At 44.9% G+C, this 72,089-nt stretch overlaps 5 protein-coding genes across 5 annotated transcripts; all 5 read left to right on the forward strand.

Moving 5' to 3' along the window:
- Window positions 1-7,271: 7,271 nt before the first annotated feature.
- LOC100486975 (olfactory receptor 52K2) lies at window positions 7,272-8,315 on the forward strand. The gene has a single exon (XM_002942364.5). It carries the CDS (start codon window positions 7,332-7,334, stop codon window positions 8,292-8,294), a length of 963 nt encoding a protein of 320 aa, XP_002942410.2. The 5' UTR covers window positions 7,272-7,331; the 3' UTR covers window positions 8,295-8,315.
- Window positions 8,316-14,062: 5,747 nt separating this feature from the next.
- On the forward strand, window positions 14,063-14,752 carry LOC100487277 (putative olfactory receptor 52P1). The gene has a single exon (XM_002942366.2). The coding sequence runs from the start codon at window positions 14,063-14,065 to the stop codon at window positions 14,750-14,752; it is 690 nt and encodes a 229-aa protein (XP_002942412.2).
- Window positions 14,753-27,793: 13,041 nt separating this feature from the next.
- On the forward strand, window positions 27,794-28,772 carry LOC100486026 (olfactory receptor 52L1). The gene has a single exon (XM_002945127.4). It carries the CDS (start codon window positions 27,813-27,815, stop codon window positions 28,770-28,772), a length of 960 nt encoding a protein of 319 aa, XP_002945173.2. The 5' UTR covers window positions 27,794-27,812.
- Window positions 28,773-51,429: 22,657 nt separating this feature from the next.
- or52p1l100487911 (olfactory receptor 52P1 like 100487911 [provisional]) lies at window positions 51,430-60,685 on the forward strand. Its single transcript, XM_031897405.1, has 2 exons — window positions 51,430-51,567; window positions 57,268-60,685. The coding sequence occupies exon 2, from the start codon at window positions 57,311-57,313 to the stop codon at window positions 58,253-58,255; it is 945 nt and encodes a 314-aa protein (XP_031753265.1). The 5' UTR covers window positions 51,430-51,567; window positions 57,268-57,310; the 3' UTR covers window positions 58,256-60,685.
- Window positions 60,686-61,007: 322 nt separating this feature from the next.
- LOC100488070 (olfactory receptor 52E8) lies at window positions 61,008-61,940 on the forward strand. The gene has a single exon (XM_002942371.4). It carries the CDS (start codon window positions 61,008-61,010, stop codon window positions 61,938-61,940), a length of 933 nt encoding a protein of 310 aa, XP_002942417.2.
- The last annotated feature ends 10,149 nt before the right edge of the window (window positions 61,941-72,089 follow it).

Below are 72,089 nucleotides of genomic sequence, written 5' to 3' on the forward strand. Positions count from 1 at the left end.
AAACAGTGTAACACAAGGCAGCAGCCTGACAGACCTGACTCGCTGGGGGAGACTGACCCCTGAAACACTGTAACACAAGGCAGCAGCCTGACAGACCTGACTCGCTGGGGGAGACTGACCCCTGAAACACTGTAACACAAGGCAGCAGCCTGACAGACCTGACTCGCTGGGGGAGACTGACCCCTGAAACACTGTAACACAAGGCAGCAGCCTGACAGACCTGACTCGCTGGAGGAGACTGACCCCTGAAACAGTGTAACACAAGGCAGCAGCCTGACAGACCTGACTCGCTGGGGGAGATTGACCCCTGAAACAGTGTAACACAAGGCAGCAGCCTGACAGACCTGACTCGCTGGGGGAGACCGACCCCTGAAACAGTGTAACACAAGGCAGCAGCCTGACAGACCTGACTCGCTGGGGGAGACCGACCCCTGAAACAGTGTAACACAAGGCAGCAGCCTGACAGACCTGACTCGCTGGGGGAGACTGACCCCTGAAACAGTGTAACACAAGGCAGCAGCCTGACAGACCTGACTCGCTGGGGGAGACCGACCCCTGAAACAGTGTAACACAAGGCAGCAGCCTGACAGACCTGACTCGCTGGGGGAGACCGACCCCTGAAACAGTGTAACACAAGGCAGCAGCCTGACAGACCTGACTCGCTGGGGGAGACTGACCCCTGAAACAATGTAACACAAGGCAGCAGCCTGACAGACCTGACTCGCTGGGGGAGACTGACCCCTGAAACAGTGTAACACAAGGCAGCAGCCTGACAGACCTGACTCGCTGGGGGAGACCGACCCCTGAAACAATGTAACACAAGGCAGCAGCCTGACAGACCTGACTCGCTGGGGGAGACTGACCCCTGAAACAATGTAACACAAGGCAGCAGCCTGACAGACCTGACTCGCTGGGGGAGACCGACCCCTGAAACAGTGTAACACAAGGCAGCAGCCTGACAGACCTGACTCGCTGGAGGAGACTGACCCCTGAAACAGTGTAACACAAGGCAGCAGCCTGACAGACCTGACTCGCTGGGGGAGATTGACCCCTGAAACACTGTAACACAAGGCAGCAGCCTGACAGACCTGACTCGCTGGGGGAGACCGACCCCTGAAACACTGTAACACAAGGCAGCAGCCTGACAGACCTGACTCGCTGGGGGAGACTGACCCCTGAAACCATGTAACACAAGGCAGCAGCCTGACAGACCTGACTCGCTGGAGGAGACTGACCCCTGAAACAGTGTAACACAAGGCAGCAGCCTGACAGACCTGACTCGCTGGGGGAGATTGACCCCTGAAACAGTGTAACACAAGGCAGCAACCTGACAGACCTGACTCGCTGGGGGAGACCGACCCCTGAAACAGTGTAACACAAGGCAGCAGCCTGACAGACCTGACTCGCTGGGGGAGACCGACCCCTGAAACAGTGTAACACAAGGCAGCAGCCTGACAGACCTGACTCGCTGGGGGAGACTGACCCCTGAAACAGTGTAACACAAGGCAGCAGCCTGACAGACCTGACTCGCTGGGGGAGATTGACCCCTGAAACAGTGTAACACAAGGCAGCAACCTGACAGACCTGACTCGCTGGGGGAGACCGACCCCTGAAACAGTGTAACACAAGGCAGCAGCCTGACAGACCTGACTCGCTGGGGGAGACCGACCCCTGAAACAGTGTAACACAAGGCAGCAGCCTGACAGACCTGACTCGCTGGGGGAGACCGACCCCTGAAACACTGTAACACAAGGCAGCAGCCTGACAGACCTGACTCGCTGGGGGAGACCGACCCCTGAAACAGTGTAACACAAGGCAGCAGCCTGACAGACCTGACTCGCTGGGGGAGACTGACCCCTGAAACACTGTAACACAAGGCAGCAGCCTGACAGACCTGACTCGCTGGGGGAGACTGACCCCTGAAACACTGTAACACAAGGCAGCAGCCTGACAGACCTGACTCGCTGGGGGAGACTGACCCCTGAAACACTGTAACACAAGGCAGCAGCCTGACAGACCTGACTCGCTGGAGGAGACTGACCCCTGAAACAGTGTAACACAAGGCAGCAGCCTGACAGACCTGACTCGCTGGGGGAGATTGACCCCTGAAACAGTGTAACACAAGGCAGCAGCCTGACAGACCTGACTCGCTGGGGGAGACCGACCCCTGAAACAGTGTAACACAAGGCAGCAGCCTGACAGACCTGACTCGCTGGGGGAGACCGACCCCTGAAACAGTGTAACACAAGGCAGCAGCCTGACAGACCTGACTCGCTGGGGGAGACTGACCCCTGAAACAGTGTAACACAAGGCAGCAGCCTGACAGACCTGACTCGCTGGGGGAGACCGACCCCTGAAACAGTGTAACACAAGGCAGCAGCCTGACAGACCTGACTCGCTGGGGGAGACTGACCCCTGAAACAATGTAACACAAGGCAGCAGCCTGACAGACCTGACTCGCTGGGGGAGACTGACCCCTGAAACAATGTAACACAAGGCAGCAGCCTGACAGACCTGACTCGCTGGGGGAGACTGACCCCTGAAACAGTGTAACACAAGGCAGCAGCCTGACAGACCTGACTCGCTGGGGGAGACCGACCCCTGAAACAATGTAACACAAGGCAGCAGCCTGACAGACCTGACTCGCTGGGGGAGACTGACCCCTGAAACAATGTAACACAAGGCAGCAGCCTGACAGACCTGACTCGCTGGGGGAGACCGACCCCTGAAACAGTGTAACACAAGGCAGCAGCCTGACAGACCTGACTCGCTGGAGGAGACTGACCCCTGAAACAGTGTAACACAAGGCAGCAGCCTGACAGACCTGACTCGCTGGGGGAGACCGACCCCTGAAACACTGTAACACAAGGCAGCAGCCTGACAGACCTGACTCGCTGGAGGAGACTGACCCCTGAAACAGTGTAACACAAGGCAGCAGCCTGACAGACCTGACTCGCTGGGGGAGATTGACCCCTGAAACAGTGTAACACAAGGCAGCAACCTGACAGACCTGACTCGCTGGGGGAGACCGACCCCTGAAACAGTGTAACACAAGGCAGCAGCCTGACAGACCTGACTCGCTGGGGAGACCGACCCCTGAAACAGTGTAACACAAGGCAGCAGCCTGACAGACCTGACTCGCTGGGGGAGACCGACCCCTGAAACAGTGTAACACAAGGCAGCAGCCTGACAGACCTGACTCGCTGGGGGAGACTGACCCCTGAAACAGTGTAACACAAGGCAGCAGCCTGACAGACCTGACTCGCTGGGGAGATTGACCCCTGAAACAGTGTAACACAAGGCAGCAACCTGACAGACCTGACTCGCTGGGGGAGACCGACCCCTGAAACAGTGTAACACAAGGCAGCAGCCTGACAGACCTGACTCGCTGGGGGAGACCGACCCCTGAAACAGTGTAACACAAGGCAGCAGCCTGACAGACCTGACTCGCTGGGGGAGACCGACCCCTGAAACACTGTAACACAAGGCAGCAGCCTGACAGACCTGACTCGCTGGGGGAGACCGACCCCTGAAACACTGTAACACAAGGCAGCAGCCTGACAGACCTGACTCGCTGGGGGAGACTGACCCCTGAAACAGTGTAACACAAGGCAGCAGCCTGACAGACCTGACTCGCTGGGGGAGACTGACCCCTGAAACAATGTAACACAAGGCAGCAGCCTGACAGACCTGACTCGCTGGGGGAGACTGACCCCTGAAACAATGTAACACAAGGGAGCAGCCTGACAGACCTGACTCGCTGGGGGAGACTGACCCCTGAAACAATGTAACACAAGGCAGCAGCCTGACAGACCTGACTCGCTGGGGGAGACTGACCCCTGAAACAATGTAACACAAGGCAGCAGCCTGACAGACCTGACTCGCTGGGGGAGACTGACCCCTGAAACAGTGTAACACAGGGCAGCAGCCTGACAGACCTGACTCGCTGGGGGAGACTGACCCCTGAAACAGTGTAGCACAAGGCAGCAGCCTGACAGACCTGACTCGCTGGGGGAGACTGACCCCTGAAACAGTGTAACACAGGGCAGCAGCCTGACAGACCTGACTCGCTGGGGGAGACTGACCCCTGAAACAGTGTAGCACAAGGCAGCAGCCTGACAGACCTGACTCGCTGGGGGAGACCGACCCCTGAAACACTGTAACACAAGGCAGCAGCCTGACAGACCTGACTCGCTGGGGAGACCGACCCCTGAAACAGTGTAACACAAGGCAGCAGCCTGACAGACCTGACTCGCTGGGGGAAACTGACCCCTGAAACAGTGTAACACAAGGCAGCAGCCTGACAGACCTGACTCGCTGGGGGAGACTGACCCCTGAAACAGTATAACACAAGGCAGCAGCCTGACAGACCTGACTCGCTGGGGGAGACTGACCCCTGAAACAGTGTAACACAAGGCAGCAGCCTGACAGACCTGACTCGCTGGGGGAGACTGACCCCTGAAACACTGTAACACAAGGCAGCAGCCTGACAGGCCTTACTCGCTGGGGGAGACTGACCCCTGAAACAGTGTAACACAAGGCAGCAGCCTGACAGACCTGACTCGCTGGGGGAGACTGACCCCTGAAACAGTGTAACACAGGGCAGCAGCCTGACAGACCTGACTCACTGGGGGAGACTGACCCCTGAAACAGTGTAACACAAGGCAGCAGCCTGACAGACCTGACTCGCTGGGTGAGACTGACCCCTGAAACACTGTAACACAAGGCAGCAGCCTGACAGACCTGACTCGCTGGGGGAGACTGACCCCTGAAACAGTGTAACACAAGGCAGCAGCCTGACAGACCTGACCCGCTGGAGGAGACTGACCCCTGAAACACTGTAACACAAGGCAGCAGCCTGACAGACCTGACTCGCTGGGGGAGACCGACCCCTGAAACACTGTAACACAAGGCAGCAGCCTGACAGACCTGACTCGCTGGAGGAGACTGACCCCTGAAACAGTGTAACACAAGGCAGCAGCCTGACAGACCTGACTCGCTGGGGGAGACTGACCCCTGAAACACTGTAACACAAGGCAGCAGCCTGACAGACCTGACTCGCTGGGGGAGACTGACCCCTGAAACAGTGTAACACAAGGCAGCAGCCTGACAGACCTGACTCGCTGGGGGAGACTGACCCCTGAAACACTGTAACACAAGGCAGCAGCCTGACAGACCTGACTCGCTGGAGGAGACTGACCCCTGAAACACTGTAACACAAGGCAGCAGCCTGACAGACCTGACTCGCTGGGGGAGCTGGAACACACTGTGGGTGGCATGTAGGTCACCTATTTTGCTCTCTATCTGCCCCTTTACTGGTGCAGCATGCAGGTGTGCCTGTTAGTGGGTGCTGGTCGGTGTAGGGTGCTATGGAACCCCCAGATAAACCCAGTGCTTACGGTCTATCTATGGCAGTTTTCCGGTATATGGGGGCAGTTGTGCCGCACTCTGTGCCCCGCATTGGGTTCTGCCCATGGTGCAAAGCTGCAAGAACTCTATAAATGAGCACTAAAGGGTCAGAATTTTTGCCCCAGGGATTTGGCAAATGACCCCAAGTATCTCTGAGCTCTTTGTACTGAGAAACGGAAAGTGTTATTAGTGAAAAATGCACCAGTTACTGATGAGGGAACAGCGGCGGCTGCTCTCCTGCTCAGGGGATTATCTAGATATTCACTAATGAGAGTGCGAGACTCCCCCATGAGGATTCCATTCAGGCAGATAAATAGTGAGGATTCCCTGCAGCGCCGCCATATCTGAGGGACATGCCACCGACAGACCTGTAGCTACAGTAAGAAACACTTTCCTTATGTATCATAACTGGGTGCCGGGGGCCGCTCTGCGGGCAATAGATTCCATAGGGGCAATAATGCAGAACCTGGTGAACTAATATTTGCAATTAATCCCCATGTTCATTGTTTTTACCATAGTTCTGAGAGGTTAAACCCATCTAGATCAGCCTTGGAGAACCCAATAAATGTTCTGCTGGTAGCCACAAGCCTCTCTCTGGGCTTCAGGGAGCCACTTTCCTTTATAGTGGGTGAACTATTATGTTGGTGGGGTGACAGGGAATAGTAGCCAAAAGTATAAACCAATAAGATCAGTGGGATTGACCTTCCTTAGGTAGATGAGCCCCATTACTCCCATTGTAGGAGATGTATCTCTTAGCCTCCTATGGTTATTACAGTCCTAAATTAGGCCCATAACTTGGTTAATGGGGAAAGGAGCCCCCAATTTTGAACTATTTGATTTACTTGGAAACCAAAAACATTGTCACCATTGGAACCATTTTTATGTCAATAAAACTTAGGTTTGGGGACATATTGAAGACTAATTATCCACGTCCACATCTGAGCCAAAGTAATTCTTGGCCTGTTTAGGGATATAAATTCATTTTGATCTGCAATATTCTTAAGGAAACACTGATATTAATGGGGACAACCCTTAAAAATGGAAAGTGAGGTTCCGTTGCTGAGACTTCTTTGTGCCGGATGTGATGGAAATACTGGTGGGACAATGTCAAAGGCTTGGATTCCTCTACAGTACGTTCAAATTTGCCTCCATGTAAAATGTTGCCCCAAAACTATCTCGTTGAGATCGGGCAATGATTAAGGACTTAGACCACCAAGAGCTGATGCCGGCCTGGGCCAACTGCTGGGCTGGGAAGTAAAGAGAGGGATATTGGGCTATTTGAAAATCTAATAAGCAAACTCAAGATCTCTAAGACAAAGAAAGAAGGTCTATAGAGAGGATATACAGTCTTTATGTTGAGGAAACGTGGATATTGATGGTGGGAAAGGCTTTCAGCTTCAGATGTTTGACTCAAGGCTTCTCCCATTGCAGCCATCAGCCCCTTATCTAATAACAACAGACAGTGGTGCATCTTATTGAAGCCCAGTTGGAACACTGGGGAGAAGTTGTAGTGCAGTTATCTCTAAAGCAATTTTCACTAAATTGTATCTGCAGTTACTTCTGCTTGCATCACGGGGTCCTTTCTTTTATAGGTCAACAGAGATTTAGAGCATATGGATTGTGAGCCAACAAAACCCTTAAACAGGACCAAAATCCTCTGGGCAACAAGATAGCAATGTAGTGTTATTTTCTGTACTTAGCTAAACAGTATGAGTAGGAACCACCCCATAATGTCTTATACTAAGCTGCTTTGCTTTCATTCACTATACACAGTGATTCCATGACCATCAAGTTCTGCTCATCTTGGTTGACTTTATAGAGAAGTCTATGTGTTTATTATGTTCTTATTTAAATCTCACGCTATTTGCTTGCCCTGCAGATCCCGTACGGACACTGACCTGACTAAACCTATAAAGCCAAATATGGAACCAGGGATCTCCAACCAGTCATTCATTTTCTCCTACACTGACTTTACTCTCTTGGGTTTCCCTGGGATATCTCGATGGAGGCCCCTCCTGGCAATCCCATTCTTTTCTGTCTACTTAGTTATCCTCACTGGGAATTCTCTCCTCATCTGCCTCATCTGCATTAAGAAGACCCTCCATTCCCCCATGTATTTGCTCATCTCTGTGCTCTTTGCCATTAACATCACCAGTTGTACTGCCATATTGCCAAAATTCCTCCTAGACTTGTTATTCCAACTCAACCAAGTTTCCCTGACTGGCTGTCTTCTGCAGATGTTTGTTATTTACTTCATGTCAGTGTGTGAGTCTAATGTTATGCTATTAATGTCCTTAGACAGATACGTAGCAATCTGTAGGCCACTGCGTTACCATAACATCATGACAAAGAACTTATTGGCCTGGCTCACAGTCACTGTCATAGTTCGGAGCTTCATCCTTGTTTGCCCATTGGTCATATTAACCTCTATGGTCCAGTTCTGCAGGTCGAACATCATCCTAAACTTTACATGTGAAAACATGGTGCTTCTCAGTCTTGGATGTGGAGACACCACCAAACCCCAGATTGCTGGGCTGATTGTGCGTGTTCTTGTCACGGTGCTTGACGTTAGTCTACTCATGATTTCCTACTCAACCATACTCTACACAGCCATGAAAAGTGCAACTGGGAAATCCCAACACAAAGCTCTAAACACCTGTGGGACCCACTTGCTGGTGGCAATGGTGGTCTACCTGTGTGGCCTGGCATCTTCCATTGTGTACAGGATGGAGACAACAATTTCACCAGATGTTAAGAATCTTTTTAGTGCAATATACCTAATGGTCCCAGCTACATTAAACCCCTTTATATATGGATTAAGAGTGTCAGAGATCAGAAAGAGCCTGATGAAATACGGGATGAAAAAGAATTTATTTCCATCATGAGATTTCCAATTCCCATTAAGTGTCGGCAGTTAGACTGGGTTATATATATAACCATCTGCTATTGAACATGGTAACAATGGGATTAGCTTTGGCAGCACCCATGGGAATTTATTCTTGAATCAAGTTAAGAATAACAGGAACACCACTGGGCCCTTATCATATGAAGGAAATACAAATATTTTAATATCTATTTTCCATTTATACAGGAAACTTACTTTGGTTCTAAAATGCCGGAAACCACAAACACTGACTGTTATAAATAAAATATTTTCTGTGACTGGCTGATTATTAATTCAGATATGTTGGAAACTTTGCCATGACTAAGGTGTAAACATCAATAGATACAGTGTAGGTAGACTAGTGTGTGAAGATCTAAGTAGAGCTGACTCTGGGGGTGTGAAAATGGGGGTGAAACCCAGGGTGCAGCATATATTGGGGGTTGTAGGTAGGTACAGTGTAGAGGAGTGTAGAGGAGTATGTATAGTAGAGCCAAGGACAAGATGGAGACAGTAGGGCAAGATGGAGACAGTAGGGCAGGATGGAGAGAGTAGGGTAAGATGGAGACAGTAGGGCAAGATGGAGACAGTAGGGCAAGATGGGGACAGTAGGGCAAGATGGAGAGAGTAGGGCAAGATGGAGACAGTAGGGTAAGATGGAGACAGTAGGACAAGATGGTGACAGTAGGGCAAGATGGAGACAGTAGGGCAAGATGGAGACAGTAGGACAAGATGGTGACAGTAGGGCAAGATGGAGACAGTAGGGCAAGATGGAGACAGTAGGGCACGATGGAGACAGTAGGACAAGATGGAGACAGTAGGGCAAGATGGAGACAGTAGGGCAAGATGGAGACAGTAGGACAAGATGGAGACAGTAGGGCAAGATGGAGACAGTAGGGCAAGATGGTGACAGTAGGGCAAGATGGAGACAGTAGGGCAAGATGGAGACAGTAGGGCAAGATGGAGAGAGTAGGGCAAGATGGAGACAGTAGGGCAAGATGGAGACAGTAGGGCAAGATGGAGACAGTAGGGCAAGATGGAGACAGTATGACAAGATGGAGACAGTAGGGCAAGATGGAGACAGTAGGACAAGATAGAGACAGTAGGGCAAGATGGAGACAGTAGGGCAAGATGGAGGCAGTAGAACAAGATGGAGACAGTATGACAAGATGGCAATGGAAGGGCAAAATGGAAATAGTAGGTCAAGTTGGCAATTGTATGTCAACATAACAGCAATATATCCTAATAGTAAGGCAAGTTGGAAACAATAAGTCAGTATGGCAATAGTATGATAACATGCAATAATAGGGCGATGTTGCAACAGTAGGGCAAGATGAAGACAACAGGCTAAGATGGCAACTGTAAGATAGAGACTATAGCCCAAGATGCCATCACTTGGGAATGATGGAAATAATTAGGAAAGATGGAGAAGAACAAAATGGTGACAGTGACACTTTCATTTCAGAGAGGCCATGGATGTTTAGACTTCATTATAATATAAAACCTCTTTTGTTCAGGGTCCCACCGTAATTTAATAACTAAAGATGGGGCTAAAAACTTTTCATACAGTTTGGAATATTTAATGTATTTGTAGGGACCTATAGGCTTTCCCTATAGCTTTAAAGCCCCATCTATTTTGCTACTTAGCATAGATCATATTATTGGCTTATGTGCCTTATGACCACTTCCTCTCTCTGACCTGTGTCTGTTGAACCAGGTGGATGGATCAACAAGGCCCAGAAGTGTTCTGCCCTGGGGGGGGGGCAGGGATCCCATGAATGAGGAATAGTAAGAGCAGGTTAGTTCTGTTATAACAGGGGCCCCAACCTTTTTAACCTGTCAGCAACTTTTAAATAAAAAAAAATTGGGGAGCAACGCAAGACCAAAAAAAGCTGTAATTGGTTATTTTGTAGCCCCTGTGTGGGCTGGTAGCCTACAGGAGGATCTGTTTGGCAGTACCCATGCTCTTTATGCCTCCAAAACTTGCCTCCAAGTTAGAAATTCAAGAAGGAAGAGGCCACTGGGAGCAACACCCAAGGGGTTGGAGAGCAACATGTTGCCCCCGAGCTACTGGTTGGGGATTGCTGGGTTATAGCACTTTCTAGGAAAGCCAGACAGTCAGCTTTAGTAAGCAAGAGCAGTTCTGGCTCCAACCAGGAGAGATAGTCCCCTGGGGATAAGCATCTCAACCAAATTTTATGGTATGGTGATCAAGAGAGTGTAAGAGGGGCTCCTCCTTGGAAGACCCTTAGAAACACTGGAATTCACACACCGGGATGGGGATACAACAAAGATAATGATCCATTTCTCAAAGGACACATCAATGTGGAGTCACTTGAACTGACTCATTGGGACAGTCATAGAAGAAAAAGACCCTCCATTCCCCCATGTATTTGCTCATCTCTGTGCTCTTTGCCATTAATATTACAGTTTCTACTGCCATATTGCCAAAATTCCTCCTAGACTTGTTATTCCAACTCAACCAAGTTTCCCTGACTGGCTGTCTTCTGCAGATGTTTGTTATCTACTTCATGTCCTTATGTGAGTCTGGCGTTATGGTATTAATGTCCTTAGACAGATACGTAGCAATCTGTAGGCCACTGCGCTACCATAACATCATGACAAAGAGGTTCCTGGCCTGGCTCACAGTCATTATAATCATTCGGAACTGTTTCCTTATCTGCCCATTGGTCATATTAACCTCTATGGTCCAGTTCTGCAGGTCGAACATCATCCTGAACTTTACATGTGAAAACATGGCGCTTCTCAGTCTTGGATGTGGAGACACCACCAAACCCCAGATTGCTGGGCTGATTGTGCGCATCATTGTCACCGTGACTGATGGGAGCCTACTCTTGATTTCCTACTCAACCATACTCTACACAGCCATGAAAACGGCCACTGGGAAATCCCGACACAAAGCTCTTAACACCTGTGGGACCCACTTGCTGGTGGCAATGCAGGTCTATGTGAGTGGACTCGTATCTTCTATTGTGTACAGAATGGAGACAACTGTTTTGATAGATAAAAAGAACCTTTTCACTGCTCTGTACCTAGTTATGCCTAGTAATGCTTTCAACCCCTTGATATATGGACTGAGGGCGTCAGAGATCAGAAAGAGACCAACTGAATGGATAAAAAAGAACAACTTGTTCCCATCATGAGTTTAGGAAGCCATTCCCAACACTCCAAGTAAAGGCAGATTGACAATAATTATACAGTTTCTAATGCAGATTATCTAATATTTAACAATGAAACCTCAATATGCCTGTCTTTCTCTCAATGGAGAATATACAAATATATTATAATATTTCTACTATATAAGAAACTACATTTGGGTTTTGTAAGTTCCTTGTCATAGTCTATTAATTTAAACCACAAATATTGGAATCATGTAGGAGTGACAATATGTTGAACTTTCTTTACTACAAATTTTGTTTAGGAAAATGTTTTTGTGCAAAAATACTGAGCAGGTCACCAACGTTGGTACCAACCGAAACACAACCCAGATTTTATTGGTTGTCATGAATAAAATATTGTCTTCAACATGATTTGTTGGTTATTTATTATATTGGTATTAAGTGTGATGTGTAAATGTGTAGCTAAGATAGAACAGGATGGGACATCCAAAAATTGAAATAAAATCATACGTTTCTTATATTAACACTACATGGCCTTACGCGTTTCGTACCGTATGGTACCTAATCATAGGCTGAATGCAAAAACATAGGCAACAAGTATTTAAAGACAAATTAGCCAATAGCTGTATACAGATAATTAAACAAACATGATATGTACTTAGCCAATGGCTGAACAAAGAAAGACAACCAATCACAAGTTAATTGGTATTTGTCTTGAAATACTTGTTGCCTATGTTTTTGCATTCAGCCTATGATTAAGTACCATACGGTACGAAACACGTAAGGCCATGTAGTGTTAATATAAGAAACGTATGATTTTATTTCAAATTTTGAAGTCTACTGCCTGATACTGTTTTTTCAAGTCCTGGAGTGCCTGCCATTTCTCAATTTTTGGATGTCCTAAATGGTCCCCTCAAGCTGAAGGTCTGGGGCATGAGCACCCAGGCCCATCTATACTGTCGGTGAGATATCAAATATACTTTAAAACTTATGAGCATAACCGTATAATTAGCAAATCCTACAATTTAGAACAGGATGGGGACAGTAGGAATAGATGAGAACAAGAAATAGTTGGGAAATGAAGACAGTAGAGCAAGAAGGAGACATCTGGGAAAGTTGGCCATGATGGCAATTGTGTGGGGGTGAGGGTAAGAGCAGCACAATGGGACAATAGGCCAAGGCTGCAGTAATAGGGTCAATAGTCACAGTAAAGCATGATGGGAACAGCAAGCCCAGACCATGACAGTTGGACAAGATAGGGAAAGTAAAGCTGAATGGTCACAGTCAAACTTTATGTCAGTGTTGTCCAACCTGTGGCCCTTTGGGTGCTACTCCAGAAATAGCTGAAAGGCTACAGGTTTCATGGCCCTAATTGATATAAATGATGTGGCCACTCTGTCTGTTTAGTCTTGGGTCCCACCACACTTTAAGATGGTCAAAACTGTGTAGTTGATGGATTGCTAGGGGCAAATGAACAGCATTTTAATGAGCCCCGTTGAGTCCATATTGTGCCCCAGTAGAACAAAAGGAGTAATGTCAGCGAGGGCATTTTTCTTGAGCTCACCATCCGCATCCCAGGGGCTTCTCAGCAGCCAACAACCCAACTCACTGAAACCAGTATGGAAGCCAAACCCATCCCATTACAGTATGGAAGCCAAACCCTTACCCGTTGTTTCCTAAATAAACCGAGATGAACTCATAACCAGTGAGTCCTGAGAGGCACAAACACAAACATCAGATCATTTCCTTAAGGACGACCTGAGTGGATTCTGAGCTGCAGGAAAGTCCCAAGTGAGTTCAATGCCAGTGAGACTCCCTCTGTGTATAAATACCCCTTATACCCCCGCACAGAGCAGGAACCAGTCACTCGCTTATATGTTCTTCCCTCTAAACATCTCCCGGTGCCCAGTTATACCCCCCCTAACTCTGCCAGGCACCTGAGTGCCCACTTCTATTCTGATCTGGAATTTCAGATCTTCGAGAGACAATCTGGTGGGGGTTGTTGGATCTCCAGGCAGAGCCACAGAGCAGGTACTGTTGTTAGAATCTCCCCACTTGCAGGGAGAATAAATGGCCTCCTACCTTCCCCTCACTGAGCAGCAGTCCTGCCTTCCTTTATGGCTGAGATTCTACCTTGATAACAGTGGTCACTGTGCCACAGATCCCAATATCCCTAATTACAATGGAGCTTTCACAGGATTAAGAAACTGGATCTCCTACTTGCCAGGTATATACACAAATATGAACTTAAATTATTTAACTCTATTGTTCATCTATAACTTGCTATCGGTAATGTCATATTAAATGTATTTATAGCATTATTTATTATAGAAACCTTTCTGTCCTCCCATTGTAGGCTCTAAGCTAAGCCCGAGCTTCAGCAATGGCAACAATTGGCACAAATGACTCCTTTTCCCACACAGAGTTTATCCTCTTGGGATTCCCTGGGATCTCCCAGTCCAGACACTGGTTGTTCATCTTGTTTTTCTTTATTTATCTGGAAATCCTGATGGGAAACTTTCTTATCATTTATCGGATCTGGGTTGAAAAGAGTCTTCACTTCCCCATGTACTCACTTATCTGTCTTCTATTTGCTGTCAACATCTCCTGCACAACAGCCATTGTACCCAACATGTTAATGGGACTGGCGTTTGGGCTAGACCATATCTCCCTTGGCTCCTGCCTGTTTCAGATGTTCTTTATATACACAGCTGTGATACTTGAGTCCACTGTGCTGATGATCATGGCCTTAGACAGGTATCTGGCCATCTGCAGGCCCCTGAGGTATCACAATATAATGAACAACCGTTTGGTGGGACAACTTTTCCTCACTGGTTTAGTTGAGAGCAGCCTTTTCTCCTCTCCAATTATCATTGTGGCTTCCCAAGTCCAGTTCTGCAGATCCAACATCATCTGGAATTTTGTTTGTGAGAACATGGTGCTCTTGAATCTCGGCTGTGGAGACATCTCTAAGATCCAAGTGGTGGGACTGATGGTGAGGGTCCTGGTTACAGTCATGGACATCAGCCTTCTCCTGGTTTCATACCTGTACATCTTCCACTCAACAATGAAGATCGCTAGAGGCAAAGCCCTACACAAGACTCTGCACACTTGCAGTACACACCTGATAGTGGTTGTGTTGAACTACAGTTGTGGCTTATTGTCCTCCATTTTATACCGGATGCCCGTTTCGGTTAATGTCCAAAACCTTTTCAGTGCAATATACTATCTGTTTCCAGCCACTATCCACCCAATCATCTATGGCTACAGAATGAAAGAGATCAGAATGTGCTTAGTAAAGTCATGGAAAATAAATAGATGATATATAGATCATTATGTTGCTCAAAACTTATTTATTTCATTTGCCCAACAAAGGACAATTTTAGGCAACATATTTCCAACTAAGTCCTTTTTGACTGGTTGTCAGAAACATCTCTAACATTGAATGATCCCGTACCCAATGGGCAGGATACAGTAAAGGCAGGGTATTTATGCTGCCATTGGTTCTAATGAGGCTCCCAGGACATTATTGCTTAAAGTTGGTTCGCTGGTTGGTTAGTTGGCTGGTTGGTTGGTTGGTTGTTGGCTGGTTGGCTGGTTGGCTGATTGGTTGTTGACTGGTTGGCTGGTTAGTTGGCTGGTTGGTTGGTTGGTTACTTAGCTGGTTGGTTAGTTGGTTGGCTGGTTGGCTGTACTGGGACACACTTGGAAGATACTGTAGTTCTAGTGGGTTTGTAGCTTCTCTTCTCTTGTAGGGTTTAGATTCTGTGCCAAGTTTATCTCATGGAAGTAATGCTGTTATATCTGGATTTAATATTAACAGAAACTCTCCCATTTACTGTTTACTGGCCTATTTGTATCTGATAGAACCCACACAACCCTTTCATTTACTGGATACAAATCAATCTGCATTTGATATAATGCACACAGGCCTCCCTTTGTACTCTGTGTGTTGGTACCGGTACAGGATCTGTCACTCCATTTTAAAAAAAAATGTAATAATAAAACAGTACCTGTACTTGATCCCAACTAAGATATAATTACCCCTTATTGGGGCAGAACAGACCTATTGGGTTTATTTAATGGTTAAATGATTCCCTTTTCTCTGTAATAATAAAACAGTACCTGTACTTGATCCCAACTAAGATATAATTACCCCTTATTGGGGCAGAACAGCCCTATTAGGTTTATTTAATGGTTAAATGATTCCCTTTTCTCTGTAATAATAAAACAGTACCTGTACTTGATCCCAACTAAGATATAATTACCCCTTATTGGGGCAGAACAGCCCTATTGGGTTTATTTCATGGTTAAATGATTCCCTTTTCTCTGTAATAATAAAACAGTACCTGTACTTGATCCCAACTAAGATATAATTACCCCTTATTGGGGCAGAACAGCCCTATTGGGTTTATTTCATGGTTAAATGATTCCCTTTTCTCTGTAATAATAAAACAGTACCTGTACTTGATCCCAACTAAGATATAATTACCCCTTATTGGGGGCAGAACAGCCCTATTGGGTTTATTTCATGGTTAAATGATTCCCTTTTCTCTGTAATAATAAAACAGTACCTGTACTTGATCCCAACTAAGATATAATTACCCCTTATTGGGGCAGAACAGTCCTATCCTACATCGTACTAAAAGTTAATTTACGTACAGATCCCTTCAGCTGCGATACATTTGTATAGAGACTGAATTGACCCTAGCAGGACCCCCCCATTCTCTCGCTACTTAGGAAAGAAGACCCTCCTAAACTGATCCCCAATTTCTATGCACAATTAATATCCACCACTTCGGCCCCATTCCAGGCAACGTACAAAAGATGGTGGGAAGACATCCCCGGGATAGGGGCTGATCAATGGGAAGAAGTGACCGGGAACCTCTACCAGTTTCTGATCTTCTCCAGAGACAGGTTGACTCAACATAAATTCATACTCAGAACTAGTGATGGGTGAAATGTTTCGCCAGGCATGGATTCACTGCGAATTTCTGCGTTTCGTCTTTGGTGGATTGTTTCGCGAAACGGATGAAAAAATTTGTCAAGCGTCAAAAAAATAGCAGGCAACAAAAGAATAGCCGTGGGCAACAAAAAAATAGTTGTGGGTGACAAAAGAATAGCCATGCGACAAAAGAATAGCCATGCGACAAAAGAGTAGCCGCGGGCGACAAAAGAATAGCCGTGGGTGACAAAAGAATAGCCGTGCGACAAAAGAATAGCCGTGGGTGACAAAAGAATAGCCGCGGGTGACAAAAGAATAGCCGTGCGACAAAAGAATAGCCGTGCGACGAAAGAATAGCCGCGGGCGACAAAAGAATAGCCGCGGGCGACAAAAGAATAGCCGTGGGTGACAAAAGAATAGCCGTGCGACAAAAGAATAGCCGTGGGTGACAAAAGAATAGCCGCGGGTGACAAAAGAATAGCCGTGCGACAAAAGAATAGCCGTGCGACGAAAGAATAGCCGCGGGGGACAAAAGAATAGCCGCGGGTGACAAAAAAATAGTCATGGGCGACAAATTTTTTCGACGTGCAACATTTTCGCCATTTCGCTAATTTTTCGGAAGCAAAACGGGACAGATTCGCTCATCACTACTCAGAACGTACTACTCTCTGAACAAAGTAATCCGTATGGGTCAAATCTCATCCCCCATATGTGGAGAGGTAGATGGATCCTACTGGCATGTGGTCTGGACCTGCCCCATCATCAGCAGGTACTGGGGTCAAAGTCCCAAGGTCCATGACAACGACCTTAGCACCCCCCCATATCAACCTGAAATCTGCCTCTTGGGTCTTATAGATCTTATCCCTACTGACTATGCTGGAATATTGGTGAGATCACTAATGTACTATGCTAAGAAAATGTTGATTATGAACTGGATGGGTCCCTCGCCGCCAAAGAAGGTTGGATGGATAAACTCGGCCAATGAAACGCTTCCATTAATCAAACTCACGTACGGAGCCAGAGGCCAACCGAATAAGTTTGATTTTGGGGTGACTGGCTGGAACCCCATCTGATTAGACTCCATGAGCAAAGGGACCCACACTCTGTATATATGGATTGTGTTTGTAATAGTGATGCACGGAATCCCGGATTTGGGCCAAATCCAGCCTTTTTTTGATGGATTCGGTTTCGAATCCGAATCATAATTAGCATAAATTAGCATATGCTAATTAGCATTCGGAAAGGGTTAAAATTTAGGGGGGAAACATTTTAGCCGCACGCGGCAACTTTTAATCCTTCCCAATCCTAATTAGCATATACTAATTAGGATCATGTGGGGGCGGGGCCTATATGGGGGGGGGCCTATATGACTCACAAGCTCAGTCATTTTAATATCACAGTCCCACGTTGTACTTTATCATACCTCGAAAACAGAACGAGGGACAAGAGTAAATACTGCGCGCAGTGCGGCAATTTTTTTTACCACGCCCATTTTTTTCAACCACACCCCCTAAATACCACTCCCATTTGACTAAATTTGGCAGGTTATTTAAAGTTTCAACACATTTCTGGGGGTTTTATGTTATTCCAGTTTTGCTGAAAAAGGTGAAGTTGCCCTTTAAGCTGTGAGTCTCCGTTGCCCCAAGAGACCTGTTTAGCTTATTAGTTACACTTGTATCTCAGTGCAGGGGGGTGGCTTTTTATCTTTCTGGGCTCTCTGCCAAAAGCTACTTATTTAATTAAAAATGAGAAACACTGTATCTCAGTGTAGGAGGGGGCTTGTTACCTTTCTAATTAGCATATGCTAATTAGGATTTGGATTCGGTTGGGGATTCGGCAGAACCCAAAAAGGTGGGCTGGGTGCATCCGTAATTTGTAGATAACAACTACGCAATGTAAAACTCAACTACGGCTCAAACCCCCCCTCTATTTATTCTCTACCCCCATCCCTGTTTATATGCAAAATCAATAAAAATAATAAAAAAAAAAAAAAAAAAAGTTAATTTACAGGTGAACAAACCCTTCAAGAACCACTGGCGCCCAATTTCTTTAGTCAGTTAGAATTACAGTTCTGCAACACCCTTCCCCCAGCAATACAAGGAGGCCCATTGTAGAGACTCAGGCTTCTGCCATACTGGGTCTGTGGATAAACACAGGCTGATAGTTGTAGTTGCGCCCATTGCCCATTGCGTTAGCCTCGGTGCAGACACCCCAAGTGGCACTTGGCACTGCCAGTTACACCTCATGGGCCCGGCCAATGGGGTCCGGGTGCAGTTACAACTCAATTTCCCAAGCTAAGGGAGCAGATTCTTGGCCTGGTTTCATTGTGCAGGTAACAAGATCCTGGATCAAAGTGCTTCCATGTAACTATGGGGTTAACTTTGTTTAACCCTCTCTTGGCACGCTGCTTTACAATCACACTCACACCAGTACATTACCTGCCCAGCCTGGCCTCTGGGAAACTGGGATTCTCCGGCGCAGCGCTTCCACCTAGTGGCCTATTGAGGAACAACCCCCAGAGGGATCTCCTAGGAAACATTAAACACATAGGGGGCGATTCACTAAAGTGCGAAATAACGTGCGCTATTTATAGCGTGCGGTAAAAATTTTATCGCGTCTAAATTATTGTGTCTTATCGCACGATTCACTATAAGCATACTTGCGCTATTTTACGCGCGATATTGCATGCGTTATTTAACTCGCGAAAACTTTTTACATGCGGTATTTGACGGTACATGCTCTAAATAACGCACGCGAATAGTCGCCGCATATAAATAGTAGCTTAGAAATGGTGTATAAAAATTGTCGCCGCATATAAATAGTAGCATATAAATGGTAGCATATAAATAGTAGCATATAAATGGTAGCATATAAATAGTAGCATATAAATGGTAGCATATTAATAGTGCATATAAATATTAGCCACATATAAATAGTAGCATATAAATAGTAGCATATAAATGGTAGCATATAAATGGTAGCATATAAATAGTAGCATATAAATGGTAGCATATTAATAGTGCATATAAATAGTAGCATATAAATAGTAGCATATAAATAGTGCATATAAATAGTAGCATATAAATGGTAGCATATAAATGGTAGCATATAAATAGTAGCAAATAAATAGTAGCCACATATAAATGGTAGCATATAAATAGTGCATATAAATAGTAGCATATAAATGGTAGCATATAAATAGTAGCATATAAATATTAGCCACATATAAATGGTAGCATATAAATAGTAGCATATAAGTAGTAGCATAGAAATGGTAGCATATAAATAGCAGCATATAAGTAGTAGCATATAAGTGGTAGCATATAAATGGTAGCATATAAATAGTAGCATATAAATAGTACATATAAATATTAGCCACATATAAATAGTAGCATATAAATAGTAGCATATAAATGGTAGCATATAAATAGTAGCATATAAATAGTAGCCACATATAAATGGTAGCATATAAATAGTGCATATAAATAGTAGCCACATATAAATAGTGCATATAAATAGTAGCATATAAATATTAGCCACATATAAATGGTAGCATATAAATAGTAGAATATAAATAGTAGCATATAAATAGTAGCATATAAATGGTAGCATATAAATAGTGCATATAAATAGTACCATATAAATGGTAGCATATAAATAGTAGCATATAAATGGTAGCATATAAATAGTACCATATAAATGGTAGCATATAAATAGTAGCATATAAATAGTAGCCACATATAAATGGTAGCATATAAATAGTGCATATAAATAGTAGCCACATATAAATAGTGCATATAAATAGTAGCATATAAATATTAGCCACATATAAATGGTAGCATATAAATAGTAGAATATAAATAGTAGCATATAAATAGTAGCATATAAATGGTAGCATATAAATAGTACCATATAAATGGTAGCATATAAATAGTAGCATATAAATGGTAGCATATAAATAGTACCATATAAATGGTAGCATATAAATAGTAGCATATAAATGGTAGCATATAAATGGTAGCATATAAATAGTAGCATATAAATAGTAGCATATAAATGGTAGCATATAAATAGTAGCATATAAATAGTAGCATATAAATGGTAGCATATAAATAGTGCATATAAATAGTAGCATATAAATGGTAGCATATAAATGGTAGCATATAAATAGTAGCATATAAATATTAGCCACATATAAATGGTAGCATATAAATAGTAGAATATAAAAAGTAGCATATAAATAGTAGCATATAAATGGTAGCATATAAGTAGTAGCATATAAATAGTGCATATAAATAGTAGCATATAAATAGTAGCCACATATAAATGGTATCATATAAATAGTAGCATATAAGTAGTAGCATATAAATGGTAGCATATAAATAGTAGCATATAAATAGTACATATAAATATTAGCCACATATAAGTGGTAGCATATAAATAGTAGCATATAAATAGTAGCCACATATAAATGGTAGCATATAAATAGTAGCATATAAATAGTAGCATATAAATAGTAGCATATAAATGGTAGCATATAAATAGTAGCATATAAATGGTAGCATATAAATAGTAGCATATAAATAGCAGCATATAAATAGTAGCATATAAATGGTAGCATATAAATAGTAGCATATAAATAGCAGCATATAAATAGTAGCATATAAATAGTAGCATATAAATGGTAGCATATAAATAGTAGCATATAAATAGTAGCATATAAATAGTAGCCACTGGTGATGAGCAAATGTGTTCTGGTTATCTTTAGTGAAAAATTAGCAAATCTTTTGAAAGATCCACAAAACGGCAAAAATGTTGTGCGGGCAAAAAAATAGTTGCCCGCGACTATTATTTTTTGATGCCTGGGTCAACTTTTGGACGTGCGGGGAATTTTTGCGTGGCGAATTTTTTCATACGTTTTGCCATTGGCAGATTGTTTTGCGAAACGCATGAAAAAATTTGCCGCAGAAAAATTCGCCGCACGTCCAAAAATTTGCTGCGAATCCCTGCCTGGCGAAACATTTCATCACTTGTAGCCGCATATAAATAGTCGCGCAAATGAACGCACGCCATGTTAGCCATACATGCCAATACTTGGCCAACACAGACTGAATAAATAACACTGTAAGTCCATATTTTATTGGCAAAAGCTAATTTACTCTACTTTTCTATAATTATCGCCTGCCTGTAGTAGGTGTTAATTTTCGCACAGACTAATGCAATATTTAGCGCGCCTTACTGTTTGTGAATCATGCGATCGTATTCTTTTCTGTGCGTTAAAACTAGCGCATGCGGTCGCGCGAAAAATAACGCATGCAATATGGCGACTTATCGCACGCGATAATACTATGGTGAATCGTGCGCTAATTATCGAGTCTAATTTAACGCAAAAAAGCGTGCGATAAATTTTATCGCACTTTAGTGAATCAGGCCCACAGAGCTTTGCAGCAAACAAATATAATATTTATAAAGATCTAAAACAGTGCTGTCCAACTGGCGGCCCGTGACCCCCCTCTGTGTGGCCCCCCACCTGTCTGGCTGCTTTGATGGCTTACCTTTGAGTAAGCATTAAATGGTATCAGTGCTGAGATTAACTGCCCCCCCTGCATGGTTCTCACCTCAGATTCAGGCTGTAATCACAAGTTGTCTAATGCCAGGCAGTGTCATTCTGTGGCTACTAAAGCAAATAAAGTGCTGTCTTGTATAAACAGGGCATTGACTCAAGGGATGAGACATAATTTTGCCCCTTTATAGGTCCCTGGTAAGGCCTCACCTTGAGTATGGGGGGCAGTAACAGTGAGTATGGGGGGCAGTTACAGTGAGTATGGGGGGCAGTAACAGTGAGTATGGGGGGGCAGTAACAGTGAGTATGGGGGCAGTAACAGTGAGTATGGGGGGCAGTAACAGTGAGTATGGGGGGGCAGTAACAGTGAGTATGGGGGGCAGTAACAGTGAGTATGGGGGGCAGTTACAGTGAGTATGGGGGGCAGTAACAGTGAGTATGGGGGGGCAGTAACAGTGAGTATGGGGGGCAGTAACAGTGAGTATGGGGGGGCAGTAACAGTGAGTATGGGGGGCAGTTACAGTGAGTATGGGGGGCAGTAACAGTGAGTATGGGGGGGCAGTAACAGTGAGTATGGGGGGCAGTAACAGTGAGTATGGGGGGCAGTAACAGTGAGTATGGGGGGGCAGTAACAGTGAGTATGGGGGGCAGTAACAGTGAGTATGGGGGGGCAGTTTTGGGCTCCAGTCCTTAAGAAGGATATTAATGAGCTGGAGAGAGTGCAGAGACTGTAACTAAACTGGTAAAGGGGATGGAAGGGTTAAACTATGAGGTGAGACTGTCAGGGTTGGGGTTGTTTTCTCTGGAAAAGAGGCGCTTGCGAGGGGACATGATTACTCTGTACAAGTACATTAGAGGGGATTATAGGCAGATGGGGGGGTTCTTTTTTCCCATAAAAACAATCAGCGCACCAGAGGCCCCCCCTTTAGATTAGAGGAACGGAGCTTCCATTTGAAGCAGCATAGGGGGTTCCTCACGGTGAGGGCAGTGAGGGGGTTGGGGAATGCCCTGCCGGGGGATGTTGGGTAGGGGGTTCCTCACGGTGAGGGCAGTGAGGGGGTTGGGGAATGCCCTGCCGGGGGATGTTGGGTAGGGGGTTCCTCACGGTGAGGGCAGTGAGGGGGTTGGGGGAATGCCCTGCCGGGGGATGTTGGGTAGGGGGTTCCTCACGGTGAGGGCAGTGAGGGGGTTGGGGAATGCCCTGCCGGGGGATGTTGGGTAGGGGGTTCCTCACGGTGAGGGCAGTGAGGGGGTTGGGGAATGCCCTGCCGGGGGATGTTGGGTAGGGGGTTCCTCACGGTGAGGGCAGTGAGGGGGTTGGGGAATGCCCTGCCGGGGATGTTGGGTAGGGGTTCCTCACGGTGAGGGCAGTGAGGGGGTTGGGGAATGCCCTGCCGGGGGATGTTTGGTAGGGGGTTCCTCACGGTGAGGGGCAGTGAGGGGGTTGGGGAATGCCCTGCCGGGGGGTGTTGGGTAGGGGGTTCCTCACGGTGAGGGCAGTGAGGGGGTTGGGGAATGCCCTGCCGGGGGATGTTTGGTAGGGGGTTCCTCACGGTGAGGGCAGTGAGGGGGTTGGGGAATGCCCTGCCGGGGGGTGTTGGGTAGGGGGTTCCTCACGGTGAGGGCAGTGAGGGGGTTGGGGAATGCCCTGCCGGGGGATGTTGGGTAGGGGGTTCCTCACGGTGAGGGCAGTGAGGGGGTTGGGGAATGCCCTGCCGGGGATGTTGGGTAGGGGGTTCCTCACGGTGAGGGCAGTGAGGGGGTTGGGGAATGCCCTGCTGGGGATGTTGGGTAGGGGGTTCCTCACGGTGAGGGCAGTGAGGGGGTTGGGGAATGCCCTGCCGGGGGATGTTGGGTAGGGGGTTCCTCACGGTGAGGGCAGTGAGGGGGTTGGGGAATGCCCTGCCGGGGGATGTTGGGTAGGGGGTTCCTCACGGTGAGGGCAGTGAGGGGTTGGGGAATGCCCTGCCGGGGGATGTTGGGTAGGGGGTTCCTCACGGTGAGGGCAGTGAGGGGGTTGGGGAATGCCCTGCCGGGGGATGTTGGGTAGGGGGTTCCTCACGGTGAGGGCAGTGAGGGGGTTGGGGAATGCCCTGCCGGGGGATGTTGGGTAGGGGGTTCCTCACGGTGAGGGCAGTGAGGGGGTTGGGGAATGCCCTGCCGGGGGATGTTGGGTAGGGGGTTCCTCACGGTGAGGGCAGTGAGGGGGTTGGGGAATGCCCTAGAGATGGGGTAATGGCAGATTCTGTTAATGCCTATAAGAGGGGCCTGGATGAGTTCTTGATCAATCAGAATACCCAAGGCTATTGTGATACTAATACCTACAGTTAGTACTAGTGGTTGTATTTATAGTTTATGTATGTGAGTGTATAGATTGGTAGGTGTGGGCTAGGTGTGCTGGGTTTACTTGGATGGGTTGAACTTGATGGACACTGGTCTTTTTTCAACCCTATGTAACTATGTAACTATGTAACTATCCCTCTGTATTGTTTAAAAATGTAATCCCCTGTGTTTTTCACACCTTTTAATCTCTGCATTGTTCACCCCCTGCAGTGTTCACACCTCAGGCTCAGACTGTAATCACTCCCATTGTTCACTTCTTCACACCTCAGACATAGGTACTGTAGGCAGAGTATGGCACATACAGCCAGCATAGGGCAGGTAGAGTATGGCACACACAGGCAGCATAGGTCAGGGAGGGTATGGCACACACAGGAAGGGTAGGGCAGGCAGAGTATGGCACACACAGGCAGGGTAGGGCAGGCAGACTATGGCACACACAGGCAGCATAGGGCAGGCAGAGTATGGCACACACAGGCAGGGTAGGACAGGCAAAGTATGGCACACACAGACAGCATAGGACAGGCAGGGTGCTGCCTGTGTGTGCCATACTCTGCTTGCCCTATGCTGCTTGTGGGAGGTGAACCTGGCAGGGGTTTGTTGTGGGAGTTTGTTAGCAGTTGGAAATAGCCATTAAATGGTCCCTAAGGTGTGCAATTATGTACTGGGGGTTGCTGTGCTATCCACAGGGGAGGAGGAGGCATATGGAATTTAAGGATATATCTTAATATGACATAATTCTTTCACCTATGAATGATGGTTGATATCTCCACAGTAAGGACCAAGCATTTGGGATTTTGCTGTGCTACCACCATTGTGATAAAATAGGTGTGGTTTGAAGTGGGTGTGGTTTCAAAAAGGGGAGTGGTCAAAACTGGCTTCCATTAGCGGCCCTCCACCATGTATGCTAGAGAAATTCCGGCCCTCGGCACCGTAGAAGTTGGACAGCACTGATCTAAAACAAGGATCTCCTACTCCCATGTAACTGGGGGAGTCCCAAGCCGGACTTGGATTTCTTACTATTGAGTGCTATTCTGATACCTACTGGGAGCTGCTATCTTGCTCCCTTCCCATTGTTCTGCTGATCGGCTGCTGGGGGTGAGGGGATATCACTCCAACTTGCAGCGCAGCAGTAAAGTGTGAGTTAAGTTTATCAGAGCACAGGTCACATGGCTGTGGCACCCTGGGAAATGAAGAATATGGCTAGCCCCATGGGAAAAACAGATTACAATGCAGGATTCTGCCAGAGAAGCTCTATTAAATGATGGGTTTGTAACAAACAGGTTTTCCCGTGTTAGTATTCCTTAAAATCCCGGGGCCCATATGTACTCAGCAGAAGTACCAATCATGTGAGGGTCAGGGCTGAACCCAAGTGCGGCTGTGAGAGGGTTAATCAGGGGCCCAGTGGAAGCTTATTGGGAACAGAAATATCTCACTATTTCCCTTTCATGGGATTTATATGTTATTTCTTGCTGCACTACAACTCCCAGCATCCCTGGATAGCAACCCCCAGCAGGGGAATCACTGTATCTAGGGAAGGTCCCTGTGCGGCGCCTAATTACTGGCTCTGAGCCTCTCATGTCCCTACTAATAGCGGGTATAAATGTCTCTGTACCCACTGGGGCCGCCCTGAGATGAATAAATACAGTCAGGGAGAGAGATCGCTGATCGGGGGGGAACCTGGGACAGGTAAGTGCAACCCCAGTACATTCAGCTTCTGCCTTATGGCCGGGTGGGCACATTAAAGGGGAACTGATGTCTAATGAGAAAAAAATCTAATTTTAAGCAACTTTCCAATGTCCTTTCAATCCTCATTCTCACTTAGAGACTGGTAACTCAACTGGACTGATAGAAATGTGATAGGGACCTTAGATTGTAAGCTCACTGGGGCAGGGACTGATGGGAATGGGATAGGGACCTTAGATTGTAAGCTCACTGGGGCAGGGGCTGATGGGAATGGGATAGGGACCTTAGATTGTAAGCTCACTGGGGCAGGGGCTGATGGGAATGGGACAGGGACCTTAGATTGTAAGCTCACTGGGGCAGGGACTGATGGGAATGGGATAGGGACCTTAGATTGTAAGCTCACTGGGGCAGGGGCTGATGGGAATGGGATAGGGACCTTAGATTGTAAGCTCACTGGGGCAGGGACTGATGGGAATGTGATAGGGACCTTAGATTGTAAGCTCACTGGGGCAGGGGCTGATGGGAATGGGATAGGGACCTTAGAGTGTAAGCTCACTGGGGCAGGGGCTGATGGGAATGGGATAGGGACCTTAGATTGTAAGCTCACTGGGGCAGGGACTGATGGGAATGTGATAGGGACCTTAGATTGTAAGCTCACTGGGGCAGGGGCTGATGGGAATGTGATAGGGACCTTAGATTGTAAGCTCACTGGGGCAGGGACTGATGGGAATGGGATAGGGACCTTAGATTGTAAGCTCACTGGGGCAAAAACTGATGGGAATGGGATAGGGACCTTAGATTGTAAGCTCACTGGGGCAGGGACTGATGGGAATGGGATAGGGACCTTAGATTGTAAGCTCACTGGGGCAGGGACTGATGGGAATGTGATAGGGACCTTAGATTGTAAGCTCACTGGGGCAGAGACTGATTAAAATACTGATAAATGGGCCTCATTTACCAAGTAACATACACAGTTTTGCGGCTTTTTTTTAATCGCATTGTGGGTTTTTTGCCATTGTGAACAGTATATTTACTAACTGCACTGTACAATACAGTGTGTATATTATTTATGCAACCATATTCAGTTTTTGGTGGATTTGTTGCCTTTCTAGCCATTTTATTGCTTTATTGCTTTTTCAGTTCTTTTGTTGCTTGCCCATGAAACATATTTGCCCAATTACACAAGGCAAAAAAGGCAATGATTTAAGTTGTTTTAATGCATTCTGTATTTTTCTTCATTTTTTGTTACATTTTCATACATGCCACATACTTTAGTAAAGCTATGCCTATTGGGCCTCCAACTGATCATTAGACCCCCCCCATTCATATTTAGGATGTTTTAGATTAGTACATTATGAAATGTGGGGCATGTAATGGGGTAAACTGCAAATTATAAACAGTTTCCACTAAATTTAGCAAAGTTTTGCAGTTTGGCAGTTTTCAGTAAAAGGTTATATTTACCTATTTTGGAATTAACAGGATGTGCACTTTCCAAAAATATATGGTTTTCTAGGGGCTCCATAATGTTATGGAGATCTTATGGATCATAACACATAATGGGTAATAAAGTGTCAGCCATGAACATTTATTTGCCTGTTTTCATTCGGGTACCTGTGTATGCCACATAGCCAAATCTATTCATCAAAGACATATTTGCCCATTTTGGATTCGGCAGAATGTGTACTTTCTGAAAACATTATGGTCTCTGCTAAAAATAGTATGGCTTCTGCGGTTCACTTACTTTTTGGCCACTTACTTTTATTGTGATTATTATGAAAATCTCACGCTATTTGCTTGCCCTGCAGATCCCGTATGGACACTGACCCGACTAAACCTATAAAGCCAAATATGGAACCAGGGATCTCCAACCAGTCATTCATTTTCTCCTACACTGACTTTACTCTCTTGGGTTTCCCTGGGATATCTCGATGGAGGCCCCTCCTGGCAATCCCATTCTTTTCCGTCTACTTAGTTATCCTGAGTGGGAATTCTCTCATCATCTGCCTCATCTGCATTAAGATGACCCTCCATTCCCCCATGTATTTGCTCATCTCTGTGCTCTTTGCCATAAATATCACAATTTCTACTGCCATATTGCCAAAATTCCTCCTAGACTTGTTATTCCATCTCAACCAAGTTTCCCTGACTGGCTGTCTTCTGCAGATGTTTGTTATCTACTTCATGTCAGTGTGTGAGTCTGGTGCTATGGTATTAATGTCCTTAGACAGATACGTAGCAATCTGTAGGCCACTGCATTACCATAACATCATGACAAAGAGGTTCCTGGCCTGGCTCACAGTCATTATAATCATTCGGAACTGTTTCCTTATCTGCCCACTGATCATCCTTATCTCTATGGTCCAGTTCTGCAGGTCGAACATCATCCTAAACTTTACATGTGAAAACATGGCGCTTCTCAGTCTTGGATGTGGAGACACCACCAAACCACAGATTGCTGGGCTGATTGCGCGAACGATTGCGATTGTGCTTGATATAAGCCTCCTCTTGATTTCCTACTCAAAAATACTCTACACAGCCATGAAAACTGCCACTGGGAAGTCTCGCCAGAAAGCACTGAGCACATGTGGGACCCACTTGTTGGTGGCAACGTTGGCCTACATGAGTGCATTGTCATCATCTGCTGTCTACAGAATGGAAACAACTCTTTCAATAGATGTTAAGAATCTCTTCACTGCACTGTACCTAATTCTCCCAGCCTCCTTAAATCCCTTTATATATGGCCTGTGGGTCTCAGAAATCAGAAAGAGTCTGGTTAAATACTGGAGAAAAAAGTTGGTTTCATCATGAGGTGAAAGAGGTTCCCAGCATTCCTAGAGGCATTTAGATGGGACATAGATACCCAGAATATCCAACATTAAGCCTGAATGTGCCTGGTTACAGGTTAGATGTTACAAGGGAGACTAAATTTGGGGTTTAGGAGTTCTTTTTTAGTTTATTGATTTCAAGTACAAGTATGTGAATCATATCGAAGTACAAATATATTTTACTACAAACGTTGTTTCAATAAATGTCATGGGGCTGAAGTACTGAGCAGGTCACCCACGTAGGTACCAAAGGAAGATATGAGCCAAATCTTATTTGTTAGGGAACCTGTTACACAACATTCTGCCCATTTATTATACTAATATTGATTGTAAAAGTGCTGGAATCATTAGTCATGATAGTTATGGATAGAACATGTTCTCCAAAGTGATTGGTGGAAACTGTTCAGCGACTAATGAGAAGAAGTCCTTTAGCTCAGGCAGACCCGACACCTACACTGTTACTTCAGACAAAGCTCAAATGGACTTCTTGGCTCTACTTGATATAAATAAAGTGGCCACTCTGCCTGTTTTGCCCTGGGATTGTCCACAACTTAAGATGCCCCTGCTAATATCCAAGATACCACAGGTAAGTGTTATGGACTGTAATGTATAGGAGCCCATAACTGCCAGGAGTAACCTCTCAGGCCAGACAGGAGAGCCCTGCCAAGCTTGGTATTCACCCATGCCCTTTTGGGGCCCCAGACTCCAGGGACTCCTTACAGCAGGGATCCCCAACTTTTCTTACTCGTGAGCAACAGTCAAATGTCAATTGACTTGGAGAGCAACACCAGCATCATCAAAGTTCATGGAGGTGCCAAACAAGGGCTAAGATCGGCTATTAGGGGCCTCTATGCACCCTATCAGCTTACAGGGGCTTTATTTGGTAGGGAATCTTGTTTTTAATTAACCAAAACTTGCCCCCAAGTCAGGAATTCAAAAATAACTCCCTGGTTTGGGGGCACTGAGAGCAACATCCAAGGGGTTGAGGAGCAACATGTTGCTCACAAGCTACTGGTTGGGGATCACTGCCTTACAGTAAGTAGATTGAAGCTGAAGGCTTGTGTTACGTGGGACATTTTATTGCAATTATCCAACCCCCCCCCCAAGATGTAGTAGAATAGGTGGAAAATGAAAAACTAAAAACCCCAGAAACCATTGCGGTTGAGGAGGACATGGATTCCATAGATTATCTGTCATCCTAATCATCTCCAGTCAAGTTTTGTCTGGTGATTTTTGTTTTTATGATCAATGTCCTCTCAACCAGCCACAAGTATTTAACTGAACCAGTTACCCATAGTTACCAACAATACATTTGCTTTCAGTTTTTAACTTGAAGATTTCTGGTCAAAACTATGTCAACCCTGTCAAGTCCATAGGTCCAAAACTAGAAATGAATCCTTTTTTTTTTTTTTGAGCTCCCCATAAATGTTCCTGGGGCATCTCACCAGCCAAAAAAACACCCTCTTCGCCAGCAAAACCAGTATGGAAGCCAACCCCTTAGGTTCTAAAGAAGTTCCACAGAGCAACCTACATTTGGAGGTACATTTCTGCTGATAGCTGGTACATGAAAAGGAACTTGGGCTCCAACTTTCTCTGACAGCCTGTGTGAGATACAGTTCTATTTTATGTAATTGTGTCTTTATATTTCCTATTGGTCTATGAAGATTCTCATTCGTCCAGGTCATGATATACAGTATCTAGTAGAATTCATTCCTATTGGTTTCAGTGGTGGCAACCAATATAGCATATTAACTTCCCAAACACATTCCCCTACCTGCTGATAGGCCTGTGAGAGACCTAAATATCTCTGCAATGAGATAGGGGGATTGCTGCTTTGGGTTAGATGTACGCCTGTACATCTTTCTATGACCCAAACAACCATATTTAACACTCTGGGGCCCATTTACTAAACAATTTTGAGATAATTTTGTATTTTTTCTAACTTATAGAACATTTCGGAATCTATGCAAAAAGTTTGTTGAAATTCCATGAAAAAATCGTACTTTGTGCAAAGAATACGAACATTTCGGAATTCGATTACACTTTCAGTACACTTTCCTCGGGACTGTCTTTTCTCCAGGTTTGGTCTGTCGAGTTCCATTGAGTCCCATTGAAGGCATCAAAGCCAGAAAGGCACGAAAATATTGTGACTTTTGGAACTCAATTGCAATATTTTCGTACGAATGATAAAAGCATGGTCGAGACATTTTAGAATTATCATGGTTACTCCTTGCCATGTTTTAAGCCCAGAAAAAAATCTGATTTTAGTAAATGTGCCCCTCTGAGTCCCAATGAAGCTTTTATCACCAATAAACCGAGAAACTATGAACTCATAACCAGTGTGTCCCCAGAGTAACAAACATCACGTAATTTCCTTAAGGATTCGAGCAGCTGTTGAGCTGCAGGAAAGTCACAAGTGAGTTCAATGCCAGTTAGGCTCCCTCTGTGTGTATAAATACCCCTTATACCCCCGCACAGAGCAGCAACCAGTCACTCGCTTATATGTTTTTCCCTCTAAACATCTCCCGGTGCCCAGTTATACCCACCCCCCTAACTCTGCCAGGGACCTGAGTGCCCACTTCTATTCTGATCCGCACCAGACTACAAGGAAACGGAAGATCTGGTTTGGGGATTTCTAGACTGAGCCACATAACAGGTACTGTGAGAGGACCAGGAGAATTCTTCTAATGTCTTCTCTTTACCTTCACCTAACTCTTCTCCTCCTTCTAATGTCTCCTCTTTACCTTCATCTAGCTCTGGTCTTTCTTCTAATGTCTTCTCTTTACCATAACCTCACTCTTCTCCTCCTTCTAATGTCTCCTCTTTACAGTCACCTAGCTCTTCTCATCCTTCTAATGTCTACTCTTTACCATCACCTAGCTCTTCTCATCCTTCTAATGTCTCCTCTTTACCTTCACCTAGCTCTGCTCTTCCTTCTAATGTCTACTCTTTACCATCACCTAACTCTTCTCATCCTTCTAATGTCTCCTCTTTACCTTCACCTAGCTCTGGTCTTTCTTCTAATGTCTCCTCTTTACCGTCACCTAGCTCTTCTCATCCTTCTAATGTCTCCTCTTTACATTTACCTAGCTCTGCTCTTCCTTATGCGTCTTGTTTCTGTGACCAAGCCTGAATTCCTCGGGATCAGGTGAAGACTTTCTGTTCTCCTGCACTGGAGGTACGAAAAAGAAGGAAATAGAAAAAGCAGCAAAACAAACCCTTCCATCTAAGTGTGTCCCCGTCTGGGAATAAAACATGGGGGAAAATAATACAAAGTTGGAAAGAATAGGAAGGGAGATAATAGTGTGGCAGAGGAGAGGGATCCCAATCAGAAATAGAAACTGAGAGGCAACAGGTCAGCAGTAGGAAGTTCTCCAGTCTCCCATAAAAATAATCACACAAATGTGTAGGGGGTTAGTTGTAAGAGTCAACCAGAAGACTCTGATGAGCTGTTAACTGTCAGTGATGATGATCCTATTCCCCCAGGTACTTAGGTTAAAAGATTTGGTGACAAAGATGGAGATACTAGCCAAGAGTAGAAAAGGACGAGAAAGAAAAGGACACATAGAAATTAATATATAATTATGGTTTTTGTATCTCTCAGGCCATCTAACATCAGAAGTATGAGAACACCTCAGGTTATGTTTCAAGTCTTCCAATCCAGCAGACATCTTTCTTTGTCCAAGAGATAAGGGGCACCACCAATGCTGAGTTAGGTTTAGATGTTTCCTCATCAGAACCTCAGTGGATGCCTACCATTTTTTTTGTTTGTATTGGGATTTATTTCATCTGCTTTGAGTGGGGGTCAAGGTTAGAGAGGGTGGTGCATTGCAAAATACACAAGCACTAGACCTGGCCAGGACTGCTCTTGTGATCGGGAAGAAGCCAACAAGGACAGAAGAAGGACTTTGTTGTGCATTCAGTCACAGTGGCACAAATCCTATCTGATATTCATAATTACAACATTAATTTTAGCTTTAACAGAAATAATAAGCAGATTGATTGACAAATGAAAGCTGACCATTAATAGAGAGGAAAAAGGAGAAAGGAGAAAATCATCATCATCATCTAAGCTAAGCCCGAGCATCAGCAATGGCAACAATTGACACAAATAACTCCTTTTCCCACACAGAGTTTATCCTCTTGGGATTCCCTGGGATCTCCCAGTCCAGACACTGGTTGTTCATCCCATTTTTCTTTATTTATCTGGAAATCCTGATGGGAAACTTTATGATCATGTATCGGATCTGGGTGGAAAAGAGTCTTCACTTCCCCATGTACTCACTTATCTGTCTTCTATTTGCCGTCAACATCTCCTGCACAACAGCCATTGTACCCAACATGTTAATGGGACTGGCGTTTGGGCTAGACCATATCTCCCTTGGTTCCTGCCTGTTTCAGATGTTCTTTATATACACAGCTGTGATACTTGAGTCCACTGTGCTGATGATCATGGCCTTAGACAGGTATCTGGCCATCTGCAGGCCCCTGAGGTATCACAATATAATGAACAATCGTTTGGTGGGACAACTTTTCCTCATTGGTTTAGTTCAGAGCAGCCTTTTCTCCTCTTCAATTATCATTGCAGTTTCTCAAGTCCAGTTCTGCAGATCCAACATCATCTGGAATTTTGCTTGTGAGAACATGGTGCTCTTGAATCTCGGCTGTGGAGACATCTCTAAAATTCAAGTGGTGGGACTGATGGTGAGGGTCCTGGTTACAGCCATGGGCATCAGCCTTCTCCTGGTTTCATACCTGTACATCTTCCACTCAGCCTGGAGAATAACTAGAGGCAAAGCCATACACAAGACTCTGCACACTTGCAGTACACACTTGATAGTGGTTGTGTTGAACTACAGTTGTGGCTTATCGTCCTCCATTTTATACCGGATGCCCGTTTCAGTCGATGTCCAAAATCTTTTCAGTGCAATATACTATCTGTTTCCAGCCACTATCCACCCAATCATCTATGGCTACAGAATGAAAGAGATCAGAATGTGCTTAGTAAAGTCATTGAAAATAAATAGATGATTTAGCTCATTATGTACAGTATATGTCTATTTTGCACAGTCATTGGTTGACTCTGAGGAAACATCTCTAACCTTGAAAGATTCTATTCCCAATGGATAGGAACATAGAGTAAAGGCTTAATGCAATTTATGAGAAGTTCATCATATTTCAGTCCATTTAGGGTAAATTGCCATTGGTAAGAGGAATGGATTAAGGGGATCAGAATAGAACTAATAAGACTCAATGAGAACAAAGGGTAAGATCAGTAGGTATAGGTAAGACCTGCAAACATCTCCCAAGCTTGAGGGTCTCCTACGTCGTAAGATCTGTATTTCTGTTTCTCCTCTGAAATCTGACAATGAATAAATATATTATCCACCCAATAAAGGGAATCTTTGCTCTTGGAGATACTTGAAGGCAACAGAGGTTGCATGTTTAACGACATATAATCATTAATATATAATTGACACTCAGTTATTTATCCTGCCAGTGGTTCTAGTGGGTCTCCGAGGATATTATTGCTTGAAGTTGGTTGGCCAGTTGGTTGTACTGGGACAAGCTTGGAAGGCAATGATAGTGGGATTCATTTGTGGGGTTGGGGTTTAAAGACTTCTGTAGGGTTTAGGTTCCATTCTGAGTCCATCTCACATAACTAATAACTGTATAGCACAGAAACCCTCATGTACTGTGTACTGGTCCGATCTGATGTAACCCACACAACCCATCCCATACACTGGATGTCAACGTATCACCTGAGGGTTATAGAAGAAACTATATCCAGTTCTTCATGCCGGTTACATAGTTACATAGGGTTACTATGGTGTCATATTAAATGTAATATATATATATTCATGTACATTCTGCTGATGTGTCTGGATCAGCATGATGGTTTCAAGAACAAGAATAAAATATATTTGCCCCACTGGTCACGTCTTTGGATATTTCCACATTTGGTTTTGTTAAACCCTGGAAATAAAATAGGATTTTTGTGTCTAAGGTTGGCCAAAAATGGGCGGATTTAAGAAGACAATAAGAATCCTTCAAACTAATTCGATAGCTAATCTGCTTGTGTATGGGGACCCCCGACAGACCCACAGAACCAATATCTGGCCTTAAATTGCCCAGATGTCCATTAGGCAGGTTTGATTTTTCAGTTGGTTTGGGAACCACATCGACTCACTCCTCGCTCTGACGACTCCAATCTCTGTCGTTGTAATTTGCCCGTTTGGCCATAGGGTTAATAAGTGGGGATATCAGGAGAAAGATCTGCTCATCTGCCAACCTTGCACCACTATTACAGCTACAAATACATTTGTTGGTACAAGAATAAAATGTTAAATGGCAGAGGGAATTATTTGCTGGAATGCAGTAAGGGGCATGTCCTTGGTGTAACCAATGGGAATTACTCATGGGAAGGCTCACTGGGATAGCCAGTAGGCCGGGGCCTGGACTGACCCTGCGGGGCAAGTACTATTGGAAGAGTATTTACCTGACCTGTGAGAAGCCTGCATTATTGTTTGCTATTGCTTCTATGTGGAACTGGTTAAATAAACAGTCTGTGTTTACATTCAAGAACCACTGGTGCCCTTACTTTATCTCAGCTGTGAGTTACACTACCATAGGCAAGAGAAATAGTCTCACTCCGGGAAAGGTATCTGTAAGTATCACTTTCCTCAGCTTCAGGGGGCCTGTCGCTGTCTCCACTCACAAGTAGTGATGGGCGGAATGTTTTGCCAGGCATGGATTCGCGGTGAATTTCCACATTTCGACATTGGCAGATTATTTCGCGAAAAAAAAAATTGCCGTGGAAAAATTCGCAGAGCGTCCAAAGATTGTCACCCACATCAAAAAAATAGCCGCACAACAAAATAATAGCCGCGGGCGACAAAAGAATAGCCGTGCGACAAAAAAATAGCTGTGGGCGACAAAAGAATAGCCGTGCGACAAAAGAATAGCTGCAGGCGACAAAAGAATAGCTGCGGGCGACAAAAGAATAGCCGTGCGACAAAAGAATAGCCGCGGACGACAAAAGAATAGCCGCGGGCGACAAAAGAATAGCCGCGGGCGACAAAAGAATAGCCGCGGGCGACAAAAGAATAGCCGCGGGAGACAAAAGAATAGCCGCGCTCCTCTCACAATTAGTGATGGGCGGAATGTTTCGCCAGGCATGGATTCGCGGTGAATTTCCACATTTCGACATTGGCAGATTATTTCACGAAAAAAAAATTGCCGTGGAAAAATTCGCAGAGCGTCCAAAGATTGTCACCCACATCAAACAGATTCGCTCATCACTACTCACAATCTCCGCAAATCCAAGATGGCTTCCGATCCAAATCAGGCTTGTGTTCCACAGTGAAATGCAAATGGCTCACTGTTAGTTTCCAAGCACTGACTGACGCTTGTGATCGATATTTAAGATCGATATTTAAGATTCAGTCTCTATATCTGCTGTTTGTTTGTACTGCAGCCTGTGGGCTTTATCAAGCAGCCATTTGTTTACCCTTAACCCTCATTCTTCCCACAGTGAGCCAAAAAGGGTTAAAGGGGATATAAACCCTGCTGCCCAGCGCGGCTCAACCCAACGTTACTCAGTTGTTACTGGGCTACAAATCCCACAATAATGTAACATATAATGAAGCTTGGGGCATGCTGGGAGCTGTAGTCCAGCAACATCAGGGCTGTATTCTTAAAGCAATATTGCCCAATAAAACTTTCCCCCAAATCCCCACAGCCAGCGACTGCTATAAAATGCGGAAAGTGGGAGCTGATTGGATACAGAAATATCTCACTATTTGGTATGGTATTTATTTCTTTAATTGTCGTAAATATGTTACAAATGTTTGCAGTTGCTGCACTACAACTCCCAGCATCCCCTGCAGCCACCGGCCTCTTGTGTTTTAACATATTGCTGTGTATGTGTCTGTGCTCCTATTAGGTAGGTCCCTGTGTGGCGCCTAATTACTGGCTCTGAGCCTCTCATGTCCCTACTAATAGCGGGTATAAATGTCTCTGTACCCACTGGGGCCGCCCTGAGATGAATAAATACAGTCAGGGAGAGCGATCGCTGATCGGGGGGGAACCTGGGACAGGTAAGTGCAACCCCAGTACATTCAGCTTCTGCCTTATGGCCGGGTGGGCACATTAAAGGGGAACTGCTCCCAAATAATGAAAGGAAACTACATGAAAGGAAATCTAATATACATTCATTACAGATAGATGTACTCATGTTATTTATTAATTGCTAAATGTTCTCTGCACTGCTGGTTCCGACTCTTACAACAATGTTGCAGTAGGCAGCTGTCGTTCAGCAACAACTCCAATTCCCACAATGCCGTGCATGTTCTGTGTTTAACAGAAACCATGGTTGAATTACATTGCCTGAAGAACAGCTGAATACTGCTTGATGCTTTCATTAGTCAGAATCAGCGGTGCTGACAAAAGGAATGGCCATCGGATCCTACTTCCTATTCCTAACAGCTTTGCAATTGGTTATCATTATTTTATTTATTTTTGATCATTTTGTTTAAATATTTGCCTTTCTCTTCTTCCTCTGTCTCATGTTCAAAAGGGGGTCAAAGACCCCGGAAGCCAAAAACCTCTCGTCCAAATCACTGCCTGGTCGATAGGGTAAATGAGGGCCTAGCAACCAGATAGCTGCTGAAATGTCGAACTGGAGAGCTGCTGAACAAAAAAAGCCAAATAAATGAAAAACCACAGACAAAATTGAAAATGAAGACCAACTGTAAATTGTTTCAAAATATCAATGTCTACATCCTACTAAAAGTATCCCATCACAATGCCCGTGCCCATCACAAGTTGCATATAATGGGGGGGGGGGTAACAAGGAGACCTTTGTATAATTTCTAAGATTTGTTTTGGTTTCTTATTAATACAACAAATGTGTTGACTGTTAGGAAGGTGAATGTAATTTAATTTATTATCTTGTCCCACCTGTCTGTCCAGAATTCAGATGGGTTTCACAAATAGGAGAACACGAGCCTTCAGCTTCAACTTTAGCTCAGTGACCCCCTCTGGCCACTGTCGGAATTGCCAGGGGCAAACTTTAACCTAGGAACCGGAACTTATTTCCCTTCTATACTAAAGACCCTCTTATCTGTCTAATCTTAAGGGGCCTGATTCAAAGGGATCCGTTGTTGTGCTTTTGGCCCATATCTACCATGTCTACCTCCCTCTGCTGTATATTTCAGGTGGGTTTTTCTCTTCTCTGCACTTGCACAAGTTTGGTAGAAGAGCACGTAGAGGTAGAGGTAGACCTCGCCTACACCTCCCACTATAAACAGCAGAGACTGAAGTAAGTACAGACCTGTGTTTAAGTGGAGGAGTGGCAGGAGTGCTGTAAGTCCAGGCGTAGTAACAGAATCAATAGGCAAGGTAGGTCAGGCAGGCAGAGGTCGGTTCGGGCAGCAGGTATCAGGAATCCAAGGAACAGGCCGGGTCAAATACAAGAAACGAATACCAGGAACACTCAGTGACACACTAGGAAAGCGGCGATCACTTTGCAGTGAGTTGCAGGCCTCCAAAACGTGCACGTATCCGCGTTACGCCACCGCGACTATTCGCGAGCACAGCATTGCCACTATTCACTGCTGCAAGTATTCGTGCGCATGCGTGCTACCGGAGCGCCGCACCGCTGAAGGTCCTAAACACGCTGACCCCTTAGTCGGGTAAGATCCTTACAGCACTGGTTGAAGGATTCCCACCTGAGGAGTCCAGTCTTCCTTCTGCTTACAGCGCCATGTCCAGGCTCAAACTTTATAGCAACTTTAGCACCATAAACATCTGATCTAATTGTCATGGGCTGCAGTAAGTTTTATTTTCTAATATATCAGGTTCAGAACAGAATCTCACGCTATTTGCTTGCCCTGCAGATCCCGTACGGACACTGACCCGACTAAACCTATAAAGCCAAATATGGAACCAGGGATCTCCAACCAGTCATTCATTTTCTCCTACACTGACTTTACTCTCTTGGGTTTCCCTGGGATATCTCGATGGAGACCCCTCCTGGCAATCCCATTCTTTTCCGTCTACTTAGTTATCCTGAGTGGGAATTCTCTCATCATCCACCTGATTTACACTGAGAAGACCCTCCATTCCCCCATGTATTTGCTCATCTCTGTGCTCTTTGCCATTAATATTACAGTTTCTACAGCCATATTGCCAAAATTCCTCCTAGACTTGTTATTCCGCCTCAACCAAGTTTCCCTGACTGGCTGTCTTCTGCAGATGTTTTCTATTTACTTCATGTCAGTGTGTGAGTCTGGTGTTATGCTATTAATGTCCTTAGACAGATACGTAGCAATCTGTAGGCCCCTGCGTTACCATAACATCATGACAAAGAGGTTCCTCCTCTCACTCACATTCATTGTAATAATTCGGAGCTTCATCCTTGTTTGCCCATTTGTCCTATTTACCTCTATGGTCCAGTTCTGCAGGTCGAACATCATCCTGAACTTTACATGTGAAAACATGGCGCTTCTCAGTCTTGGATGTGGAGACACCACCAAACCCCAGATTGCTGGGCTGATTGTGCGCATCATTGTCACAGCGCTTGATGGCAGTCTATTTTTTCTTTCCTACTCAACCATACTCTACACAGCCATGAAAACTGTGGATAACAAATCCCGACACAAAGCTCTCAACACCTGTGGGACACATTTGCTGGTGACAATGCAGGTCTATGTGAGTGGACTCGTATCTTCCCTTGTGTACAGAATGGAGGCCACTGTTTCAATGGATGTTAAGAATCTGTTCAGTGCATTATACCTAATCATACAAGGTGCCTTAAACCCTTTGATATATGGACTACGGGTTACTAAGATCAGGAAGGGTCTGGTTGCAAACTGGAGAACATAGAACAAATTGTCTTCATCATGATGTAGAAGCCATATCCATCCTCTCCAAGTAACAGGCAGCAGATTGGGGGATACGTACCCATTTTCTAAGGTTCCACTATCTGATATTGACGCTAAAACAAAGGGTTCCCCACTCTTTGCTTTAGTGTTGATGATGTGGCATCATTGGGAATTTATTCCTGAACCAAGTGTCTGTTCTACCTTAGAAACTTAACATGTGTTTTTGAAGTTCTTTGTCCATTTGTAGTTCATTATCTTTAACGGCAAGTAGGAAAAATATGTTGATTGTTCAGTTATCAGTTTCAGGACGAAATTCTCAGGTAATATTTGGGTTTAAAATGATAGAAAACAATTCTGCCACTTGGAATTTTGCTCAGGTACCTCCAGCAGCTTAGGCCCTTAATGGAGGCTGCCAAGATTGATTATTTATGCCCCCAGTACAGGCAGTTATCAATGGAAAATGTTCTTTAAATTGACTTCTTTATTTATTCGGATGTGCTGGGAACTGTTCAGTGACTTATAATTAATAGTAAAGGTGGCCATACACCTTCAAATCCGCTCGCTTGGTGACATCGCCTACGGGTGAGCATATCGGGAGAATCCAGGCCCCAGGGCCAAACGATCAAATGATAACGATGGACGTAGGCAAAGTCGGTTCGGGGACTGCATCAACGAGCCGATGCGGCCTCGATCCGACTAAATTTTTTAACCTGCCCGATCGATATCTGCCCGATTATAGGCCAGATATCGGTCAGGCAGGCCCGATGTTAGTGCCCCTGCACAGGCCGATTAGCTGCCGAATCGGTCTAAGGGACCCATATCAGCAGCTAGCATCAGCCCGTGTATGGCCACCTTTACTTGATTCAGGTTAGGTAGACAACCCTGTGTATGGAGCTGACAACAATGAAGCACCACAAAGCAAAAGTTGTAGGTTGGAATAGGAGAAACTAGGCTTAGATAGATACAATGCCCAAAATGGGGAGAGCAGGGCAAGCTGGGTAACTGGAAAACAAGAAAGAACACCAGGGCAAGATGAAAACATAAGGACAAGATGCTAATAGTAGGGAACAATAGAGACATTAAAGCAAGATGAAGAGAGCGGAACAAGATGGCAGTGATAGTGCAAGATGGTGACTCTGGGTCAAGATGCCAATATTAAGACAAGACGGTAATAGTAATACGAGTGAAAGGTGAAGATAGTAGGCCAAGGTGATAACAGTAGAACACAATGATGACAATATAGCAAAGAGTAACAGTAGGGCAAGAGTATGACAGCTGCGCAAGATGGAAATAGTATGGCTAGATGGAGATAGCAGACCATTATGGAGACAGATGCCCACGATTGGTAACCATAGAACAAAATGACAACAGCAGGGCAAAAAGTTAAGAGTAGAGCACATTGTTAGCAATTTATATTATTGTTAAACCTACAGTATTGCCTTTTGGGTGTTACTTCAACAGTAGCTGGAAGCCCATAGGTTGGATAGTCCTACTTTATATAAACAATGTGGCTCCAAAGGCTGTTTTCTAGGTGCTCAATGCAAAATAAAGGGGTTGTTCACCTTTGGGTTCACTGTTAGTATGATGTAGAGAGTAATATTCTGAGACTATTTGCAATTGGTCTTCATTTTTTTTAATTATTTCACTTTTTGTTCAGCAGCTCTCCAGTTTGGGTCCAAATTAGCTTATCAACCAGGGAGTGGATTGAATGAGAGACTGGAATAGGAATGGAGGACCTGAATTGTAGGTTTACTGAGCAAAAGTTTTTTTGGATAATGGGCTGCTATGGGTAACAACACTAGTTCAATTTACTATCTATGGGTACCAGTTCCTCACCCGAGGTGCAGGTTAATAGATCCCACACTCTGGTGAGGGAAACAATACTATTGTCCTCCAAAATGTTTGTAATGAGCGCTATGGCACCCACATGGGGAAGGTGCCCATTTATTGGGCATTATGAGGGATTTTCCTGGCTTGCTTAATTAGCACATGTGGGAAACAATGTTCCTATACTTGGTGCCCATTAATGAGCCCTGACGAGTCCCTGTTGCTCTCCAATAACTGTAAAACAGAGGTGTAATGTTAACATGGGCACATTTCTTGCATTTACCCATGGGCACCTCAGGGGTATCTCACAATATGGAAGCCGAGCCCTTAGATTCAACAGAAGTTCCACTAAGGAACCTAAAAGTTATGGGTTACTTTTTCTCATATCCAGCAAGTGAAGAGGAGATTGGGTTGGTATTTGTCATAAAAGTATATCTGAGACCCAATCCTGATTCAACTGTGACTTTATATTTCACTGTGGGCAATACGGCCTCTCAGTGGGGGCCACAAACAATTACTGTGCTCACACATTCCACCAATGAGATTTATTGCCATGGAGGAACCTGGATATTTCCTCTGTATAAGTGATTACTGGGCTTGGGTTAGAGGTGGGGGTATCCTTTCTTAGGGAGTCCATCGTTACTACCACCTTCTAATTATTAAAATAACCAATGAATCACAGTTTTGTTTTATTCTTATTTTCTCCATACAAACACAGACCTCCTAAAGAGACACTGCGACTGGAGGGGTTGGCCATGGATTTTATTTTAGTGTACAAAGGGAGACTTAGTGAGGAACCATTCGGAAACTGGTGACCCAAGGGCTCCAACTAAGGTGAGGCCCTGACTGCTCCCAACGCTACTAAAATTGCCATACTTAACAACATACAACCAGGATCAGGTTGAGAAATGTCAGACTTAGTAATGAGATCAAAGGAACATAGGCAATGAGGAGGCCTGGGAATGGTGAGATAGTGAGAGATATGTGTTGGGATGGGAGTATGTTTCTGGATGGAATTAACTTTGCTTTTCCAGAATTTGGTGGGTCCTGGAGAAAAGTGAGTGGTTTGGTGAGGGAAGTATAAGGCAAGAGAATTGGATTTGTTATTGGTTATGAGTGTACTGTAGGAATCTTACTTAGCCTGCAGAGATGAGCCATGAAATAAGAAATGCAACTTTTGCACAAAATCTTCTCCAGATATGCTCTGCAGGTTGTGTACAAGGGACAAGGGTCATGAACAAGCCTGGGTGTCAATAGTAGAAATAAGTGAGGTAGTTAGGGACAAGTAAATAAGGATCAGAGGAGGATTTGAGGGTGATGAGCCTGGAGCTGAGTGTGAGATAGAGCAGATAGGTCAGTAGTGTGGATTCTCTGACTCAGGACCTCTGACTGAGAATTTGATGAAGGGTGAATGTGCTTGTAGCATGTCACCACCCTTATGGAAGCTGTTGTCCACTGGTGGAGATCAAAAATAGGAGGTTAAATTGAGAAAGTAAAAAAGGTCAACAGTGCTGCAGTTAAAGTCACCTAAGATAACTGCTGAGCTGGTGGTACATGCAAAACGTGGCAGTTGGTGGGACAAAATGTATAGGGATGTGTGTGAAGTTGCAATGGAAAGAGAGAAGAATGCCTACTATCTACCCATGGCCAATGAATGAGCAGGGAGGGGTTTGAGAACAAGAGACCCCCATTAGAAAGATCTGCCTCAATGACATAGTGAGACGGAGTGAACAAACCAGTGGAATTTTTAGTTTCTGAGCTCTAAGTCAATGGGAACAAGATCTACCAATCAAAGTAGACCACCAAACGTGGGGAAAGCTTTTCATGAACATTACTAAATTCTCTAGTTCCCTCAACCCCATTATTATACAGATATCATTGGGCACCAGATAAGGTCTACCCGGCATATGCCAAAAGCTCAAACCTAAGCCTAGCACTACTGGGTCGTTTTCTGGCCAAGCTCAACAAAACCCACAACACTGCATGGAATCTATGGGAGTAAATCACCTAGAGATCCATAACTCAGATGGTGGGAATTCCCTGCCAACATTTTCTATGAAGGGAAACGGCACATTATATGAGTTAAACTGCCGCTGTTTATCTAATTAGGTATCATGCCCCACCGTGTACCCTCTGCCCCTGCCGGGGTAAAGCGGAATATTCTCCATGTTACAATGAAACACTTATTGACCATAAAAGCTAGTGCTGCTACTGGGGTCTATGCGGAAGGCTCAGCTCCCCTTATACTTTATTATCTGATTAGGAAGAACCCAGAGACACAAACACAAACATCAGATCATTTCCTTAAGGACCTGAGCGGATTCTGAGCTGCAGGAAAGTCCCAAGTGAGTTCAATGCCAGTGAGAATCCCCCTGTGTATAAATACCCCTTATACCCCCGCACAGAGCAGGAACCAGTCACTCGCTTATATGTTCTTCCCTCTAAACATCTCCCGGTGCCAGTTATACCCCCCCTAACTCTGCCAGGGACCTGAGTGAGTGCCCACTTCTATTCTGATCTGCAAAAGTGCCGGATGGAGACACCCAGCTCCATATCTGAGAGAGAAGATCCAGTGGGACAGACTGAGCCCTAGAGCAGGTACCGTGTATGGGAATCTCCCCACATACTGGGAGTAACAGGTTCCGACTGGAAGGTTAAGCAGCAGTCCTGCCCTGCTTTATGGCTGAGATTCTAGCTATCTGTATAACAGAGCATTCTGTCACAGTGGCACAGATCCTATCTGATCCCCCCATTGTAAGCAGCAGTCCTGCCCTGCTTTATGGCTGAGATTCTAGCTATCTGTATAACAGAGCATTCTGTCACAGTGGCACAGATCCTATCTGATCCCCCCATTGTAAGCAGCAGTCCTGCCCTGCTTTATGGCTGAGATTCTAGCTATCTGTATAACAGAGCATTCTGTCACAGTGGCACAGATCCTATCTGATCCCCCCATTGTAAGCAGCAGTCCTGCCCTGCTTTATGGCTGAGATTCTAGCTATCTGTATAACAGAGCATTCTGTCACAGTGGCACAGATCCTATCTGATCCCCCCATTGTAAGCAGCAGTCCTGCCCTGCTTTATGGCTGAGATTCTAGCTATCTGTATAACAGAGCATTCTGTCACAGTGGCACAGATCCTATCTGATCCCCCCCCCATTGTAAGCAGCAGTCCTGCCCTGCTTTATGGCTGAGATTCTAGCTATCTGTATAACAGAACATTCTGTCACAGTGGCACAGATCCTATCTGACCCCCCCATTGTAAGCAGCAGTCCTGCCCTGCTTTATGGCTGAGATTCTAGCTATCTGTATAACAGAGCATTCTGTCACAGTGGCACAGATCCTATCTGATCCCCCCATTGTAAGCAGCAGTCCTGCCCTGCTTTATGGCTGAGATTCTAGCTATCTGTATAACAGAGCATTCTGTCACAGTGGCACAGATCCTATCTGATCCCCCCATTGTAAGCAGCAGTCCTGCCCTGCTTTATGGCTGAGATTCTAGCTATCTGAATGGATTAATTATCAGAGTGATTGAAAGAATAAAACAGTCAAGGAAACAGCAGTTTTAGGAGAACCTGATGCACTAATAGCACAAAACTAAGTACAGGTATGGGACCTGTTATCCAGAATGCTCGGGACCAGGGGTTTTCCGTATAAGGGATCTTTCCGTAATTCTATAACTTAAGTCTGCTAAAAATCATTTAAATAAGGGGTAATTATATCTTAGTTGGGATCAAGTACAGGTACTGTTTTATTATTACAGAGAAAAGGGAATCATTTAACCATTAAATAAACCCAATAGGGCTGTTCTGCCCCAATAAGGGGTAATTATATCTTAGTTGGGATCAAGTACAGGTACTGTTTTATTATTACAGAGAAAAGGGAATCATTTAACCATTAAATAAACCTAATAGGGCTGTTCTGCCCCCAATAAAGGGTAATTATATTTTTAAGGGAATCATTTTTAAAAATTAGAATTATTTGCTTATAATGGAGTCTATGGGAGATGGCCTTTCTGTAATTCTGAACTTTCTGGATAAAGGGTTTCCGGATAAGGGATCCCATACCTGTACCTAGAACTGACATAATTAGGGGAACTGCAAGTCCGCTATAAAATGAAATGTTCCCTACACCACATTAGTTTGTACAGGTCCTAATAGACTTAAGCAGGACACACATGGTCGGACCTGTATATATAACCAGACACCGGCAGCTAAACTGATCAGTATCCTGGTCCTCTTATTCAGCAATTGCTTAGGAGATCTGTTTTTTTTAATTAAACCGTTTTTAATTTCTTTACAGCATTTTTTTATTACAAAAACCTTTGATAGCACCCGACAAAACCTTAACTTCAGCCACAGAATGATGAACTCCAGCGACTCCTTTTCCCACACAGAGTTCATTCTATTTGGATTCCCTGGGATCTCCCAGTCCAGACACTGGTTGTTCATCCCATTTTTCTTTATTTATCTGGAGATCCTGATGGGAAACTTTATTATCCTCATTCTGATCTGGGTGGAAAAGAGTCTTCACCTCCCCATGTACTTACTCATCTGTCTTCTATTTGCCGTCAACATCTCCTGCACAACAGCCATTGTACCCAACATGTTAATGGGACTGGCGTTTGGGCTAGACCATATCTCCCTTGGTTCCTGCCTGTTTCAAATGTTCTTTGTATACACAACCCTTATACTTGAGACCACAGTGTTGTTGATCATGGCCTTAGACAGGTATCTGGCCATCTGCAGGCCCCTGAGGTATCACAATATCATGAACAACCGTTTGGTGGGACAACTGTTCCTCATTGGTTTAGTTCAGAGCAGCCTTTTCCCCTCTCCAATTATCATTGTGGCTTCCCAAGTCCAGTTCTGCAGATCCAACATCATCTGCAATTTTGTTTGTGAGAACATGGTGCTCTTGAATCTCGGCTGTGGAGACATCTCTAAGATCCAAGTGTTGGGACTGATGGTGAGGGTCCTGGTTACAGTCATGGACATCAGCCTTCTCCTGGTTTCATACCTGTACATCTTCCACTCAGCCATGAAGATCGCTAGAGGCAAAGCCCTACACAAAGCTCTGCACACTTGCAGTACACACTTGATAGTGGTTGTGTTGAACAGCAGTTGTGGCTTAATAGCTGCCATTTTATACCGGATGCCCATTTCTGTTGATGTCCAAAATCTTTTCAGTGCAATATACTATCTGTTTCCAGCCACTATCCACCCAATCATCTATGGCTACAGAATGAAAGAGATCAGAAGGTGCTTAGTAAAGTCATGGAAAATTAAAAAGTGATTTAGCTCATGAGGTCCGACTGTGTGAGATTGTCCCATGTAGTTTCAGACCCGCTAACCATGGAACATCCCCGACCCAATGAACAGGAAGATACAATACGATACAAAGCAACTGAACTGAAATCTTTTAATTATAAAGAGAAGGGATTATAATTCTCAAACAGTATTGTAAACACCATTACGAAAATGTTCTATGATTGTATTTATATATCTGCCCTCTTTTAATTATGCTGACAGTAAGTGGGAAAAGACACAGAAATGTTCCTACTCAGGACCTGATGGTTCTAGTTGAGCTCCCAGCACGTTATTGTTTGGACTTAGTTGCCTGATGCCAGACAGGGACACACTGGGCAAGGAATCCTAATGAGTTTTTGGGGGGATTGTTAAGATATTTGTGGGGTTTAAGGTCTGTATTTGGCCCATTTCATACAGTTTGTTCTTTTCTCTCTCTCTCTCTCTCTCTCTCTCTCTCTCTCTCTCGAAAAAGCCAACAATGATGTCCAAGTCATGTATTTGATTTAAAGTATTATTATAAGCTGGTCTGTTACAACCCAAGGAATCTAATATAAAGGATGCCAATCTGTGTAGGACTGATATAACACACACACATCTCTTGCACTGTATGTAATAATCCCCTTGGGACCCTCTGTCTTCTTCTTTGAAAGCTGCTGAGGGAAACTCTAGCATAAAGTGTCCTTCACTTACTTTTATTGGTCCTGTAGCTGCTGGAATGTTTGGAGGCAACATATTTAGCCTATAGCCCTCCTCATTCACTCACTGCTGATCTGCCCAGTGTGAATATCATACTCAGAGCCCATTTTATGCTGCCTTGGAACTTGGGTCTTCTTCCCTCAAACAATTTATTGGCTCGAGTAGAAATATACAAATCGAAATATATGAAGAGATTGAATTAAAAAGTGTGTTTGTACTCACTCCTCCATTACTTTTCTCTTCTGCCTTATCTGACTCTTACCATGTTATGTAAATGTATTTAGAAGTAACTTTAGAATATTAGGAAAATAAAAATCCAAACTTATTCAAGAGAAGTTCTATTTTGAGGGGATCTTGAGTTTTTATGGAATATAGAGGGGTATAAACAGTGCTGCATTTCTTGGATACACACTAATGTGGTATAGAACTTTGGTAATTTCCATGAAAGATGTACATTTTTACACCTGGCCACTAGATGGAGCTGGTAGCTTTGATCACATGATTGGGAGGGGGGAAGGGTTTATAAGGCCATTCCCAAAAGTTGTTCTGTATGAACCAGAAGAAGGATCCCAGTGATCCCAAACGTAGTCCTATGTAACTCTACATAAACCACTAACTGTATCTGCACCAGTACAGCTCTCCGGTGGGTTGTTGTTGCTTTCACGATGTTATTATTGGAGGTGGTTACTCCATACCACTTTTTTGAAGAGCAAAAGGTACTACGACATTGCAGCAGTCCCTGGGGATGTTATGAAATGACATAGTCCTTATAGTTCCCCACGACACAGACGCTTTATCAGACCGAGACTCTTTGTCCAATTGTCACGTTCTTTATCAAGATAATTGGCCAGTAAATTGGGGGTGGGGTTTTGAGTGTCCTTAAGTTTGATATCATTGGCTGACATGTCAGTCTGAGTTAAGTTAATTATATTTTCTCATTTTCACTAAAACCCCTTTGGTCCTGAGGATCACACCCAATTGTCACCACTTCAAACCCAATATTCAGTAACATATTGCATTTCCGATCATTCTGTGATTTAGCACAAAAGGCCAGTAGATATTTTATCTTCATTAATGATGGATCCTTTATGTAGATGTGGCACTGAAGGAGGTTGCACACACTCTGGGGCCAGGTTAGAATCTAAATTCTCCGGAATGTGGCCCAAGATGGTTTTTCCTTTGGCTTGAAATGGTGTCCTGGCAATTGAATGATATATCTTACTGCCTTACACCCCAGGACCAGTGCTCCTTCAAACTGCACCAGCCTGGGGTATTTCTGTAGGAGCTCATTTGTGGCAATCTTTTTCCATTCCTTTCTATTTACTCTACTGCGCATATGGCTGCCCGGATCAGAATGAAAAGGGAAGAAGTTGAAGAACATGGTGATGAGGATCTTCTACAGAAATACCCTGGGCCAATGCAGCTTTAAGAAAACAAAAGCACCAGTCCAGGGTATCAGGTAAATAGTTATAATCACCTTTGGTTCTCCTTCAACTCTATGATACAGAATGGATTCATAATAATTAATATTATTAATATCCCACTCCCCAACAACCACAGGATCGTAATTATCTGCTTGAAGCCACATTATTCATTTAACTCCTGCCCTGCCTGGCCTTGACCCTCCCTCTAGTAATGGAACCTCCATGGCAGCTAGCCACTGGCTCTTTCCAAGGAACAGGCGCTGAGACCCTTTACAGTGAGGACCTTTCCCCTTTGGTTTTAGTGGATTCTTTCTCATGTGATGATTACAAAAGACTCCTAGGTTTAGGTCAGGAATCTGCTATCTACTTGGGCTCGTACCTCATTTTCAAAATGGGGCCCTCTGCCTTAGAACTTCAGGGGTAGAACATTTAAGTACCGTCCCTCTCAGGATTATTATAGAAATTATAGATACAACACATTGATATTATTAACACTTTGTGGTTTCATATACACTGTGACCATTGTTGTATTGCTGACATATTACACAAGATTGAACACATTTGTTAAAAACCAGGTGTATAACATAACTGTGCCCCAAATCTGACATTCCATGATTATTATCTCAAGCATCGACCCTCCTCCTACATTTCTGGCCCTAGGGCTAAACAATTCCAATGCAATAAAGGGCATAGGAATGCGGTCCCTGACCCAACAAAAAGAAAAGTAAGCCTGTCCAATTGACATCTGCCCAATTTTTGGCCAGATATCAGTCAAGGAGGCCTGTCAGATGGCCCCATACATGGGCAGATAAGAGTCGGTCTTAAGGACCTGAATCGGCAGCTGAAGTTTGCACCTGTGTGGCCACTAGTGATGAGTGAATCTTTCAAAAGAAATTTGCAAAACGGTGAACATGTTGCGCATAAAAAAAATTTGTCACCCGCAACTATTCTTTTGCCGCGCGACTATTTATTTTGATGCCGCGACTTTTCTTTTGCGGCACACTTTTTTATCCATTTCGCGAAACAATCTGCCAATGGCGAAATGTGGAAATTCGCCGCGAATCCATGCCTGCCGAAACATTTTACACATCACTAATGGCCACCATTAGGTATTACACTGGACATGAACTAATTATATTTAATATTAGAGAGAGGAGATATATCAATATCACAATCTGTTGAAAGGACACAAGTGAATTAGGATCAATAGCAGGGGCATTTTTGTGAGATCACAGGGCATGGCAGGAACAGGTGGGGGTATTAGAAGGGTTGGCAGGGAAAAGGTAGGAAAAGGAAAATAGAAGAGATGCTGGGAAATGCAGATCAGGATCAAGATGATGGAAGAGAAGATGGGTTGAGTGAAGAGGGCAGCAGAAGACATGGAGGACGTTAATGGAAGACCAAAATAGAAGGGTAGTGCAAGAAGGAAGGGTCAATTTCTCTTTCATAACAAACCCACAAACATGTATTTGAGATAATCAGCCCATTCTGCAATACCCAACAGAAAAGTTATCACTATATCCTACAAACTTCTAGTACAGGGGACATTTGAGGCCAAACTGGCAGCCTTGAGTCTATGGCAACAGGATCTATCAGAACTGATCTAGGGAAAAGCTTTTATGGAAACTACTAAATTCTCTAATTCCCTCAGCCACAGTGACTTTGCAATAAAACTATTATACGGATGGTACTAGGTGAGGCCCACTTGGCATAAGCCAATAACACACACACATGCTGGTGAAGCTGGAAAAATATTAGTTCCCTTCTACAAACATGGCGGCAATGACCAGTGACCACCATATTGCAACTCATAAGCCAATTGATCGTCCTGTTCTTACCGACACCCCCAAGCTTGGCACTACTGGGTCAGCTTCCTGCCAACCTCATCAAACCCCACACTGCATGGAATCTGTAGTCTCCGAGATTGTAAACTCACATGGTGGGAATTCCCTGCAAAGACTTTCTCTAATGGGAAAATGACTTTGTATCTAAATTATACTGTCTCTGGTTCATTTAATTAGAGTATTTAGTCCTATCATGTTCGCAATCTATTCCTTCTCTCAGTATTATGTTTTGTTTAGACAGCACAGTATGATCATATTCTGTACCCGAGCAGACCATTTACTTTCTTTTATTTGTATTTTCTCATATGTGTGCTGCCGTATCACCTGCCTCCATAGGGGTAAAGCTGAATATTCTCCATGTTACAATGAAACACTTATTGACCATAAAAGCTAGTGCTGCTACTGGAGTCTATGCGGAAGGCTCAGCTCCCCTTATACTTTATTATCTGATTGGGAAGAACCCAGAGACACAAACACAAACATCAGATCATTTCCTTAAGGACCTGAGTGGATTCTGAGCTGCAGGAAAGTCCCAAGTGAGTTCAATGCCAGTGAGACTCCCCCTGTGTGTATAAATACCCCTTATACCCCCGCACAGAGCAGGAACCAGTCACTCGCTTATATGTTCTTCCCTCTAAACATCTCCCGGTGCCCAGTTATACCCCCCCTAACTCTGCCAGGGACCTGAGTGAGTGCCCACTTCTATTCTGATCCGCACAAGCGCCGGATGGAGAAGCTCAACTCTATATCTGAGAGAGAAGATCCAGTGGGACATCCAGACTGAGCACTAGAGCAGGTACGTGTATGGGAATCTCCCCACATACTGGGAATAACAGGAACCAACTTTTTGTAACTGGAAGGTTAAGCAGCAGTCCTGCCCTGCTTTATGGCTGAGATTCATATGTTACTTGATTTAGATTTTAATGACAAAATAGATGCTTGTTACAGAAAGGAACATTTCATTCCACAGAATTCCATTCTGTCAACAGAATTAACACCCAGTTTCACATAAGTCATTTTTAATTTTTACAATATCAATTCAGTTAAAATATTCTGTCAGTCAAATTACTGAACTAATACCAAGCAGGCATAATTATTAACCAACAGAAAGCAGTCCATTTATTGGTCTTTATCTCCACTGTTTTAATTATTAACTGAAAGTAGTTACAAATGGATGAGAAAGATAATGCTGTACTGACAAAATCTTTCTGTTGAACAAAACAGAATCACGTATCTAGTCATTTTGTAGTGTTTGCATGGGTTTCATGTGGGTACTACAGTCTCCTCCCATATGAATTGGCTTCTGCCTGAATTGACCCTAGTTTTCATGAATGGGACAGGGACCTTAGATTGTAAGCTCACTGGGGCAGGGACTGATGGGAATGTGATAGGGGCCTTAGATTGTAAGCTCACTGGGGCAGGGACTGATGGGGATGTGATAGGGACCTTAGATTGTAAGCTAATTGGGGCAGGGACTGATGGGAATGGGATAGGGACCTTAGATTGTAAGCTCACTGGGGCAGGGACTGATGGGAATGGGATAGGGACCTTAGATTGTAAGCTCACTGGGGCAGGGGCTGATGGGAATGGGATAGGGACCTTAGATTGTAAGCTCATTGGGGCAGGGACTGATGGGAATGGGATAGGGACCTTAGATTGTAAGCTCACTGGGGCAGGGACTGATGGGAATGGGATAGGGACCTTAGATTGTAAGCTCATTGGGGCAGGGACTGATGGGAATGGGATAGGGACCTTAGATTGTAAGCTCATTGGGGCAGGGACTGATGGGAATGGGATAGGGACCTTAGATTGTAAGCTCATTGGGGTAGGGACTGATGGGAATGTGATAGGGACCTTAGATTGTAAGCTCATTGGGGCAGGGACTGATGGGAATGTGATAGGGACCTTAGATTGTAAGCTCACTGAGGCAGGGGCTGATGGGAATGGGATAGGGACCTTAGATTGTAAGCTCACTGGGGCAGGGACTGATGGGAATGGGATAGGGACCTTAGATTGTAAGCTCACTGGGGCAGGGACTGATGGGAATGGGATAGGGACCTTAGATTGTAAGCTCACTGGGGCAGGGACTGATGGGAATGGGATAGGGACCTTAGATTGTAAGCTCACTGGGGCAGGGACTGATGGGAATGTGATAGGGACCTTAGATTGTAAGTTCACTGGGGCAGGGACTGATGGGAATGGGATAGGGGCCTTAGATTGTAAGCTCACTGGGGCAGGGACTGATGGGAATGGGATAGGGGCCTTAGATTGTAAGCTCACTGGGGCAGGGACTGATGGGAATGTGATAGGGACCTTAGATTGTAAGCTCACTGGGGCAGGGGCTGATGGGAATGAGATAGGGACCTTAGATTGTAAGCTCAATGGGGCAGGAACTGATGGGAATGGGATAGGGACCTTAGATTGTAAGCTCACTGGGGCAGGGGCTGATGGGAATGAGATAGGGACCTTAGATTGTAAGCTCACTGGGGCAGGGGCTGATGGGAATGAGATAGGGACCTTAGATTGTAAGCTCACTGGGGCAGGGACTGATGGGAATGGGATAGGGGCCTTAGATTGTAAGCTCACTGGGGCAGGGACTGATGTGAATAATTAATAATTTCTATTAAGTGCTTAGGGAAATGTGTCTGCCCTAAATAAATAACAGGAAATAATACATTTAGTATATATGGGAAAATCTGTCCTTTTAAAGCGTATAATCACTGCCCATGCCCTGCGCCCCCTCTCCAGTTACTGGGATGGCTGATAATTCCCCCTGTGCCCAGTCCAGCTGGGATGGCTGATAATTCCCCCTGTGCCCAGTCCAGCTGGGATGGCTGATAATTCCCCCTGTGCCCAGTCCAGCTGGGGTGGCTGATAATTCCCTCTGTGCCCAGTCCAGCTGGGATGGCTGATAATTCCCCCTGTGCCCAGTCCAGCTGGGGTGGCTGATAATTCCCCCTGTGCCCAGTCCTGCTGGGATGGCTGATAATTCCCCCTGTGCCCAGTCCAGCTGGGATGGCTGATAATTCCCCCTGTGCCCAGTCCAGCTGGGATGGCTGATAATTCCCCCTGTGCCCAGTCCCGCTGGGGTGGCTGATAATTCCCCCTGTGCCCAGTCCAGCTGGGATGGCTGATAATTCCCCCTGTGCCCAGTCCAGCTGGGATGGCTGATAATTCCCCCTGTGCCCAGTCCAGCTGGGGTGGCTGATAATTCCCCCTGTGCCCAGTCCAGCTGGGGTGGCTGATAATTCCCCCTGTGCCCAGTCCCGCTGGGATGGCTGATAATTCCCCCTGTGCCCAGTCCCGCTGGGGTGGCTGATAATTCCCCCTGTGCCCAGTCCAGCTGGGGTGGCTGATAATTCCCCCTGTGCCCAGTCCAGCTGGGAAGTCACTACAGAAATGGATTCAGAATGATATACATATGGGTGCGTTGAACTACAACTCTCAGCAGCCCCAATCCCGAGAGTTATAGGATCAACCTATAGACCAGGGAGCAGGTTGAACCTGAAAGAGCAAAAAGGAATACAAAATGGAGCCTCTGTCTATACTTTCCAATTGCATGCTGGGTATTGTAGTTTTATAGTAATCCTAGCTGTAGGCTGATTGTTAGATACAAACTACATTACCCAGCATGCAGTGCAACAGGCACACTAGGAGAAAAAACTTTGCCTACTTTCCAAACTACAAACCCGCCAAGGCTCCAAAAAATAGCCCAAATCTGTACCTTGGTGGGTTTGTACTTTGTAAATCCCACCAGGGCTTTATATTAGTAGCCCAATTTGGCAGGAAAACAACCAACCTGGCAACCCTGCCCTTGAGCTGTGAGGAAAAAACTGATAATCAGCTGCTCAGACTGTGCAGATCCCTCATACGGCGGCCATCTTGGGACGTACCATGTGCCCAGCAGGGCTTCACTATAAACCTGAGCTATTCTGCAGGGCAAACTCATGCTGCACAACGCACAGATATGATAGCAGAGCCCATATAACATACTGAAGATGTAAAATTAACTCTTAGAACAGAATATTATACTTTCTCCTAAACAGAACAGCTCTCCCATAGATCTTAATGCACTGGGGAGGGACTGGACCATTAGGCAGTATTCACAAGGGGGTTTAGGGAGAGCCCATTAAAGACCTACAGTCTGGTAAATATTTCCCCTGATTTAGATGTAGCCCACTTTTTAAACACTTGTGGCACTACCTGCTGTTTAACTTTACTTTGGCGCTACAGGAGTCCTGAGCCCCCGCTTACTATGGGGGTTTACAGGGATTTCTCCCCTTAATGGCGTGCCTCCACCCAGGGATGGTCTTGTGGAACTGTAATCCACCCCCTGGGAACTGATCAGGATGCTATGCCCCTTCTGGTGTAATGTACCCCACCCTGGGGTTATACCTTACCAGCTTGGTAGTGGTCCTCTGGGCTGGATAGATCTCACAACATGGTAGTATGAGTGAATCAGATGAAATGGTTTATTCAAGGCAGACACCTCTCGGCATATCATTCATACACATTGCAGGGCATATCTCCATACTTCTCATTGAGAACCTTTTCCTGTTGGCCTACCCCACGGTACTCACACTCATGTGCTCCCCTCTAGGTGTTCTCCCCGGTACTCTCGGCAAAGACACTCTCTCATAGAGTTCTCCCCGGTACTCACGCTAGGACGTTACACCACAGGGACCCACACCGGTACTCTCCCTAGGCACCCTCAGATCCGGCCTCCTGGACTAGCGGTGACCTGTTCCACCTACCTAGCCACTTAGTGCCCTGCACTCCAGCAGATGTAACGCTGGGGGATCTTAATCCCACTACCACTCCTGGAGGGGCAATATCCACCCATTCTAACTTGGTGTCCTACATGGCACTCCTAGAGTGTCCTATTACTTGAACTGTCTATTAACTGTGCCAGGGGTGCACACTACCTGAGCAGCCACTGGGCTAAAATGTCTGCCAGCACATGGCTGCATCCCTATATATATCCCAGCACCCCATCTAGTGGTTGCTGGTGAGAAATACAGGGGGACTCCCTTTTAGCAGAAAAACATCTAGGACCACCTTTAGGTGTCCAATTCCCTAAGGCCACCCTCTAGTGCCTGTCTAAGGAGAACCCATCCTAGGGGCCCCAAATCTTGGGGATCCCTACATAGATATCAAACAATACGCTTTAACTTCTGTCAGAAATCACTTATAACCTGGTTTGGGCCTAATAAACTGTGGCATTAAAAGGTTTTCATTGCAAATCCTGGTAAGCGTGTTGGTACAGTCCAAAGATTTTCCTTCCTATTATTCCTTAAGCCTTTAGCTAACCAGAAATATTTGGTGAACAATTAATTGCATACATTTCCTGTGTTACATTTATAAAGATGTTAAACACTGGGGATACGTGAGGAGGAGCTTCCATTAGATCGGTTTCTACTGTACTTATTGCTGTATTTATACTGTAAGTCTCTCACATATACATTGCTACTATATATATATATAGTGACCATATAAAGGGACGAGACCGAAGGCAGAGGGCTTTTATACAGGTCATGGAACTCCAAGGTGACTTTTGATATCCCTATATTTTACAATAGAGGGCACTTTGTTTATTATAATATACAAGTTTCAGTCAGTCATGTAACAGAAATGACATCACTAAGCTCCAATTATAACTGATGACATCACTAACTGTTTATAAGGATATAATTTACAGTTTGGTCCCATAGGGAAATGACCCAACTGTATATTATATATATATATATGTTTGGTATATTTTACTATATGGAGGGGACCCTCACCCATGAGTAGTTATGTATTTGAATAGAAACAAACATAACTCTATCACTTTTGGGCAACAGAATTAAAATGGTGGCAAAAATGACCAATGAATGGACTTGCTGTTGGTTGATATTATGCTTGCTTATTCTTGGTTTAGTAATTTGCCTGGCAGAAAGTTTTCACGGAATTGATACTGGGACAATAAAACATTGGTTTTGTGGAACTGGGTGTTCATTCTGTCAACAGAATGGATTCTGTGCTTTCTGTGCACAAAGCTGATTTTGTTCTTATTTTTCACTAGAAATATGTATTTTGTGTATTTTATTACCAGTGTATATGACCACCATTGCATATGTACCTGAGAGAAATTCATTCTGTGTATTGAAGATATATTTGCATACAGAATGTATTTTTGTAGACAAAATGTACTTTCAGCCAATGAGGGAGACATGATTAATACAAATACATTAGAGGACATTATAGACAGATAGCGGGGGGGGGGGTCTTCTTTCACACTGAAAGAACAAAGAACCAGTTGTCAAACTTGGAGAACTGAACTTTCACTTGTAGTAGTACAAATGGTTCTTTAAGGTACAGTATTTTAATAACCATATACAGTACTGTTTATAGATTTTATTTCTAGAAATAGTTTGAGCCCTTTAACCAAGTGATCTTCTTGCAATGGACTGCATGTATTTGTTTGAAAATCTCACGCTATTTGCTTGCCCTGCAGATCCCGTACGGACACTGACCTGACTAAACCTATAAAGCCAAATATGGAACCAGGGATCTCCAACCAGTCATTCATTTTCTCCTACACTGACTTTACTCTCTTGGGTTTCCCTGGGATATCTCGATGGAGGCCCCTCCTGGCAATCCCATTCTTTTCCGTCTACTTAGTTATCCTGAGTGGGAATTCTCTCATCATCCACCTGATTTACACTGAGAAGACCCTCCATTCCCCCATGTATTTGCTCATCTCTGTGCTCTTTACCATTAGCATCACCATTTCTACTGCCATATTGCCAAAATTCCTCCTAGACTTGTTATTCCATCTCAACCAAGTTTCCCTGACTGGCTGTCTTCTGCAGATGTTTTCTATTTACTTCATGTCCATATGTGAGTCCAGTGTCATCCTAATAATGTCCTTAGACAGATACGTAGCAATCTGTAGGCCACTGCGTTACCATAACATCATGACAAAGAGGTTCCTCATCTCACTGACTGTCATTGTTATCATTCGGAACTGCCTCTTTATTTGCCCATTGGTGGCATTAACCTCCATGGTCCATTTCTGCAGGTCAAATATCATTCTGCACTTTGCATGTGAAAACATGGCGCTTCTCAGTCTTGGATGTGGAGACACCACCAAACCACAGATTGCTGGGCTGATTGTGCGAATTCTTGTCAATGGCCTTGATGTTGGCCTACTCTTGCTTTCCTACTCAACCATACTCTACACAGCCATGAAAACTGTCACTGGGAAATCCCGACACAAAGCTCTAAACACCTGTGGGACCCACTTGCTGGTGGCAATGGTGCTCTACGTGAATGGACTGGCATCTTCCATTGTGTTGAGAATGGATACAATTCTGTCAACAGATGTTAAGAATTTGTTCACTGCTCTATACCTAATTGCCCCGGCTTCCTTATACCCCTTTATATATGGACTGAGGGTGTCAGATATCAAAAAGAGTCTCGTTAAATACTGGAAAAAATAGAACAACTGTGAGATCGAAGCCACCTCCCATTATTCCTAGTGATGGCCATTAGATTTAGGCATAAATTCCAAGTTTAATTATATAGAGGAAATAAATGTTATACCTAGAAAACTATATTTGGGTTGAGAATTATTTGTTAACTGCAGGTATGTGAACCTTGAAGTCATAATAAATATATGATGAATCTGTCTTAAAGTGATCTAAAGTCACTTGTTGATTCTATTTATTCAGAGGGGCAACCATGACTTGATTCCATTTAGGTCTGTGCATAGTCTGGGGCAAGTCTTGGATATCAAATGTATTGTAAGCCCTTCCATTCTATCCAATGGCATCAGTTATGTTGTTCCGATGGCACAAGTGACTTAGCCTAAAGCTCTTTCTTACATTCACCCTCGACATCTCAGTAGGGAAACCAAACCGTAGGTTCAACAGAAGTTCCACTAAGTCTCAAGTATTTTGATAGCAGGAAGTTGCTCTAAATAGAGTTATTTCACATTTGGTATCACTTTATATTAATGTCCAACTGATAAAAGGCCAAGACGTCTCCCTCGGGGTAAGGAAGATTTTAGAGCCAGGTTGCCAAGTAAGAATCTTTTCATTGTTATTTTTAACTAGTACGTGTTTTAGACGTCCCATTCCCTTATTCCCAGTTTGTTCCAAAAAGACGACCGAATGTTGCCAAAAAAGAAGAATTTTCTCTAATGGGAAAAATGAAGTAAACTGGTTGTTGGCTTTTTACCTTTTAACTAAGGGGTTCTGTTTCGTCTCTTTGGCTTGAACCTCCCAAGGTCAATGAACCTATTCTGTTATATTCACTTGTGACTCAAGAATCAATTTGATTTTGTAAATTTACAATTTCTTGAAATTGCGGAAAGATTAAAAGTTCTAATATCAGGAATGTAATGTTCTAGAGATATTTTAGTAATTTTTCCATTCCCAAGAAATTTAATTAAAATGAAATCTAGTTCCTTAGTGTCTCTATGCAAAGGAGAATGAGCAAATGGCTAATTATTTGGGAAGAACGAACACCTTGTTAATATTCCTCTCTACCTTTATTATAATATTTTTTGCTATGGAGGATAATTTACTTAATGTTCTGGGCAAATCAGAAGGGAAAACAATACCCCAATATTTTATAGTTCTATCCCTTGTGTGACTTCATTCTTTTAAGAAGCTCTAGTGGGATATTGCCACATATATAGTCTCTGGATTAATAGTATAACCTGAAAAGGAGCCAAATGTTTTTACTATGTCAAAAAATTCTGATAATTATCAGTAACACGTGATCTGCATCTTTATTCCATTTATCCTAAAACTCTGAAATAATTGTATTTGTTTCAAGGTTCTATGGCGAGATTAAATAAGAGGGAGAAAAGGGACACCCTTGCCTAGTACCTCTCTGTAGTGAAAATGGGTCAATGATTTCTGCCAATACCAATAGTTAGATTGTATTCAGGTATAAAATGGACAGTATAATAGGTGAAACATTATCTCCTACTGAAACAACAGAATGCGGAAGAACAAAATGCATTCCAGGATTTTAGTGGCAGGGGGTAGAAGGGAGAATGGGTGTTTTAGAGTAAGGGTGACACAGGCCTGTTTGTCTTAAGAGGGTAAAGTCCCAGAAGCTAGAGAAGATATGAAGATGGGAGTAAGCGCTGAAGTGTAAGCTCAGCAACACAGTGTGTGAGTATATGGGCAGATGGTATAAGGGCAGAAGAGTAAGTTGTGAGTGGGGACGATGGTGAGAGCAGTTTGGAGACTTCAGAGGCAGTTACTGAATGAATAGTTTGTGCCTGATGCCCTGCTTGTGTAAGGAACCTGCTCCTTTTACTTTGGTTGGAAGATCAGCAAAGTCCCACATGTAGAAAGTTGGGTGATTCTGTTGGTAAGGGGTGTCGTAAGGCACTGATTATAGAAAATAGGCATCAGGGCTGAGATATCTCAGGGGAAATATGTAATGAATGTAGGCAGTTTGGGCATGGGATTAGCTCCATACAATCTCTGCAGATTTCATACAGGAGCCCAGGGATTGACTGTGAGAACATTGAGCTTGTTGGGGTGCATGGGAGTCAGCAGTGGTGGAAAGAATGTGGTTATGGAAACTATGGGAGGAGAGATTGAAACTGAGAGAATAAATAAATGGGGTTAAGGAGTAGGAGGGCAGGAGGTAGAATATGTACCAAGCTGATGATCAGAAAGGGGCACCGACTGGTAAAAGCAGAAAGAGATAGATTTTTGGCAAAGGCCTGATGTGCTGATGTGCTGTGCCTGTATAGTGGTTGACACTTCTGGCAGTTACATTTTATGGGGGTCCCCACTGCACACTAATGAAAACAAATCATATTCTAATCAACTTTCCACCATACTTTCTCCATATGGTTATAAAAATGTGCTTATTTACTATTGCCTGTAACTGACGAGACTGGCACAAATGGTCTATAAAGCAGTTTTCACTTTTATTCGTAATACCTTCTGTACAGAACCGTCAGGGCCCTTACATTATCCGCATATTCCCACATAGATTGTTTATAATTGTTACTTATAAAAACGTATCAATAAACAATGTTAATTTCTCTTCTTTGAGCCAAGAGATGTGATCTTTTTGTGATTTCTATTAAACAGATTCTGTGGGAATAGAGAGGTTGCTCAGTGCAAGACAAAGATCAGATTCAGAACAAAACCTCATGCTATTTGCTTGCCCTGCAGATCCCGTACGGACACTGACCTGACTAAACCTATAAAGCCAAATATGGAACCAGGGATCTCCAACCAGTCATTCATTTTCTCCTACACTGACTTTACTCTCTTGGGTTTCCCTGGGATATCTCGATGGAGGCCCCTCCTGGCAATCCCATTCTTTTCCGTCTACTTAGTTATCCTGAGTGGGAATTCTCTCATCATCCACCTGATTTACAATGAGAAGACCCTCCATTCCCCCATGTATTTGCTCATCTCTGTGGTCTTTGCCATTAACATGAGTGTTTCTACTGCCATATTGCCAAAATTCCTCCTAGACTTGTTATTTCAACTCAACCAAGTTTCCCTGACTGGCTGTCTTCTGCAGATGTTTGTTATCTACTTCATGTCCTTATGTGAGTCTGGTGTGCTCCTATTAATGTCCTTAGACAGATACGTAGCAATCTGTAGGCCACTGCGTTACCATAACATCATGACAAAGAGGTTCCTGGCCTGGCTCACAGTCATTATAATCATTCGGAACTGTTTCCTTATCTGCCCATTGGTCATATTAACCTCTATGGTCCAGTTCTGCAGGTCGAACATCATCCTGAACTTTACATGTGAAAACATGGCGCTTCTCAGTCTTGGATGTGGAGACACCACCAAACCCCAGATTGCTGGGCTGATTGTGCGTATCACTGTCACTGTACTTGATGTTGGCCTACTCTTGCTTTCCTACTCAACCATACTCTACACAGCCATGAAAACCACAACTGGGAAATCCCAACACAAAGCTCTTAACACCTGCGGGACCCACTTACTGGTGGTAGCGGTGGTCTACCTGTGTGCGCTGGCATCCTCCATAGTGCAGAGAATGGAGACAACCATTTCAACAGATGTTAAGATTCTGTTCACTGCCCTATACCTACTTATCCCAGCTCTCCTAAACCCATTTATATATGGATTCAGAATGTCAGAGATCAGAAAGAGCCTGCTGCAATAGGGGCGAGCAAAAAAGAACAATATGTTCCCATCATGCCAGGTGGATTAGAATATGATTATGTATTTTATGAATACAGTTTAATATCAGAATATCTGATATCTGATATTAAACTATGAAACAATAAAATAAAGTGAGGAATTCTGGGTAACATCTAACTATTCTTGAAGCAAGAATGTTGCTGATCTCTGACTACAGCTGGAAAGAAAATATATTGTGGCTGCTATAGATTTGAGCCTTGGGAGAGTATCTGAACCATGTAGTAACCATGTAGTAATTACAAATACGCCTATCTTGCTACAAACTGGGTTCTAGAAGTTGTCTCAGTGCAGAAATACTCAGGCTTTGTGGGTTCCCTAGGTACCTCCAGCTGTAGTTAAACCTGTTCAGAAAAGGTGCAGATCAAATGTGAGATCCGCTGGGTTGTGGAATTGCGATGGTAATCCTTCCTGTATCTTTAATAATAATAGCTTCCTCTTATGGGTGTTAAGAAGAACTGTACCTCCCAGCTGTTCAAAATAGGATTTCTGGACCTAAGGGTTCACAGTACATGGTTTCTCTTAGGTAAAGTGGTCAAGGCACATTCAATAAACTAATTTATTACATGCTGACACTTCCTTGGGGTAGACTTGGCAGGATCCCACTTAACCTCTGTTACACCCTTACATGGACCTGGATCACCTCCAGTGGAACTTCCAGGGAAAACTCGAACCCGACTCCCTTTCCACTATGGTCCCTACACTAACTATTAGTATTACTTGAAAGAGATACCTCCAATCTATCCTCCTATGGTGGAGCTCAGAACTGCTCTTTCTATCTCACTCTGTCTGCCTTACACTCCTAGACTGTAACTATAGCAGGACCTCATCCACCACTTTCTACCTACCTCATTCACAGAGCCCTGTTCCCCAACTTTACTAAGGGCATATGTCTCTAGGGGCCTTACTTTTTGCTAGGGCCTTCCTTAACCTGGGCCTTGCTGACCCAAGCTCACCAGCAGACATCCACCTCCCTTAGCATGTGGAAGGCAAAGAGGAAGAACTTGTGGAGCCTCCCCTTTATAAAGACTAAGGAAATATTAACACCTCCTGGCCAAATCTAAAACTGCCAGTAAAACATTTTAATCTGGAATGGGTAACAACCTACCCTTCCAACTTTGAATTATGCCCCAGCTGTAAGACGGCCTAAGTCAGGGGACTTCCAAACTTGTATGAGATTTCCAAGCCATAGGGGAAGTTAACCCTATGGACCCTTATACTTCCATTTCCAGTTTACTTTTTCTTAGTTCCCTAGTTCCTTCCATTTTAATGTAGTATTCAGTTCTTAGGTTACAGAATCCCACCACACAGGCTATAATCAATGTGCAATACCAGTCTGAATTGGACTTTTTGGGGCCCCTAAATCAAAATATTGGTTTTTCATCCAATTTTTATAATTTTCCTGGTGATCTTGATGGGAAGCTTTCTGATCATCTAAAGAATCCGAGGAAAAAAAGCATATTCACATCCATCCTCCAGTTGCTGTCACTATGTCCTGCACAACAGAAATTGTACCCAACATGTTATTAGGATTAGTATTTGGGCTAGACCATATCTCCCTTGGTTCCTGCCTGTTTCAGATGTTCTATATACACACAGTTGCCATACTTGAGTCCACAGACAGGTATCTGGCCATCTGCAGGCCCCTGAGGTATCACAATATAATGAACAACCCTTTGGTGGGACAACTTTTCCTCACTGGTTTAGTTGAGAGAAGCCTTTTCTCCTCTCCAATTAGCATTGTGGCTTCCCAAGTCCAGTTCTGCAGATCCAACATCATCTGGAATTTTGTTTGTGAGAACATGGTGCTCTTGAATCTCGGCTGTGGAGACATCTCTAAAATATAAAAGTGGTGGGACTGGTGGTGAGGGTTCTAGACATCCTAGTTTTCTGTGCACCCTACAGACAATGATGATGATGGTTAGAGGCAAAACCCTACACTACACCCAGCACACACCAGTGGTCCCACTGAACGGAATTATACAGGATGTTATATTCAACTGATGTTGAAAATGACCTCCTTGAGATACACTATATATATTTCCAGTGATGTATAATATAAAATCATGGTATTTGGGTGGTGTCATTTAATACCCCCCTATATGAATTCCGAGACCGGTTCTTTTTATTGGATGATTTCAGGGAAGGTGATGCACACCACATGGAGGGAGGTAAATGCAGTTTTATAAGTACTATATTTATCTAAAATTTCAGTGGGTTCAGGGGTATTTTTATAAATAGGCACTGGCCCAGGGCTCCCTGTTAAAACTAGGCCTCTCCAAAAATAGCAACCCCCACAATGGTTTGAACTGAATTGGTTGGAAGTACTAGACTTCACCCCCAGGGGCAAAGGTAAGGAAAGCGGTGGCACCTCAGCCCTCAAGTTTATACCCCCCACTCCCAGTCCTGATTTTCATACCTCATCCCGCGGTTCTTTTAATTGCACCGCTTGCCTTTTGCCTTCGGCTCTTTCCGATGCAAGTTCTGAAGTCAGAGTTAGTCACAGTCTAGATGAGACAGTCTAAATGAGACTGTGATACCACAAGTCACGACAGGCTGTCTCTACAGAAGAAGTAGGACAGTGGAGAAGGGGGGACCTTGTTGTGCCAATGTAGAACAGGACTGTTGGAGCCTATACAACACTACAGTGGTGTAACAATGTTTCACCAGGCCCCCTCACAAAAATATCTTCAGAGGGGCCCAACACGCACCACACTGGCCCTCACTCCACCCACCCGCCCACTCGTGTTCTCTGGCCCCGCCCACTGGCACCTGGTGGTTTCTCTCACCCCCCCACACCCACCCCAAATCAATGGCCACAGTGGGGGAGTAGGAATTCTTCTCTCATCTCATTATCAGTTCATTTCTATCCCTCCGGCCTTTTGATTGAATTCTTTAGAGGTGCATGCTCTTCAGATCTTCCATCTTCTCTCTCTGTGGCCCCGTCAGCCTCCCCTGCCCCCTCCCTTTCTGACTTATAACCCTGGCTATACTTCTCTGTACTGACAGACCTGCAATCATCCTTGGTGATATTAACTCCATATTGATGATCCCTCTTATTTCTCTGCCTAACCTCCTCCTTTGAACTCAGAGCAGTGGGACAAACACCCCAACTCATAAGGAGGCCACTGGATCTAGTCTTTACTAAAAAAAGTCTCTAATTCTAACACTGACCCCTTCCTCCTTTCTGATCATCATTTGGTTACATTTTCTTACACTCTCCTTCCCCCCCTGTAATAATTCGGAAATCACGTGACGTAGACCTCCCAGACTCTTTCAGTCCTGGTCTCACCTCCTTTGGGGAGAAGTCTAATCCTGATGCCCCGGTAAGTGAGTATAACCACAGAGTAGCCTCCATCACTGACTCATTAGCTTTTTAACAGGCTGAGTGCACTTGGGCTCAAAACCCCCACTGGGGCTGCCATGTTGTTGCCCTCCAAGGACATTTGTTGCATGTCTCAAGCCCCCTCCACACCCTTGCTGCCTACTGAGGACCTGCTGAACTAGCCTTCATATTCCATCCCTCGGTCCGTTAAATCCCTTCTGTACGCTGATGATATCCAAATATATTTATCAAACCCTTCAATAACAGTAAAAACAGAGACACAAATCTCTAACTGCCCCCCAGCAATCTCTAACTGCCCCCCAGCAATCTCCAACTGGATGAACCAACCCCACCTCAAACTGAGCCCAACAAACACTGAACTGATCATCTTCCCGCCTAAGCCTGGTCCTACCCCCCCTTACTATCTCCATTAATGGCTCTTTAACCCTGTCAGCCTGGCACATTGTCTGGGGGGATCTTTGACTCCTCTCTCTCCTTCTCTGACCATAACAACACAGTCAAAAAGTGTCCCTTTTTTTACACAATATTGCCAAAATCTGTCCCTTTCTTTCTACTGTAACAGCTAATATGCTCATACATGCTCTCATCCTATCCCACCTACTCTACTGTAACCTGCTACTAACTGGCCTCCCTAACTGCCATCTCTCCCCAATACAGTCTGTATTATATACTGCTGCCAGAATTCTCCTCCTCTATTCAAGAGTACAGGCCCCTTCCATGCTCAACTTGTTATCATGGCTTCCCATTAAACCAATAATAACTTACAAACTCCTTCTCTTAACCTTCAAAGCCCTCAATTCCTCTGACCCTCACTCCATTTCTTCTCTTGTGTTACCTCATTCATGGGGTCCCTGTTCCCCCCTTACGCCCCTAGAGTGGTACTATAACAGGGGTCCCCCTACCTCTATCTACCGACCTCATTCATGGGGTCCCTGTTCCCCCCTTACGCCCCTAGAGTGGTACTATAACAGGGGCTCCCCTACCTCTATCTACCTACCTCATTCATGGGGTCCCTGTTCCCCCCTTACACCCCTAGAGTGGTACTATAACAGGGGCTCCCCTACCTCTATCTACCTACCTCATTCATGGGGTCCCTGTTCCCCCCTTACACCCCTAGAGTGGTACTATAACAGGGGCTCCCCTACCTCTATCTACCTACCTCATTCATGGGGTCCCTGTTCCCCCCTTACACCCCTAGAGTGGTACTATAACAGGGGCCCCCCTACCTCTATCTACCGACCTCATTCATGGGGTCCCTGTTCCCCCCTTACACCCCTAGAGTGGTACTATAACAGGGGCCCCCCTACCTCTATCTACCGACCTCATTCATGGGGTCCCTGTTCCCCCCTTACACCCCTAGAGTGGTACTATAACAGGGGCTCCCCTACCTCTATCTACCTACCTCATTCATGGGGTCCCTGTTCCCCCCTTACACCCCTAGAGTGGTACTATAACAGGGGCCCCCCTACCTCTATCTACCGACCTCATTCATGGGGTCCCTGTTCCCCCCTTACACCCCTAGAGTGGTACTATAACAGGGGCCCCCCTACCTCTATCTACCGACCTCATTCATGGGGTCCCTGTTCCCCCCTTACACCCCTAGAGTGGTACTATTACAGGGGCCCCCCTACCTCTATCTACCTACCTCATTCATGGGTCCCTGTTCCCCCCTTACACCCCTAGAGTGGTACTATAACAGGGGCTCCCCTACCTCTATCTACCTCCCTCATTCATGGGGTCCCTGTTCCCCCCTCACACCCCTAGAGTGGTACTATAACAGGGGCTCCCCTACCTCTATCTACCTACCTCATTCATGGGGTCCCTGTTCCCCCCTTACTCCCCTAGAGTGGTACTATAACAGGGACTCCCCTACCTCTATCTACCTACCTCATTCATGGGGTCTCTGTTCCCCCCTTACACCCCTAGAGTGGTACTATAACAGGGGTCCCCCTACCTCTATCTACCTACCTCATTCATGGGGTCCCTGTTCCCCCCTTACACCCCTAGAGTGGTACTATAACAGGGGCTCCCCTACCTCTATCTACCTACCTCATTCATGGGGTCCCTGTTCCCCCCTTACACCCCTAGAGTGGAACTATAACAGGAGCCCCCCTACCTCTATCTACCTACCTCATTCATGGGGTCCCTGTTCCCCCCTTACACCCCTAGAGTGGAACTATAACAGGGGCTCCCCTACCTCTATCTACCTACCTCATTCATGGGGTCCCTGTTCCCCCCTTACACCCCTAGAGTGGAACTATAACAGGGGCTCCCCTACCTCTATCTACCGACCTCATTCATGGGGTCCCTGTTCCCCCCTTACACCCCTAGAGTGGTACTATAACAGGGGCTCCCCTACCTCTATCTACCTACCTCATTCATGGGGTCCCTGTTCCCCCCTTACACCCCTAGAGTGGTACTATAACAGGGGTCCCCCTACCTCTATCTACCTACCTCATTCATGGGGTCCCTGTTCCCCCCTTACCCCCCTAGAGTGGTACTATAACAGGGGCTCCCCTACCTCTATCTACCTACCTCATTCATGGGGTCCCTGTTCCCCCCTCACACCCCTAGAGTGGTACTATAACAGGGGCTCCCCTACCTCTATCTACCTACCTCATTCATAGGGTCCTTGTTCCCCCCTTACACCCCTAGAGTGGTACTATTACAGGGGCTCCCCTACCTCTATCTACCTACCTCATTCATGGGGTCCCTGTTCCCCCCTTACACCCCTAGAGTGGTACTATAACAGGAGCCCCCCTACCTCTATCTACCTACCTCATTCATGGGGTCCCTGTTCCCCCCTTACTCCCCTAGAGTGGTACTATAACAGGGGTCCCCCTACCTCTATCTACCTACCTCATTCATGGGGTCCCTGTTCCCCCTTTACACCCCTAGAGTGGTACTATAACAGGGGATCCCCTACCTCTATCTACCTACCTCATTCATGGGGTCCCTGTTCCCCCCTTACACCCCTAGAGTGGAACTATAACAGGGGCTCCCCTACCTCTATCTACCTACCTCATTCATGGGGTCCCTGTTCCCCCCTTACACCCCTAGAGTGGAACTATAACAGGGGCTCCCCTACCTCTATCTACCTACCTCATTCATGGGGTCCCTGTTCCCCCCTTACACCCCTAGAGTGGTACTATAACAGGGGCTCCCCTACCTCTATCTACCTACCTCATTCATGGGGTCCCTGTTCCCCCCTTACACCCCTAGAGTGGTACTATAACAGGGGTCCCCCTACCTCTATCTACCTACCTCATTCATGGGGTCCCTGTTCCCCCCTTACCCCCTTAGAGTGGTACTATAACAGGGGCTCCCCTACCTCTATCTACCTACCTCATTCATGGGGTCCCTGTTCCCCCCTTACACCCCTAGAGTGGTACTATAACAGGGACTCCCCTACCTCTATCTACCTACCTCATTCATGGGGTCCCTGTTCGCCCCTTACACCCCTAGAGTTGTACTATAACAGGGGCTCCCCTACCTCTATCTACCTACCTCATTCATGGGGTCCCTGTTCCCCCCATACACCCCTAGAGTGGTACTATAACAGGGACTCCCCTACCTCTATCTACCTACCTCATTCATGGGGTCCCTGTTCGCCCCTTACACCCCTAGAGTTGTACTATAACAGGAGCCCCCCTACCTCTATCTACCTACCTCATTCATGGGGTCCCTGTTCCCCCCTTACACTACTAGAGTGGTACTATAACAGGGGTCCCCCTACCTTTATCTAACTACCTCATTCATGGGGTCCTTGTTCCCCCCTTATACCCCTAGAGTGGTACTATAACAGGGGCTCCCCTACCTCTATCTACCTACCTCATTCATGGGGTCCTTGTTCCCCCCTTATACCCCTAGAGTGGTACTATAACAGGGGCTCCCCTACCTCTATGTACCTACCTCATTCATGGGGTCCCTGTTCCCCCCTTACACTACTAGAGTGATACTATAACAGGGGCTCCCCTACCTCTATCTACCTACCTCATTCATGGGGTCCTTGTTCCCCCCTTATACCCCTAGAGTGGTACTATAACAGGGACTCCCCTACCTCTATCTACCTACCTCATTCATGGGGTCCATGTTCCCCCCTTACACCCCTAGAGTGGTACTATAACAGGGGCTCCCCTACCTCTATCTACCTACCTCATTCATGGGGTCCCTGTTCCCCCCTTACACCCCTAGAGTGGTACTATAACAGGGGCTCCCCTACCTCTATCTACCTACCTCATCCATGGGGTCCTTGTTCCCCCCTTATACCCCTAGAGTGGTACTATAACAGGGGCTCCCCTACCTCTATCTACCTACCTCATTCATGGGGTCCATGTTCCCCCCTTACACCCCTAGAGTGGTACTATAACAGGGGCTCCCCTACCTCTATCTACCTACCTCATTCATGGGGTCCCTGTTCCCCCCTTATACCCCTAGAGTGGTACTATAACAGGGGCTCCCCTACCTCTATCTACCTACCTCATTCATGGGGTCCCTGTTCCCCCCCTACACCCCTAGAGTGGTACTATAACAGGGGCTCCCCTACCTCTATCTACCTACCTCATTCATGGGGTCCCTGTTCCCCCCCTACACCCCTAGAGTGGTACTATAACAGGGGCTCCCCTACCTCTATCTACCTACCTCATTCATGGGGTCCCTGTTCCCCCCCTACACCCCTAGAGTGGTACTATAACACAAGCTTACCTACCACTATAAACTGGCCTTTTCCCTAACTTCACTAAGGGCCTAACTCCCTTGAGTTTTTTTCCTTACTGGGGCCTTGTGCCCCAGGCTCCCCAGCAGAATATAAACCTCCTGAAGTGTCTAAGTGGTCAACACCCACCCAGGCCAATAGGAAACACATCCTACCCAGGTCCCTTGGTCCCTACATTTCAAATTGTAAAAATTTTGTACTCAACTCCCAGCATCCCATGCAGCCAGTTGCAGGGAAACTGATGCTTTCTAGGGAGATTTTCCAAAGAGCCACCACTTGCCCTTTAATACATTATCTCTGTATGTCTGTCTGTGCTCCTATTAGGTAGGTCCCTGTGCGGCGCCTAATTACTGGCTCTGAGCCTCTCATGTCCCTACTAATAGCGGGTATAAATGTCTCTGTACCCACTGGGGCCGCCCTGAGATGAATAAATACAGTCAGGGAGAGAGATCGCTGATCGGGGGGGAGAACCTGGGACAGGTAAGTGCAACCCCAGTACATTCAGCTTCTGCCTTATGGCCGGGTGGGCACATTAAAGGGGAACTCCTCCCAAATAATGAAATAATTTACATTTTGCATAATAACAAAACTATAATTCACTGGTTTTAGGGTTATTTATAAATGTAATCTGTTTTCTGCACCACTGATCAGACTCAAGTCCCCACGGAATCAAATTCCCACAATGCCTTGGTGGGTTCCGTGACTAACAGTTCCGTCAAGAAGCATGAAAGTCATGAGAACTGGCGTTCTAGCTTCCATTCACAATTTCTCCCTATTTCATTTCTGCTGGGTGCTATAGAGAGACTCGTCTTTCTCGTCTTTCCCTTCCCATGGTGCAAATCCCAATAACAACCAATACAAACCCACACATACACAAATGCCTCTCAGGTTACTTTACAAGACCGGGCACAATGAAAAAGAACTAGAAGGGCAACTTCTCATTTAAAAATGTCGAGGAGTAAGACTATTGAGAACAAAGAGCTTGTATTACGGAAGGGAAGGATCGGCCTCTATACTGGATCCCTTCCAACAACAGTGTATTTGAAAAATATACGCCCCGATACTCTCTCCCGCTGTACTGACGATGCTTTGCAGTATGTTACAGGCAGCAGCACTACATTTCCCATCCCCACACAGTGATGACTCTATAACTTCTCTATAGAATGGTACAAGTATAGAGGGGGGAGATTCTTTTTCCTTAACCTTGGCCAAAAGAAAAGCCATTGTTGTGGTTAACTAACGAGAGAAGGAATTAAAGTTCCAAGTGAGATAGTCTGGGATCGGAACCCCAAGAAATATAGAATTATTGACATTCCCTACAATGGAATCATTGATGGTAAGAGCCTTAGGAACAGGGCAAATCTTCCTAAAGTCAACAATCTTCCCCTTTGTTTTATCAACGTTAAGAGACAAGTTGTTGTCATTACACCAAGCTGCCAACTGTTCAATTCATTATTATCAGTAATTAAACCTATCACAGTTGTATTATAATTGTTTGTCCAATCCCGACTGACCTTGGCCGTGCTATAGATCCAATTAGAAATCAATACGCTTACTCACAATTCCTCAAGCTTAACGATGTCTATGAAGATTCTCATTCATCCATTTCATGATACACAGTATCTAGTAGAATTAAATAGACTTTCCTGGGTTTTTTTGAAAATGTTTGAGCAGTCATCCGAGCGGCTTCATCAGTTTAGGGAGTTCCCCGGCATTTAACCCTTGAGGGTAGTACAGTCACAGACATCCAATCACAATGGTTCCATTGAACTTATTCAGTTAGGTGTTAGGTGGGATCCAGTCACAATGGTACCATGATTCTCATTGAGGCCAGGGTTAGACATTCAATGTACATGACTGGAAGTGGGAATTGTTGCAAAACCGCCGGGGTAACGATGTGAAAGCTCCATTGTATGTCACTGACAAGCGGTGTCGCAGGTCCCCTCCTCTATTAAGATATGGTTTTTCCAGTTTGGCATAAATGGCCTCTTTCCAACCATCTGTCTTCCAAAATAAACACGTGGAGATGTAGATAGACTGCTGAGTCTTGTCCT

This window comes from Xenopus tropicalis, chromosome 2 (genome assembly GCF_000004195.4).
Source record: "Xenopus tropicalis strain Nigerian chromosome 2, UCB_Xtro_10.0, whole genome shotgun sequence".
Classification (NCBI taxonomy): domain Eukaryota; kingdom Metazoa; phylum Chordata; class Amphibia; order Anura; family Pipidae; genus Xenopus; species Xenopus tropicalis.

What these genes read in the sequence shown, in the direction of transcription:
- LOC100486975 (XM_002942364.5), top strand. Translation starts at nt 7,332, where the DNA reads ATGGAACCAGGGATCTCCAACCAGTCATTCATTTTCTCCTACACTGAC.
- LOC100487277 (XM_002942366.2), top strand. Translation starts at nt 14,063, where the DNA reads ATGTTAATGGGACTGGCGTTTGGGCTAGACCATATCTCCCTTGGCTCC.
- LOC100486026 (XM_002945127.4), top strand. Translation starts at nt 27,813, where the DNA reads ATGGAACCAGGGATCTCCAACCAGTCATTCATTTTCTCCTACACTGAC.
- or52p1l100487911 (XM_031897405.1), top strand. Translation starts at nt 57,311, where the DNA reads ATGGAACCAGGGATCTCCAACCAGTCATTCATTTTCTCCTACACTGAC.
- LOC100488070 (XM_002942371.4), top strand. Translation starts at nt 61,008, where the DNA reads ATGGAACCAGGGATCTCCAACCAGTCATTCATTTTCTCCTACACTGAC.